A 72089-nucleotide genomic window follows, 5' to 3' on the forward strand; every position below is an offset into this window, starting at 1 on the left:
TTTGCCCAAGGCTATCATCAAGCACCTGTTGTAGCCACTCTGATTCAGGAGACAAGACCTTAAACCAATAGCGTTTCCCCAGGTCATGTGAGCTAGAAAATCTCTCTTTATGTCCTCCTTCTTTCTTCCCAGTCATATGCAACTAGTCATCCAGACCCAGTAATTCATAAACCAGTGATTCTCAAACTTAGCTACACATTCGAATTACTTGTGGAGCCTTACAAGCTGTTGATACTCTGCCCCATGACCAAAATTTCTGATGTAATTGGTTTGGGCTGTGTGTGGGGTTCCAGAGTTGTTAAAAGCTCCCTGGGTCATTCAATGGACATCCACATTTGAGGATAACTGATTAATTCTCTAAGTATGGATACCTGAGTCATCATTCTCACTTCTCCTGACTTAGCACTTGTATTAGTCCGTTTTCACTCTGCTGTAAAGAACTGCCCGAGATTGGGTAATTTATAAAGGAAAGAGGTTGAATTGACTCACAGTTCTGCACGGCTGAGGAGGCCTCAGGAAACTTACAGTCATGGGGGAAGGCAAAGGGAAAGCAGGGCACCTTCCTCACAAGGTGGCAGGAAGGAGAATCAATGCAGGAAGAACTATCAAACACTTATAAAACCATCAGATCTCATGATAACTCACTTATTATCACGAAAACAGCATGGAGAAAAATGCCCTTATAATTCAGTTACCTCCCTGGTCTCTCCCTTAACATGTGGGGATTACGGGGACTACAATTCAAGATGAGATTTGAGTCGGGACATAAAGCCTAATCATATCAACTCTGGTTTCACCATTTTCTCCCAGATGTCACAAGGCCCTAACCCAGCACCCTGTCTCCCTTTTTATCCCTTGCCATCCATCTTCCCTGATGACTCTCAGAGTGACCTCAATGAAGCACAGATCTGACCAGCCCACAACCCAGATTAAACGTGGCAATGGCTTCCTACCACCCTTAAGGCATGTTCATCTCCTTATTTTTACCTGCTAAGCTCTTTTCCTTGAGCAGATCCCATACTCTTGCTACAGCCTCTGCCTGAAAACCACTTTCTGCATTTAGCAATGGTGTAATCCATTCTGTGGGCTTATGTTTACATGCCATCTGTCTTTGAGATATTTCTTGTATAACTACATCCCTAAGGAAATCAATTGCTCCCTTCTCTGCGCTCTTAAAGCACAAAGCTGTTAAAATACTGATAACTGGCCGGGCGCGGTGGCTCAGGCCTATAATCCCAGCACTTTGGGAGGCCGAGGCGGGTAGATTACCTGAGGTCGGGAGTTTGAGACCAGCCTGACCAACATGGAGAAACCCCATCTCGACTAAAAATACAAAATTAGAGGGGTGTGGTGGCACATGCCTGTAATCCCAGCTACTTGGGAGGCTGAGGCAGGAGAATCGCTTGAACCTGGGAGGCGGAGGTTGCTGTGAGCCGAGATCGTGCCATTGCACTCCAGCCTGGGCAACAAGAGTGAAACTCTGTTTCAGAAAAAAAAATAATAATAATACAAAAATAAATAAAATACTGATAATTTTACACTAATTAGGCTGTGCTAGATTGTAAGCTCACTGAGAGCAGGCAATGTTTCATTCATTTTTCCATCTGATGGGTACAGCACACAGTATAAGGGAATTGCTTTAAGGAGCTAATAATAACAGTTATTGAATAAATAAAGAAATAAATTAATAAACAGTTGTTCTTTTCAAATGTAACTCTTTTTTATTTTTTTTTCTCTCTTTAATTCAAGTAGGATAGTTTCATCTCTAAGAGAGATTTCTAAAATGGTACCCCATGGTTGGCAACCAGAGAGTTAAAGGTCTGGCTCCTGGCATCTTATACAAATTGTTGCACGGATTTTGGGTTAGCCTTTTGACACAACAGTTTTCTAATCTGTAAAATGGACACAGTGATTTTATGAACTTATTTCACAGAGTCATTAAGAGAGTTTAATGAGATAATAGCTGTAAGACACTTAGCATAGTATCTGGCACACAGTAAGTACTCAAAAATTATTTTTATTTTCTTCTCCACAAAGTCTTCCTTGCTTATGAAAAGCCTCAGTGATGTCTCTCTTTTTCTTTCTTGTTTGGATTTATTTACTTAATAAATATTAATTGAAGTTCCCATACATGACATATGCTTCTCTAAAGTGCTGTGAGATATATGTCTCACAATTATTCACTGTCAATTAATATTTATTTTTTATGTATTATTAGATTAGTTACATATATATATCAGTGGAGAGGACCAGTATTGCCCTTAGAAGCTTACTTTCTAGTGTGGGAAATGAGATAAAATACACAAAACAAATAAGATATATAGAATACATGATGGAGGTATTTCTATGGAGAAAAATAGAACAAGAGAGAGAAACAAAATAAATGTTGGGATAGGATTTTAATTTTAAGAAAAGTGGTCAAGTATGTCTTTGCTGAGAAAGTCTCATTGGAGTGAAGACCTGAAGGAGATGTAAAAATCAGCTGTGTAGGTTTCTGGGGGACAGAATTTCAGATAGAGGGGACTGCAGGCAGGCTAGTGTGGCCAGAGCAGAGTGGCTGGGATGGGGGTGGGGCATAAGTGATGAGTTCAGGGAGGGAACAGGGAGTATGGTCCTTTCAGTTGTTTTAAGGTCTTTGGATTTTACTCTGAATAAAACGAGAGACCTTTGGAGAGCTGTGAGTTCAGGAACAAGAAGTCTAACAGGTTTATTAGGATCACACTGGTGACTGAGTTAAGACCAGGCTGTATGGGGCAAATACAAAGGAAGAGCCTCCAAGAAGTAATCTGGATAAGAGAAGACTGAGAGTTGCAGCAGGCTGGTCACAGGGCAGATGGTGAGAAATTGCTGCATCCAGGATGTATTTTGGGGGTAACACAAACCAGTATGCCATCAGATTGGGTGTGAGGTGTAACCAAAAGAGGCTTTTTGTTCTGAGCAACAGGAAAGATGAAGTTGCCATGAACTGAGACTGGGGAGTCTATCAGAGGAGTAGGTTTGGTGGGGAAAAATGGGAATTTAATTTTGAAACTGATAAGTTTGAGACACCCAAGGAGAGAGAGCAAGTATGCTGTTGTATATATCAAGCTGAAGTTTAGAGAAGTGGTACAGAATAGAGGACATTAGAGCTATTGGTATGCAGGTGGGATTTGAGGCATGAGACAGAAGGAGGTCACCAAGAAAGTGAATGTATATAAAACAAACAATGTGTCCAAGGGCTGAGTTCTGAGATACTTCAATAGCAGAAGATGATGTTGACAAGCAGAAGCCAGCTAAAGAGACTGAGAAAGTGCTGGCAGTGAAGCACCAGGAAAACCAAGAGATCATGTAAGATGTCTCAGATGCCAAGTGAAGAAAGAGTTTCAAGGACAAGGAGGCAGTCAACTGTATTATATGTTGCTAATCAGTGAACCAAGATGAGAATTAATGTTTGACTTTTGTGTATAGCAATGTGGGTGTCAATCATTATTATAATAATTAGGTTTATATATAATAACCTTGATAACAACAATTTTGGTGGAGAGGTGGAGGTGAAAGTGTGATTTAAGAGTGATGAAGAGAAAAAGAGCAGAAAGCTTATTCATGAGCTGTGGGTTTTATACAAGTTACAGAACTTCAAATCCTCCCTACCTCTGTTCCTCCCTCCCTCCTTTCCTCCCTCCTTCCATTTCTCCCTCCCCTACTCCTTTCCCTTCCCTTCCCTTCCCTTCCCTTCCCTTCCCTTCCCTTCCCTTCCCTTCCCTTCCCTTCCCTTCCCTCCCCTCCCCTCCCCTCCTCTCCCCTCCACTCCTCTCCCCTTCCCTTCCCTTCCCTCCCCTTCCTTCTTTCCTCCTTTCCCCAATCTGTAAAGCGGGATGATAATATCTTTTTTATGTATGTAAATCATGACAATATATGATATGTCATCAATAAAAGACAGCCTCTTCCTGCTCTTTTAGGATCCTATGTCTTGTGTTCTCAGTGGCTGTGATAGGATTTGCACAAGTAGGTGTCGATTAAATATCCATGGATGGAGACAAATTAGGTCCTTAATTCTGCTTCTGACCCAGGTGCCTGGTTATTTGTTTGGTGCAAACAGCATACAGTTCCTGTTAAAGGTGATAGCTGAATGTTGGAGGCCACTACCAGCTTTTCAGGAAAGAAGCCTTTTGGCTCAGAATTTCATGGAGCTTCTGACTGTAAATAAAAATTGCATTGACTTCTGCTTGGAAGTGGGGATGGGAGGTCTGAGAGTAAGTGCACTCTGTCCAGGGTAGCCTCCTGCGGAAATGATTTCCAGAGCAGAGTGCCAAAGTGCTTTCGTAAATGACTCTGGCTCACCCCTTTCTCTATCTTCTGCCCTGTGTATACAACATTTATAAAAATAAACATTTGCTGGAGGCATTTGGGAGGAAGCCAAGGTGAAGCACCCAGCAAAAGAAACAGATACACCAGAGAACTCAGAACTCCCAAGAAGAATATAAGCTTTCAGAGGAGGAAACAGAGGGACTAGCGGATGTTTGGGAGGATGGTGATAGGAGAGGAATGTATGTTTTAGAGTTTCCATTCTGTCCACTCTTGGCTTCTCCTTTCATTTGCCATATTGTTATGAGTGAATGAGAGTGAATGAACTTCTCCACTGGACTGCATGATCCTTGAGGGAAGGGACTCTCAAATGAGTACTCATTTTTGGATTTGGGTTATTTATCCAAATATGATACATTTATCAAGTACCTACTTCATGCCAGGAACTCTGCTCCCTACAACCACATTCATCATGCATTAGATGCTCCATAGTTAAGTGAGCATTCCTTCACCCTTAAAAGTTAGTACTGCATTTGCTCCACTGGGCCCAGTGAACATGTCATCTCCTCATAAAAGCCAGATCTAAACTCCCACCCTAGGCAGAATAAGGCTTTTCCTCCTGTAAACTTCATGGCTTTTCAGATTTCCCACTGAAAGCTCTGTAATAGAAGCTCACTGAGTGTGAGGCTTGGCTTTGCATACCTGTACACCCCACTGCCTAGAACAGTGCCTGGCAAATAGCAGTTGCTATGGTCTGAATGTTTGTGCACCCCTCCCTCACACTGCAAAATTCGTATGTTGGAACCTAGTACCCAACATGATATAATAACATTAAGAGGGGAGGCCTTTTGGGAAGTTATTAAGTCCTTAGGGCTCTGCCCTCATGAATGGGATTAGGGCCCTTATAAAAAAGGTTGAAGAAAGGTGTCTTGCCCCTTCCACCATGTGAGGATCAGAAAGTGCCATCTGAGGAACAGGCCCTCACCAGACACTGAATCTGTTAGTGCCTTGACCTTGAACTTCCCAGCCTCCAGAAATACAAGCAACAAAATCTGTTGATTATTAATTATCCAGTTTAAGCTATTAATATTTTGTCATAGCAGCCTGAAAAGATGAAGTCTGCAGGTACTCCATTAATATGAACAAATTATTAGTACCCAATTCCTCATTATTTTAAAGTCAAATATTTTGAGTCTGTCTCTATTACTAGGCTGTGAACACTTTGACGGGAAAGGCAGTGCTATTTTCTTCTTAATTTTTTCATTTCACGGCATAGAGAAGTGACTTAGTAAATGGTAATGGGATAAATGTATAACCAAACCTTCACTATTTTTTATGAGTTTCTTTTAAATTATTCTTTGCTTTATAAAATCTAACATGTAATTTTGTTACACAAAATGTGTATTACAAAAGAGATACAGTCAAAGGCTCTTGCCGAGATAAGGGTACTACAGGGAGTGGTGGAAGGATGTGGTATGTATGGTATGACCCAGACGGATGCCACTAACAAGAACGTCAGAGGACGGGCCATGAAAGCTAAAGAATGAATTTCAATACATTGCGTAGTCAAGCGATAAGTAGTCCTGAATTTGGCAAGGGGTGAAGAAAGAGGTGTTTATTCAGACAAAGAAAACAGCATTTATTATAGCATATAAGCGATAAAGTGAAAGAAAAATAATAGAAGTTCAGGAAAATGATAGGAGTTCAAAATATCCAAAAGGTAGATTGCAGGTGGGCCAGTGCATCCAGTGGAGAGAAGGCACAGAAGTGAGGAAGTCAGGGACCATGTCAAACAAAGCCCTGTTATTCATGAGCAGGTTGGCCTTTGCCCGCTTTCTTTTCTCAATGCTGAGTCACCTATTTTCTGCCCCAATCTTCATAAACACACACAGGCATTAGTTAGATAGGTAATCTACCAGAAAGACAAATGAGCTAATATCAAGAGAAACTAAGTCAGTTGAAAATATCTGGAAATATCCGGTTCGTAGAACTGAACCTAAATTCAAAATCTCTACACATTTTTTTTTTAAAGACATAATTTTACTCTTGTTGCCTAGGCTGGGGTGCAATAGCATGATCTCGGCTCACTGGAACCTCCGTCTCCCGGGTTCAAGTGATTCTCCTGCCTCAGCCTCCCAAGTAGCGGGGAATACAGGTGCTCGCCACCAGGCCAGGCTAACTTTTTGTGTTTAGTAGAGACGGGGTTTCACCACTGTGGTCAGGCTGGTCTTGAATTCCTGACCTCAAGTGATCCACCCACCTCAGCCTCCCAAAGTGCTGGGACTACAGACATGAGCCACCGTGACTGGCCAGTCTCCACACTCTTAAATCCAAAAAGCAGCAGTAGGAATGGAAACTAGATAACATATTTTATGCCAATTCTAATTAACTGGTAGTGGATGTCTGTGGTATGTTTTCAGTTTGTGATCCAACTGTGCTCTATAGAAATGAGATCTCAGATTGATTCACCCTGATGCCTCAGGAGGGCGAGGGGGAAGAGCAGGCAGCCCCACCTGTCATGCATCCCGCATGCCCTGCAATCGCATTGTGCAATTCTCAGTTACACCACGCAGATCTCTATTTCTCAGTGAATTCTTTCTAAATGATTGTGATTCTTCATTTATCCCCTTTCTTTGTTGGAATACTTCTTCACTATGACGCATACCAGAGATTTTCCTAGAAATCCAGAAAACTGCTAGTGCGGGCCAGTCAGGCTAGTGATTACGAAATTCTCCAAATTCAAAAATGGTTCATTTGAATCAGCCAAACCAAAGAAAACTCTTACCACCAATTCCCGCCCACAGATTTTTTAAGCTAAAGTGAATTAGGGTTATCCAATTACACATATATTAACAGTGATTACTACCTTAAGATGACTGCATTTCATTGCCATAGGCAGCATTTGAATTATCCAAGACTTAGATATTGAAAAATGTATGCAAGCTAAGGTGTCAACCCTCCCATACTACGATATTGGTGATATTGGTACTTTTCTGTAGGTACTTACCACGTATTTTCCTGCCATGATGATAGCACATTTCACTTAGCAGCTATTTTGTAAATATTTATTGAATGCATAAAGAAATGAATTAATTGATGCAACAAATAGGTAAATGAGTGAAGGCAGAAATTAATTACACTTATCTAGCGCTAATGGAACTTTTTGAGGAGGAGAACCATGTATTTTCACCTTTGTGTTGCCTTGGAGGCTAGCATGTTACCTAATATGTAATTTTTAAAATTAAACATACATAGATTTATTGGAATATTATCACTCCTAGTAGATTATATGTCTTTATGTACTTTGGACTATAGTCCACGGATATGGACTACATTCCATGTGCTCTTTAAAATTCTTCACAGATTCTAGCACAGTATCTGGTGTTTAGTATGGTTAGACCTAGCAATGTATGTTTTATGTCATCTTTGGGATTTGAATTTCTCCACAAGTGGTTCATGAATCACTTGTGTCACAATATTAATATTAGAACCCTGCAGAAATCATTATTAGTTCTGATTCCAAGACAAAGCATGAGAATTTTTAACAAGCTTGTTGGGTGGTTCTGGTGAACAAAAGTTAGAGTATCATTTTCTAAACTAAGAGCTACTTGAGGATAGAACTAGGTTTATGCACCTTTGACTTTCTTGTACTACAGCATAATTCCCAGCTCACAGTTGATCTTATTTATTGAATGTAGGAGCTTTCAGAGTAAGTTACCTGCTGGCTGTGATGACTGCTAATGTGGTTTAGATCTGTGTCCACCTCCCTTCCTGCCCCCTACCAAGTCTCCTGTTGAATTGTAATCCCCAGTGTTGGAGGTGGGACCTGATGGGAGGTGATTGGATCTTGGGAGTAGATTTCTTATGAATGGGTTAGCACCACTCCCTTGGTGCTGTTCTCATGGTAATGAGTGAGTTCTCGTGAGTTCTGGTCGTTTAAAAGTGTGCATCTCTCCCTTCACTTTCATGCTCCTGCTTCTGCCATGTAAGATGCCTGCTCCCTCTTTGCCTGCTGCCATGATTGGAAGCTTCCTGAGGCCTCCCCTAAAGCAGAAGCTGCTAAGCTTCCTGTGCAGTCTGCAGAATCTTGAGCCAATTGAACCTCTTTGCTTTATAAATTACTCAGTCTCAGGTATTTCTTTATCACAATGTGAGAATGGACAAATACAACTGTCAAATTGGTGATGTACTACCAAGGTAGTCAAATTAACAGGTGATCTCAAAAGGGTGAAATTGTGTATCATATTTGTTTTTGCCGAAGTGCTTCTGGAAGTTAGGAGAGAGTGCCTCAAATTTTGTGAAACTAGGAGTTCCCAACAGTGCACATGGTCTGGGACCTTATCTAAGGAATATGCTCCTAGTATTGTTGAGTTCACTAATCTCTGAACACAACAATACCACCTAATATATTGACATTGATCAGACTCCCTGTAAACAGACTCCAAGGCTGAGATTTGTGTGTTAGAAGTTCATCAAGGGGTGCTTTTGGGAGATACACCTTTGGGAGTGTGAAGGCACTAGGGCTGGGCAAAGGGAGGAGTTGGGTCCCATGAAGTCACAACAGAGGCTTCCATGAGTCCCACCAGAAGTGCTGGAGCTGGGATGGCCTTCAGAGTTGTTCCACATGAGGCAAGAGGGCCATGTTTTTGTACCCCACATTGAAGAATACTGGATATGGGCTGGCCCTGGGAAGGGGTGTGACCTAGGGTGAGGAGGCTCCCTGCAGTAGAGGGCAGTTGGTAGCTGGAGAGCTGAGAGTGAACAGCAATCCCAACATCTGGGAAAAGGAGTCCCTTTTCCCAGGTATCTGCATGGAGGTATCTGCATGGCACATCACTGCATCCAACATGTAAATTGTCTACAATAACCATTTCTGAAGAATTTACAGTTTGAAGATAGTACACTATGTTGCAGTAAATCATAGGATTTGGAGTCAGGAATAATGAATCTAAATCATACCGCTTCTTTTTATTAGCTGTGTAACCTCCATAAGTCACTTAAGTTTTCAGAATCTCAGGCTTTTATTTGTAATAGTGGTGTTTGCCAATGCCTGGCTCCTGGAAGATGATACATACAAGCACCTCTGCCTCCTCACCCTTTCCCCTTAAAGGTTATTTAGCATTGACTTAACATTCATTCATCTGTCAGACATGCCTTTTTTGATTTGACTAATTATGTATTTGTAAAACTAAAATGACTTGGACATAGGTACAGTTGTATCCCTTGAGCATGTTTACTAAATTGGTATCTTTTGAAAAAAAAACTTTATTTTATTTTATTTTATTTTATTTTGAGACAGGGTCTCACTCTGTAGTCCAGGCTGAAGTGCAGTGGCATGATCTTGTCTCACTGTAACCTCCGCCTTCCGGGTTCAAGTAATTCTCCTGTCTCAGCCACCAGAATAGCTGGAATTACAGGCATGTGCCACCAGGCCTGGCTAATTTTTTGTATTTTTCTGTAGAGATAGAGTTTTGCTATGTTGGCAGGCTGGTCTTGAACTCCTGATCTCCAAGTAATAGGCCCACCTCAGCCTCCCAAATTGCTAGGATTACAGACATGAACCATCACACCCAGCAGAAAGAAATAACTTTAAAAGGAAGTATATGGATAGGCTTTACATCATAATGTGATAAAAAAGTAATTAAAGGAAACAATATGAAAAATATTAACCACTTATTTAAAAAATATCTGAGTGCCTATATCCTACGCTAGCCCTATTCTGTGTGCTTGGGATTTATCAGTGAACAAAGTAGATGGAAATCCTCTCTTTTTCAGAGCATACCTTCTAAAAGGAAACTAAAAACAAATTTAAATAAATACACAAGTTTGTTAGAAAGTAGTAAGTATGGGGAAACAAGGATTTAGGGAGGATGCAAGTTGCAGTTTGAAATAGGGTCATCAGAGTGAGCCTCACTGAAAAAAATGGGATTTGAACAAGCATTGTAGGTGTTATGGGAGTCAGCTTTGAAGAAGAGTATTCTGAGTAGAGATCACAGCTGGTGCAAGGATCCTGAGGCAGGAGGATGCCTGTCATATTGGAGGAATAGCAGGGAGTCAGACCTTGAGATAAGTAGAGAAAGTAATCAAAGTGTGGTGCTTTGACTATCCTAACCTCTTCACCAACACATAATTCAGGGCCTACCCTCCCAAAGCCATTCCTAAGACCTTCCCCAAGCCCCTGCTCTGCTGGAGTAGCCCACACTATGTTAACGTTCATTCCTCTTCTCTTTCTAACTCCACACATGGAGCAGGAAACTACAAACACCATGGAGTATTATTATTCCAGTTTTCCTCTTTTTCTATAGAAACCACAATAGTGCATTCAGTCTGGAAAACATCACCAGGATAGAATAAAAAACATACACACAAAAAAAATCTAAGTTACATAGAAGCCTAGAACTGACATCCCCAAATTCTAAGTTTCAAACACAAGCCTGGAATTGACACCCCAAATGAGCTTCCACAAGATAGCTCAAGGCCAGTCCTCATCTTCCTTCAGTATGTCCATGATAGCCACTAAGAGAAACTGATCTTGTATGTTTCCACAGCTTGAATGTTTCATCCTGGAGTGGAATTTATAAAATGGAAAGGAAAAAAATGATTTGTGGTATAAGTAACAATGCTGCCTCTCAGACATATTCCTCCCCTGTGATCTGGATTCCATTTGGATTGAACATTTTCATAGATGTACACACACAGGGTGGTTCCCATTGCTTAAATTCATACTCATAACTCAGCCTTAATATCACAAAAGGATCTAGTGATGGATCTCACAATCTTGTAGAGAAAACTGTGCAAGATTTTAATTGAAGTCCTTGACCTCCAAATCTTCTGTGATTTCATTCCTGAGTATTTGTGAAGAAGGAAAATTCTGGATCCTTTTCCCCATGTTCAGGAGAAGCTACCTAATTTCAGCTCTTGAAAGCCAGAAAACCTGCATATTTGCTGGTCATGATTTGGTGCATTTAATAGTGTGTAGTTCCTTCTGAAAGACCTAAATCTTGTTATAATATTTCTGATGAATTATCCAAAACACATTTTTGCTCTCTCTGATTTTTCCCCAGTGTCTCTAAAAACCATTTTGACAAAGCTACCAAATAACTGAACTTTTTGTCAAGATGCTTAAAATTCATCAAACTCTTTTTTATCTGTAAGAAAGAATCCTGTAACTGGAACAGAATGACAAAGATTTGACACCTGGCACTTCCATGTATTAACTTTGTGATCTGAAGCCAAACACTTAAGCATTCTGCACTACAGTGTCCAAGTCTGACTAAGCTACTTCACAAGAAACTATGCAACTGTACTGTGGAATAAGCTTTGCCGGATAACTATAAAGTGATATTCAAGTGAAAGAGGCATTAAGGTCGGCTGCTGGTGGTCATGAAGGTCTCCTTGTCCCTGATGTAAAATTCTATGACATACAGAGCAATTGCTTAAATTTTTCTAATCCTTTAAAAAAGCAAAGGCACTCGCATGTGCATTTTCTTATTCTACTCATATTATGTCTGTTTCCTTTGGGAGTTAACCCCTCTGATTCCCAAATCTATATCTTACAGCTCTTGAAGTATCATCCTGTTTCTCACTAGGAGAATCAGTTTATGTCAATAATTAAGAACTTAGACTCCGGGGCCAGAAAGACTGCAAATTCTTTCACTCACTAGCTGCTGTGGGTAAATTTATTCACTTCTCTAAGGCCAAGTTTTACAAAGTAAAAATAATAATGGTATTTACTTTATAGGATGTTGATTGTATTTAATGAAATAATGCATATAATTATTTTAGCATAGTGCCTGCTACATAGAAGTGCTTAAAATTGATTATTGTTGTTGTTGTTGCTGTTGTTATCAATATTATTATTTAACCATAAATATTACATAACTCTATTTTTTAAGTTAGGCATTGAAATTTTGTCTGCCAAGAGAAATGACTCTGAGTCATTAAGGTTAAAATATTTACCATGAATATAATGTTGTTAATATATTTTTCTCATAGATCATCATTTCTTTAAAAAAGAAAGCCATTCTGAGGCATTATTCTGATCTCTGTGTTAAAAGGGGTTTGGGGTGGAGGATGGTAGGGAACTGAACCATCAGGCTTAACTGAGAATCCATTGTAATTAAGGTGCTGGGCTAAGAATAGAATTGAGATATTTGGACTCTAATCAATATGTACTTAAAAGAGAGAGGCCTTTCAAGTGGAAGAGAAAAGGGTATTTGACCAGCAATTCTTCTGCTACCATGTACACTGCTCCCTCCAACTTCTCTACCAAAATACACATGTAGAAACTTCGATGTCCAGGTTGCTTTTACTAGCTATTCCCAGTTTGTCCAGCTCTCATTACAACCTGATGCCTTCTTCCCTGAGAGATTTAAAAAAAAAGCTTGAAGTTTATGCAAGTACTTTGTTGCAATACAGATCCTGATGAAATTTATGATCTTGCAGACTTCTGTTTGAATCTTAGCTCTGACATTTACATTAGCTGTGTGACCTTGAGAAGATTCTGAGCATCTCTTGACATATTTTCCTCCAATCCCATGTGATGATTAAATGAGATAATTGAATCTATCATTTCTTGAGTGCCTATCATTCTTCTTGTCCTAGGCAAGGTGAGAGGTACCAAAAAATATTTACTTGGAGTCCAACTTTAGGAGAGATGTGATATGTATATAAATCACACTGTACTATAATGCACATAAGGATGACTTAGTAAGTGATAATTGTTTTATTATTGTTGTTATTATTAGCAGTAATAGTATGATCATGATTATATGCTATTGAAGAGCAATGGGCAAGAGAAGACAGATAGGTTTTCTAGGCAATGGGAGCAACCAGAGCAACTGTGTTTGGGCTGGAACCCAAGATGTAATTGGGACACTAAATGCATATGTAAAGCTGGCAACAGTTAATAATTGGAAAACTCAGAAAGTAAACGTTGAGTCTTAACCCTACCGCCACTCCCCAATACACACAGGTAAGTGCAAAACCAAAAGTAGAAGGTGAAGATTTTGATTCACCTCAAAGCAGCGCATTTTCCTGCATCCTTATAGCTAGGACTATACCTTAATCTTTTCTCCTGAGCAAAGGGATTATGGGAGAGAAGTTCAAACTTCAAGCCTTTCTGAGGTGAGAGGGTTTAAAGAGAGCATCTCTGATTGCCCCTTGGAAGTTTTCACAGATTTCTTTTTCTCTAGATGTGGCAGCTGATGGGGTATAGGATACAGCCTTGCTGTCCAATACGAAACAAAGGAGTACAGTGAACTAGGATGCCAGAATATCAAAATGGAGATTGGCGTGTTTGCTCAGTTCCTTCTTTGTTTTATATTTGGAGAAACTGAAGCTCAAGGAGGGGAAAACTTGGATAAAATCATGTAGCCAGAAGGTAGTAAAAACTACAGCCAACAGGAACCCAGGATGTGTGGCTCAAGATTGAACGCTGTTTTTTTGCCATATAGCACAGCTGTTTGCCTCCATGGAGCATATTACAAAAGAGTGTAACTGAAAAATACCTTAGATACCCGAGGCCTCTCATTTTAGAGATGGGAATACTGAGGCCTGCAGAGAAAAATGGACTTGTCTAAGGTAATAGTGAATAAATTGCTGCATTTCAATTAGAATTTAAATCTCTGTACTCGAACAATATACTTTCTAGTGCCCACTCTCACACTGTTGCAAAAAGCTCATGGGCTGGAGAATTTTGGAAGCAGTCTCCACTCCTTGAGGTTTTCTGCCTATAGACCAGGAGTTAGCCTTTGAAAGCCTTAAGCTTGTGGTTGGCCATGCTCCAGGCTGGCTGTATGCACATCCCAAGTGGCAATTCCCATGAAATATCTCACAAAAACATGGTGGAAAGGAATGAGATCTTTTATTAAATCTGTTTTAGGCTTGTTGCCTGCTGGACTATCTTGGCCAGTTCAACTTCTTCCTCAATTTCTTGGCACTTAAACATAAAGTACAGGTGCTGAGCTTGGGAGTCCAGAGGACTCTAGAATGCTGACCTCAGTGTGAATGATCCTGCGGGCGCTCTTTGTACGTAGAGCACCTATTGACTGAGTGTTGCTGGCCAGAGCTACCTACAGAGATAAGCCGTTCAGCTCCTTGGCCAGGTACTAGTGAAAGAACCACAACAAACAAGGGCATCTGGAAACATGTAATCAGAATTGGCACACTTGTGGGAGAAATGCAGTGCAGTATATTAAATTATTTCTGCAACCACAGCTCTGTATCTAAAAGGGAAAAAAAATCAAACATAATGTTTCATATTTCAATTTTAAAAGAGGGAGGCTTGGTTTTTAACGTCAAACACAGAGTTGAGGGCAAGGCACACAGTTGGATTTGTAATTTATTTACATGTGCTTATTTATTTATTTATGGCTAACCAAGTTCCACAAAGAATTTGAAGCAAAGGATTTGTATTTTTTTTTCCTTTCCAAGTTTGTTTGGGCCAATAGTTGTCATTGAGTGGCTTATCATTGCACTAGAAATTTGGGGGACAGATAAAAGAAGATGCCTCATTCTTGGCCTCAAGGTCTCATTCACAGGAAACAAAGATAGAATTATGATGATGATGATGATGATGTACGCAATGTTATGTTTTATAAAAGTATTATCACATGTGGTAATCTAATGATCTTCTTAGGTGATACTGCAAGCAAATATAATTTCCTCTAGCTTACACAAAGTACTAAATTGACATGATGTAAAGAAAGGAAGAATGGTCTACTCAGATTCACTTGACTGATAGGTGGTAGAATCAAACCTGGATTCCCAGAATTTTTAAATTCAAAATAAAATCCTTGATTGACCAGTTCAGGCACTGAGACAGAAAAGAGGAAGAAAGGCTGAAATTGTTTCGAAAGGCTTTATGAAAGAGATGATATACGACTAAGCAAGAAAGACAAATAAGAGTTTGTTTTGGTGGAACTGAGAAAGAAAACAGCAATGCAACGAATGACTTCTCCCTTCACAGAGGAAACTGACCAAGTTTAAGCACATTCCATATCTACTTGGTGTTAAGTGCTTCCTGAAGCTCATCCACTTGCCTTGTTTGCTAGCCAGAATAGCACCACAGGTGGTTCAAACTATCCTGATGGTTACAAAGCCCAGCTTTCACCTTTTCCTGGGTGAGGGACTAGTTTTGGTAATGGCCTCCATCAGGCCCACTGCAGTTAGAGCCCCGGAAGCTCCAGCCTTGATGGGATCCATGGAGCCTCTGGCCGCATACACAGGCTGGGTGATAAAACCCTTTTCACATTCACCTGGATGATACTTGGTAGAGTCAAACCAGGAATCTACCCACCAGGAAGACTTTTGTCAATGGAAAACAGGAACAGAGAAGGACATTGATAGATACATTTCTTTTTCCATTTTTCCATCCTACCTTTGTCAGGCTGTTTTGAGATGCAGCAGCCTTAAAGGACCAAGCAACCAACTATGTTTTCTTGAGAAGCTATAGTCGCCTTATAATGGCTTTCCCTTAAAATATTATGTTCGCTTATTTCTAGAACATCAAACTCTCCTTGTTTTTCTTGTTCTTTCTGCTCACACCTTAGTCTCCTTTGGAATTCTTAATATTGAAATGCCCAGGTCTTCGTCTTTGGACACTTTCTTATCTAGGGTTAATATTTTTGGGTGAAAAAGCATTCTTATTTCAGATAAATATAAAACATTTTATTTTTTAGCCCAGACCTGTTTCTTGGACTTTCAGATTTGTTTATTAAATGAACTGCCTGATCAGTATTTCTTTGTGTACGTCTAATCAGCATCCCAAACTTAACATGACTAGAACCCAACCTTTTATCTTCCACACATACAGCAAATAAACAAACTTGCTCTCTAGTAGTTTTCCCTACCTCATGAAGTGCCTGTTCTAACCTGCAGTTGCTAGAGTAACCTTTGACCTCTTTTGTTCAACATCCCCCATCATCTCGAATCCATTAATGAATACAGAATTCATCCACTTATCCCCCTTCCACAGCAAGATGCCATTGTATTTTGCTAGATTAGTGCAGGAGCCTCCTAACTAATAATGTCTTTGCTGCTATCCCATTCCCCTAGTTTCAAGGCAGAAAACTAAGCAGCTTTTTTAGAACATAAATCAGATAACAGCTCTCCTTAGCTTAAAACTCTCTTAAATTTTGCAGCTTGCTCAGACTGGAAGCCTGTCCTTAAAATGGCCTACAAATGCCTCTCCAATCTGCCTCCCCATGATGTCAACAACCTTTTCTTTTCTGTCTCCACACCAACTATCTTAGACTCTTTGTCCCTCTTCCAACATGCTACGCTTGCTCTTTCCTTGGGCCTCTGCACTCACTATTCCTCTGACTAGAGGTAAGGTACCATAAATATGTGCCTGGGTCACTTCGTCACCTCTTCAGGTCATTGCTCCAAAGATATCTTCTCAAGAAAGCCCTTTCTGACCACCTTATATAATATTCCCACTGAAGCCTTGTCTCATTTTCCTGCTTTATTATTATTTATTTATATTGATACATATTTGATGTACATATTTTGGGAGTACATGTAATAATTTCATACCTTCATACAATCCTAATCAGGGTAATTAGGATATCCAACATCTTAAATATTTAGCTTTTCATTATGCTAGAAACATTCAACTTATTCTCTTCTAGCAATTTTGAAATGTGCAATCAAATTAATGTTAACTATCATCATCTTATTTAATTTTTTTGCATACAATTTCTCCCATTAAACATGTGACTCATTTCACTTATTTATTTGATGTATTGTCTATACCTATCCTCTTATTATAAGCACTATGAGTCTCAGGCCCTCCTCCAGCCTCCTATCCTCAGCCCCTGAGAGTGTCTGGCACATGGAAGATGCCCAATAGATATTTGTTGAATGAGTGAGCACTCTGTCTCTTTACCCTGAGTACTCCGTGATTGTTTTTCCTTTGGGATCAGTGTTTCCAATTGCTGAGGTGATGAGAAGGGTGTGGTAAAATGCCTTTATGGTCATCGCTTGCTACTCAGAGCCTCAACGGAAGCTGCATCCCCCACCACACGTGCAGGAAAACACAGCACATCCTCTACAGCATATCTGTGAATCTGGCCCTTAACAAAGAGCAAGAGCATTAACATGAACATAGTCCAGACTTACAAAAGGCTGTCTCTGACCTATCAGTCCCTTCCCTCAAGGAGCTTGTAGGCTCATAGGGCAGGTAAGGCCTTCCCAAGCAGCTGGTATAGTGTGCTGATGGCAATGAGTTAGAGAGTGACATTTGCACATGCAAAAGAGAAGGGACAGTATTGGAAAAAGGCTTTAAGTTTTCATTTGAACCAAATGGTATTTCAATGAGCAAAAATAAAATGAAAAGGGGACATTAAAAAAAAAGATATTTACTAGGGGACCACGGGACTTGAGAGAAATGGATTCTGGAAACTGCGGCTGAGCATCTGAGTTCATTCAGGTTCTGAAGGGCAGCATTATGAGTGGACCCCCAAGATCAATAAAAGCCTCACAGAGTCAGTCATTTGGTGACAGTTTGTGAGAATATAACAATGACAACTCTTAAGAAAATAAAAATGCATATGTCAAAATGTGTATTTGAGGGAAGTAAAACGTTCTATTTGGCTTCTGTACCAGGGCTGGTTAGTGAAGAATGAATAAAGCAAGTCTTATTATTATTATTATTATTATTATTATTATTATTGCAATGGTAATTCATGTGGTTGCTTGTGTGGAGCAAGGAAATTCTTGTGTAAATGGCCTTTAATAGAAGTTGATGAACATCTGGACTCTTGTGTGTCAGGTTAGCTTGCAGAGAATTTTACTTTTTAATTTACTGGCTTTTGCGCTCATCCTTTCACTTTTTAAAAATTGGGAAAGTAAATGCACTTTTAACAGGACAAGCAATTTACATTATAAAATATATTTTGTGGTTCTGTTAGTGAACTGAAGCTCTAGCACAGGCAGCTTATATGCCAATTCATCAAAATATATCTGCCCTCAAATAACAGACAAAAGGATCTAGGACTAGAAGATAATAATTTTGAACCCCTGCCTTGCTAATTGTTAGCTGTATGAACTTAGTTAGACACTCCTTCAAACCTTGATTTCTCTCTCAGTGAAATAGAGAAAATACTAAGGCTATTTCTAGGAAGATCCAATGAGATAAGATCTAATAATATGAAGTGCTTTGCAAATTATAAATCTGAGTTTGTCTAGAAAATTTGTGTTCCTATTGCAGTTATTGCTTATATATCAGTTCTTCTGTCCCTTCTTCAGTGTCCTCATTAAGAGATGCTGACAAAAATCAGTTGCATTTATATATACTATTAAACTATTTTTTAAAAAATTAAGAAAATATTCTCATTTACCAATAACATCAGAAATAAAATAAAATACTTAAGAAAAATTTTAACCAAGGAAATGAAAGACCTGTTCAGTGAAAACTGTAAGATATTGATTAAAGAAGTTGAAAAAGATACAACTAAATGGAAAGATGTTTTATGTGCATGGACTGGAATAAGTAATATTGTTAAAATATCCATACTACCCAAAGCAAGCTACAGATTCAATGCAATCCATATCAAAATTTCAATGGTATTTTTTCATGAAAATAGATAAAACAGTCCTAAACTTTACCTGAAACCACTAAAGACCCTGAATAGCCCAAACAATCTTGAGCAAGAACAAAGCCGGAGGAATCATATGTCGTGATTTCAAACTATATTACAAACCTATAGTAATTTCAAAAATATGGCATTGGCATTAAAACAATAGACATATGAACCAATGGTACAGAATACAGGACCCAGAAACAAACCCATGCCTATAAGGTCATATCTTTGACAAAAACTCCAAGAATACACAGTGATGAAAGTCTTTAAATAAATAGTGTTGGGAAACTGGATATCCACAAGTAAAAGAATAGAGCTGAACTCTTATATCACAGGCAAAACTTAGCTAGAAATGAATTAAAGAATGTAAGACCCGAAATTGTAAAATGTGTACCCAAAGACATAAGGGAAAAGCTCTTTGATGTAGGGAAAAATCTCTTTGGTCTTGCCAATGATTTTTAAAAATATGACACAAAAATCACAGACACCAAAAACAAACAAATGGGACTATATTAAACTAAAATGTTTCTGCACAGCAAAGAAAACAATCAACAAAATGAAAAGACAACCCTCAGAATGGGAGAAAGTATTTGCAAACTATACATTTGATAAGGAATTAATATCAAAAATGTATTAAAAATTCATACAACTTAGCAAAACTCTAAGAAAACAAAACAAAATAACAACATACAAGCCTAAAAATAGGCAAAAGATTTGCATAGATATTTCTCACAAACAGACATATGAGTGACCAACGGGTATGTTAAAAAGTGCCCAACAGCACTAATCATCAGGGAACTGCAAATAAAAATCACATTGGGATATTACCTCATGTCTGTTAGGATGGCTATTATCGAAAAGACAAGAGATAGCAAGTGTTGGTGGGGCTATGGAGAAAAGGGAACCCTTACACTATTAGTAAGAGTGTAATTGGCATGGCCATTAAGGTGAACAGTTTGGAGGTTCCTCAAAAAATGAATAGTAGAACCACTAAAAAATGCTCCATAAATCCCACTATGGCTATTAATTCCATTGCAAGGGAAATGCAATTAAGATGCCAAAGAAGTATCTGCACACCCACATTAATTGCAGTAATATTCACAATAGCCAAGATATGGAAACACCCAAAGTGTCTGTCAATGGATCAATAGATAAAAGAAGTGTGGCATATATACACAATGAAGTATATTCGGCCAGAAAAAAGAAGGAAACCCTGCCTTGTGACAACAGGGATGAACGTGAAAAATATTAAGCTAAGTGAAATAAACCAGATATGGAAGGACAAATTCTGCATGGTCTCACTTACATGTGGAATGTAAAAATGTCAGAGTCACAGAAGCAGAGAGTAGAAAGGTGATTGCCAGAGAGTAGGAGGTGGGAGAAATAGGGAGATGTTCAAAATGTACACACTTTCAGCTATAAGATGAATAACTTCTGGGGATCTCAAACATAGCATAATAATGTTGGTGACTGTAGTTAACAAGGCTGTATTGTATACTTGAAATGTGCTAAGGCAGTAGATCTTATGTGTCCTCACCACATGCACACATGAAAGAAGGTGACAGATGTATAAATTAGCTTGATGTTGATAATCATTTCACAATGTACACATTTATCAAATTATCACATTGTGCACCTTAAATATATACTGAGCAATATTTATTGATTGTACTTCAACAAAAAATAAAACAAAATTATATTAAAAAAAACAGACAAAAAACAAAGATATGCTGAATTTAATTAATCTCTGGCTTTATTTCTCCTACTTCTCTTCCCAAAGGCTCAGTGCTAGCGGATTCACAAGCAACCTGTACTCCTCAAAGAAATACAATGATAAGATGAAGGCGATCTCTCGAACTAGCGACTGGGGCTCTTTCTTCAGTGAAAAAAAGTGGGTGTATGCAGACTCCTGAATCTAGATTGCAGGGATGTGACCTATGTAATGAACTTGCTGCTTATGGCTCATCATCTTCTTCAATGACGCGAAAAATAGTAACAACTAATACGTCTCGGGCAAAATAAATACTTTAATGGACTTGTTACAGGTAAGTCTTTTAAAAATCTTTTATTATGAAGTGTTTCATGGTATCCATAATATATAAAGAACTTTAAAATCAATAAAAATGTAAATTTCAATAAGCCAAGATTATATATAGCCAATTGACAGAATAGAAAACATAATGGCTTACAATGGCCTAAAAATATAAAAATATGTTTTACCTCACCAATAATAAGAGAAAAGTAAAAATGAACAATCCAAAACAGAAACAAACATAACAGTGACAGACCACTTTACATCTAACAGCTTGACAAAAATTAAAAATCTAATGTATTCTATTGATAATTCAATAAATTCTAATTGTCTTTAGTCCTGTGTATTTTAGTCACTTTAGTGAACTTCCATGGGTTTTTGTGTGTGTGTCGAAAGAGGTGAAGGAACATTATAATTTTATTTATATAAAGTATTCCATTTACTTATGAAGTCTTCTGCATTGCTTTGTAAATTTTTCACTCAACCACCAGTTTAATGCACAGTTAAATAAAAAAACTTTGCTGTTTCAGTCAATCTTTGTTTACCAAAGATTCCCTCTTTTTCCATCTTGGCTCTGAGGTGTGCTTATTCCATGTAACAGGAAAAAAAAAAAAAGAACTAAATATTTCCTTAATAAACATTGATTTGTTCACATCATTTTAACCATCCAGGATTTAATCCACTTCGAAGGGCTTTTTTCTGTACGAAATGGGACATTTGGGCTCAGCGACCTTTTAGCTTCTTTCCGACTTTGAGATCATATAACTACCTAGATTCCAAATGCATGTTTAGTATTTTAAACATAGTATTCAAAGAAAAGTCAAAGGATTGGTGGAGACGATTGTCAGGGTGGGCTGGGGGTATGTAGGATGCAGTGAGGGGTGGAGTTGAGGAGGTCAAGTGGTACCAAGTGTGGCTTGGAATTCTGCAAGCAGCCGTGGGTCACAGATGAATCTTATAAAGGGCTTAAAGAGTAGTATGTGCACGAAGTTACAGTCACACAGCATTCACTCTGGTAGGGTTGATGACATCTCAGTCCCTACATCAGGTCCGCAGCCTCTGGAGGTGGGCCCTTGTAACCACCCTCAGATTCATGTGTAGGGTGTTTTCCACAGTTCCCTGGGAATCTTCCCCGACAGGGCTCTACCATCCTGTCCCAAGCGGAAACCTTCCCTCCAAGTTCTCTCTCCCTGATGTTAGAATGGGTACCACCTGCAAGCCATACCATGGGACTATTGCCTCCTGCTTAGAAGAGGCTTCTGAGAAACATATTTGCCTTCCTGCACATGTGGGGGATTATGTCAGGGCCTTGGGAGGAAAGATCAAGCTCTTTGAAAATGAGATTATATTTGCGGTTGTTTATCTGGCTTCCCAGAGAGTGAAAAGAGATGGGATGGGTACTGAGGAGAGGAAAGATTTGCTCAGAGCCAAGAACCCTGGCCTGAGAGTCAGAAGGATTATTTAATCTTAATGAAAAAATGGGTTTAACAAAAGTGGCCAATTAATAAAGAGGACTTTTTAATGGAAATATTTATTGAGCTTTTACTACATGCCAGGAAGGTTCTAGGCTCTGAAAATACATCAATGAAACGAGATAAGACAGGTTGCCTATTCTTACAAGTTTAGAATCTAGTGGGAAGTAGGTAATGTGAGATAATTATCATATTAAAATTAAGATAATTCTGTTAAAAAATTCTATTATGTATTAAGATAATTATATTAAAATTAATTCTATTAAAATTACGATAATTTACTTAAACAGCTCATCACTATTTCTGGTACATTGTAAAAGCTCAATACAAGGTAGTTATTTTTAAATGCTCAGTGGTAGGTAAATCTATGAAGGTAGAACACTGTGGGTCTTGCAGTATCCTTATCATCATCAGCACTCAATAACCATTATGTTTATTGAATGACTGAATAAATGGCTCTGCCAATTGACTAGATGTGAGTTGGAGAAACTCACTTTCTCTCTCTAGGATGCAGATTTCTCTTAAGTACAATAGAGGAAGGAGAACACTGCTGATCTATGGCTCTTAATAGCAATCCCAATTCACAACGACCCCATCCTCAGTCCAGATAATCCATCCCGGGTCTCTCAGTCTCACTTAAAGGGCCTTTCAGGGAAAACCTCCACTTATCATTTCACAGTAGTCTTCAACAAGACCTCTAAGCTTAAGATGAACTAATCTAATCACCATCCTCTAAATTCTCCATGTGTTTCTTGCCCCTAGGCCTCTGCTCACAGTACTTCCTCTGAGAGCCTTCTGTTCTTTTCTCCATCCAGTTGACTTTTTCTTGTTATTGACATTCATCATCAACTGTCTTCTCAAGAGAATCTCCCTTGCCATCTCTTCATCTCACCTTGCACATTTAGGCTCCCGTCTGCTATGCTGGCAAAGCTCCCAGGGCTTAACCTTAACTTGGCATGGGTACATTTAATTGTGATTATCTGTTTTAGTGTTTTTTTGTTTGTTTGTTTGTTTTTTGAGATCAGAGACAGTTTTATTTTTTCTTTGTATCCTGAAAGACTCACAGTGCCTTTCACGTAATAGATGCTCCATGATCTTTTTTTAAGACAGGGTCTCTCTCTGTCACCCAGGCTGGAGTTCAGTTACATGAACACAGCTCACAGGGTCTGGGCAAGTTACCCAACCTCATTTGAAATTCTGGGCTCAAGCAATCCTTCTCCCTTGGCTTCCCAAAATGCTTGAATTACAGGTGTGAACCACTGCACCCAACCGATAAATGTTTCTTGAATCGAACTGAGATTTTGTCCTCCATATGCCGCTGGGACAAAAATTGCCAGTCATCATTTTATAATGAGTTCATATTAATGTTGACAACAATTTGTTTTTTTGTTTTTTTTGTTTTTGTTTTTGTTTTTGTTTTTTTACATTGCCCAGCTGAAGAAACAAATAGAAAAAATTTCAAAGTCTGGATGTCAAAAATAATATATAATTCCATGTTAAGCTGAAATAAGATTATAGAAAAGTATCAATGCATTAAAGTAGAAAGTCAATTATACTGATATAAGTGGGTCTTAAACTTAGTTCTGCCACTTAAATTATCTCCCTTCAATCTCTTGGGGGCAATGAAATTAGTAGTAGAAAGAGTACTTGTTTTGGCATGAGACAAATCTGGATTCAGTTGAGATATATATATATCTTTTTCTAACTCTTTTTCTTCACTGACCTGTGAAATGTAGTATATTCTTGAAGTGCAATTCTTTCATTTGTATCATGGTCTAATTAGATATAATACATAGGGTATTCTTAATATTTTGTAAAATGATTTAAGTAAAGAATTTAACATAGAATCTACCCTATGTGAAATACACAATGTACACTGGTTTTTCCATTTATAAAATTAGGATCTTGGGGACAGAATGCATCAGAGGATGTAGCCATGTCTATGAAAATGGTATGCCTAGTTACTGGCCATGGTTGATATTCAATATATGTCTGTTAAAATAATCAAAATGGTGACATCATAATAACTCTTTTGTTGATAACCAGCACTACTTCCTGAAATGTATTTGAGTCAGTTAGAAGCTAGTTTTCTGATGAAGAAGAAAGTAATAAAAACAAGTAAGAAGACATAAAGATAAGATGAAGAAAAGGGAGGAGGGGCAGGAAAAGGAGGAGAAGGATGAGGGAGATGAAGAGAAGGAAGAAGAACAAGGTGAAAAAAGAGGAGGAGGAGGACAGGAAGGAGGGGAAAGAGAAGATGAATTAAATTTTTACAGAAAGATGAGAAAATTGAAATCTTTATAAAGGAGCATAAAATGTGATATGTGTATTATTAAGAAAAAAGAAATACCATCAGTTTGAAATAATTTTTAGAGTTTTCAGCCCAGAACAGTCCTGGTGGACTTTGTCTCTACCAAAGGATACCGTAAGAGGTATTGGGATGAAGCTGCTTTCATCCTTATTTTACAAAGGTCTGCCAACATCTCTTAGGACCAAGTGCTCTATACTTGCGAATTTCTTGGAATTCCAGGATAGCTACGGCCTATGTTTTAGTGACCCAAGGCAGCAAAATTGCAAGGGTCTAAACTGGATTTCTTGATTTAGCATCAAAAGTCTGATCTTTTAAATAGCTTGTGGAAGTTAAAAATGGCCAAGCCTTGACATCAGGGAATTACCCTTTTAAAAAATCATTATTTCTTTAGAAAGCACCACATGTCTGGATTTTTCCATCTCATTATTGGCATGACCATTTTTGCAGGCTTAGTAATGATACTCTTTTTAAACGTTAGTCATAGTAATGAGACCCTTTTAGGAGAGAACTAAAGGCTCCATATTTAGTCTTTCAACTAATGAGCTTGGGTAAAATGTTGAATTTGATATGTGCTATAGAAACAGTTAAAAATGTAGCAAAAACTAGCTTTGAGAGGCAGTCAAGCGTGCCTGTGTATTGGTCTTATAATCAGGAGGTATGCATAAGTTAGGACTTTGCCTTTTCTTGACTATTTGGTTTAATAATTTCATCAGACTTTTTCTTTGCTTGATATCTTTTTAATTTACTTTACATTTTTATATGTTATGACATTAAAAAGGAAAATATCAAAATGAAATATAGATGCCTTTAGGCACTTTTTCTTTTCTTTTTTCCTTGTCTCTGATTATAAGAAAGGAGCTTCGGTGTGGTAATATACAAAATAAATAAAGTTCTAAAAACAGCATAAAACATCTATATCCCACCAACTGGAAATGTGTGTGAGTGTGCGTGTGTACACTCACACACACTCACACACACACACACAAATATGATCTATATGTCTCTAGTTTTCAGTCTGAACTTTTTATTTTTCATCTTTATATACTACTTGCATAATTTTATATTCAACTGTTTTGTTGTTTGTGTTGTTTTTGTTTTTGTTTTCAACCTTAGATGAAGCATATAATTGAGTCACTCTTACTCTATTTCATGGTAATTATCTTGATTCTTTCAAGGCCTCATACTTGTTTTATTTTACTTTGCATTTTATCTTCTATTCATTTTCTCTCCCTCCTCTTTTCCCCTTTGTTCCTCAAAACATCCAGACTAGCATATTGATGTTTCTTAGATATACAGTCAAGCTTAACACATATTTTGTTATTTTATGTAAATATACATTTTTAATTTTCACAAATAAAATTATACATTTGTTACTTATCCTATTTCTTAATTTATTCAATAAATACTGTGTTTTTAACATTTAACCTTATTCCTCTAAATGCATCTAGTTTTTGTCTTCTGTCTCTAATTCTGCTTTGTATTGATCACCCTCTTCTTTATAATTTACCCAACTTTTGGTAATAGACATTTAGATTGATCTACTTCCTTATTACCATACATATCTTATGAATAAATTTGTCATGCACATCCCTCGATAGACTTGTGCATGGCTTTCTCTGGAGTAGATACCCAAGAGTAGGATTCCTACATCCCTGGCCACATACACATGCAATTTCACTTAGTACTACCAAGATTTGCCCTCGAAATTGGCCACACCAGTTCAGGCTCCCACCTGTAGGGCAGGGAGTGGGTTCCCATTTCACTCCTGTACTAGTCCGTTTTCATACCGCTATAAAGAACTGTGAGACTGGGTAATTTATAAAGGAAAGAGGTTTAATTGACTCACAGTTTCAGCATGGCTGGGGAGGTCTCAGGAAACTTAAAATCGTGGTGGAAAGCGAAGGGGAAGCAAGGCACCTTCCTCATAGGTGGCAGGAAAGAGCTGTGGAGGGAAGTGGAAAGAGCTCCTTATAAAACCATTAGATCTCATGAAGAACTCACTATCATGAGAATGGCATGAAGGAAACTGCCCCTACTTTCAATTACCTTCAATTTGTCTCTCCCTTGACCTATGGGTATTATAGGGATTACAATTCAAGATGAGATATGGGTCAGGACACAAAGCCTAACCATATCAACTCCCTCACCCCATACACAATAAGGCACAATTGTAAATATCAGCTAAATATAAAGCAGTGTATGTTATCTCTGCCTGCAGTATTCTTCCCCCAGACATTCACATGGGTCACTCCCTCTCCTTCAAGTCTTTATTCAAATGTCAATTTATAAATGAAGACTTCACTGAAGCTCTTTAAAAAATTGAAACCCCAAACTTTTTATTCTTTTTGAAATTGCAACTCCCACACTTTATATTCCCTTTCCCTTTTTTTAATTATTTAATAGAACTCTGTAATCTCTTACATGTTAATATTTGTCACTGTTTTATATGTCCTTTAAAAATGTATATTCTTTGTTGGGTACAGTGGTCTGTATGTATCTATTAGATAGTGCCTGCTAATCATATTTTTGTAATTTTTAAAAATACTTTCACTTATTTTAAAAATCTACTTGATCTGTTAGAGGAACATGTAAAAATCTCACCCTATAAGTTATTGCCACATTTATTTCTCTCTGATATTCTTATACTGTTGTTTTATTAATTCTGTGTCTATTTCCTTAGGTGCATGTATGTTTATGAATATTGTTTCTTTTTTGATCTATTGTTCCATTACCTATGTTATTTTACTATTTTTCTGACTTAAAATTATATTAATATGTTATAAAAATTGCTATCTCAGACATCTGTAGTCCATATTATCCTCATATATATGTTTCTATTTTTTTGTGTGCACCATATCCTTTGTTTTTAAATTTTTTTCTTAAAGATAACAAATTAGTGGATTTTGGCATTAAAAAGTACAGTTTAAGAATCTCTGAGTCTTGAACAGTAAATTTAAACCATGAACATTTCATGTATCATGATTATATTTTTACTTATTTCTGTAACTTTATTTTGCAGTTCTGTTTGCCATGGTTATTTCCCTTTTCATCTTCCTTCCTGCCTCCAATTAATGGAGTAAATTTTATTGTACAGTTTAGAAAAATTATATTGAATTATTTCTGATAGAGAACATTTATTAAAAATTTTATATTGTTTCGCCATTTTCTTATCAATTTTTAAGACTTTCAATGTGCATGTCTTCCATGATCAAGAACAACATTTTAGCCCATTTTCTTCTTACTTGTCCTCTTCTCCTTCATCCTCTCATAGTATCATATTGAGTTTTAATCTTAATTCCTATACATTTTTTCTCTTTTCTCACTTTTTTTTTATTTTGTGAGAGATCATTAAGACAATAACTTTTATTAAGGTAATTAATTAACTTTGTTAGCAAGATCTTCTATAATTCTCCTGAATTTAATAGTCTACTTGTAATATTTTTTTATAAAAATGTTTGCAAAAATGGTATTTTTGTATTAAAACTTTTGGGACTTTTTATGCCTAAGACTGATTATTTGGCTTTTTCATTTAGAGTTGATATACATGTACTTTTTTTTAGCACTTTGGAAATATTTCTCCACTATCCTCTTGCATCTAGTGCTTCATACACAATGTTGGTTTCTACCTGGTTTCCTCTTCCTCTATAGATCTGGTCTTTATTTCCCCTGGAATTGGATAAAATTTTCTCCTTTACTGAAGTCTTTAATTTTACTGTACAGTCTTCTTTTATTTCCTTGTTTCTTGTTTGTTTTGATTTCTTTTTCACATGATTTAGCACTCTGAGACCTTTTTATCTGTAATTTTGCTTCTGTTTTATTTTAGGACAGTCTCAATTGTTATTTCTTCAAGCATGCTTTTTATGCATCCCCCACTAACTTCTTTCCAGTATTCCTATTATATAAAAATTGGCAACTCTCTTTTACTCCTTTACATTCCTTAAGTTAAAAGAATATTAATCAATATATTTCTTTCCAATATCTTCCATGTACATTCATTAGTCTGATATTTCCACTTGATTCTTTAACTCTTCATTGAATCCATGCTTTCATTTATTCACCATAAGAACTTAATTTTAGTTTTTTATTTTGCTAACATGTTATCACCATGATTTTTTTTATATTTTGTTTTCTTGCTTTATATTTCTAACAGACTATCTTATTATTCTGAAGATGACTTTTTATGTTTACATCTATTTTCCTAAGCATATCTAAGCTTCATAAAGGCAAGGACCATATCTTATACATCAACTTTTATATCTCAGTTTTTTAAAAATATGACATTCTTAAAAACATTTGCCAAATTACTAAATGTGCTAAATTAGCGAAAGAAAAGATACATTTTATTCATTGTATATTTTTTGAAGTGTTTCAGTGAATGCTTAGCATTTTTTAAAGCACACTTATTGATTAGCAGAAAACTTTTTTTGAGGCTATTTTGCTAAAACTGTGGCTCTTCTGATATGCTAGCTTTGGACTTCCAACCATTAGAACTATAAAAGAATACATTTCTGCTGTTTTAAACTACCAAGTTTGTGTTACTTTGTTACTACAGCCACAGGACTCTAATACACGTGGTGAAAAGTTCTGGGATCCCTTTATACAATGATCTCCCTTCCACCTTTTAGAGATTTATAATATACATTAATATATTAAAAGATCTATTAAGTCAGTGAATTTATTTAGGTCAATATTTTCAAAACTTATTTGAGTCTGGGATTCATTTCTTCTCTACTCTCTTCATAACATTGATAGCCTGTGTGGCTATGATTTACAAAGTACACTTTGAAGAATATTGAATTAAATATTTCTAATCCTAAAATTAAGTCAAAAATAGTTGCAAAATCATAGCATACTTTCTTTCATTTTTTTTTTTTTTTTGAGACAGAGTCTCGCTCTGTCGCCCAGGCTCGAGTGCAGAGGCCGGATCTCAGCTCACTACAAGCTCTGCCTCCCGGGTTCACGCCATTCTCCTGCCTCAGCCTCCCGAGTAGCTGGGACTACAGGCGCCCGCCACCTTGCCAGGCTAGTTTTTGGTATTTTTTAGTAGAGATGAGGTTTCAACATGTTAGCCAGGATGGTCTCGAACTCTTGACCTTGTGATCCGCCCGTCTCGGCCTCTCAAGGTGCTGGGATTACAGGCTTGAGCCACCGCGCCCGGCCTCTTTCATTCTTAAAACAATTGACACACTGTTATTTACGCTTTAGGTAGCAATCCTGTGGAATTCATATTTTCTCTTTCTTCCTCTTTCTTTCTCTTTCTTTCTTCTTTCTTTCTTTCTTCTTATTCTTTCTCTCTTTCTTTCTCTTTTCCCTTTCCTTTCCTTTCCTTCCTTCTTTCCTTCCCTTCCTTCCCTTCCTTCTCTTTCTTTCTCTCTTTCGCTTTCCCTTCCTTTCTTTCCTTTCCTTCCCTTCCTTTCCTTCCTTTTCTTTCCTTCCTTCCTTCCCTTCCTCCCTTCCCTTTCTCCCTTCCCTTCCTTTCCCTTCTTTTCCCTCCCTCCCTCCCTCCCTCCCTTTCTCTCTCTTTCTTTCTTTCTTTCTTTCTTTCTTTCTTTCTTTCTTTCTTTCTTTCTTTCTTTCTTTCTTTCTTTCTTTCTCCTTCCTTCCTTCCTTCCTTCCTTCCTTCCTTCCTTCCTTCCTTCCTTCCTTCCTTCCTTCCTTCCTTCCTTCCTTCCTTCCTTCCTTCCTTCCTTCCTTCCTTCCTGCTTTTTTTCTTTCACGGAGTTTCACACTTGTTGCCCAGGCAGGAGTACAACTGCATGATCTCGGCTCTCTGCAACCTCTGTCTCCTGAATTCAAGAGATTCTCCTGTCTCAGCCTCCCAAGTAGGTGGAATTACAGGTGCCTGCCATTATGCCAGGCTAATTTTTGTATTTTTAGTAGAGATGGGGTTTCACCATGTTGGCCAGGCGGGTCTCAAACTCCTGACCTCAGGTGACCTCCCACCTTGGCCTCCCAAAGTGCTGGGATTATGGGCATGAGCCACCACACCCAATCCAGAATTCACACTTTCAACAGCAAAATGGACTTTGCAAGATATTATATGCAGATAGGGGCCAAAGATAGTAATAATTTGAATTTTTTGCATTAATTCCATTATTGCCATTTTATATTTCACAGGCATTAATAACATTTTGTATAACAGAAAAGCCAACATGTTTTTATGTACTACTCCAGCAAATAAATACTGTAATTTACCTAATGATATCACACTATTACTTCAATAAATGGATGACTGAAAATTATGCTCTATTTCCATATCTACAATAAATTAGGAAAGGGCAAGTATTTAAGTAAGGATAAGAAATTCCAATTTCTTATCCTATGGGACTTAGTCTACTGCACTTTGGAAAGAAGGCATATTTTAAAGATAGAAATGTAAAGGATGAAATGCAGCAAAGTACTGTCAAAGTCTCTCTTTTATTAATTTATTTAACATTTTTTACAAATATTTGTTGAGGTGCTCTTCTATATACAAAACATCGTGATGGGTGCTCTTTTCCCAAATAATAGTAGAAATTAATTTAAGGAGACATTGTCTAGTTAAAACTAAACATTGATGCTTGAGAAAACTGAGGTTCAGGGATACAAAAAAAAAACGTGCCAAGTTGCACAAAGAGTTAATAGAACAACAAACTTGAACTGTAATAATATTAATTTGGATATTTTAATGACAATGCAGCTATAATCAATTTATGTAAAAAAATGAAATCAGATCTCAATGCTACCTTTGCTTTTATTTTTCCCCAACAAATGTATTGATCCTTTTATTATAGCCCAGTAAATGGTTTATTTTGGTGAACGGTCCATGTACACATGAAAATAATGTGTTTCCCGCTGTGTGGAGTCTTCCATAAATTCCAATTAAAACAAGTTCATATGAGAGTTGTTTGTTTCATCTACATTCTCACTGATTTTCTATGCATTATATTAATTATTAAAAGCAGAATGTTAAAATTTTCAACAAATATGTATATTTCTCCATTTATTTCTATTAGTTCTTCTTCATTTTGAAACTCTTATTATGTTCGTGCACATTTAGGATTATTCAGTCTTCCCAGTGAATTGACTTTACCATCTTTATTATTAAGAAATGTCTCTATTTTTCTCTGGAAATATTCATTTTTATGTTTATTTTGACTGATATTAACCCAGCACTCCTAGCATGCCAGTTTTCTTATAATCAATGACCACTTTATAAATATTTTTTATTCTTATACTTGTAGCCTGTATGTGTCTTTTAACTTAAAACACATTGCCTGTAGTAATTGGTTTACATACTTTTTACTTCTTCATATGTTATAAATCCAACCATAGATAGTTATTGCTTTTTGCACTGAACATCCCATTATATTTACAGGTATTATGGAATGAGAAAACACATATTTTAAAGTTTCATTTCTAGTGTGGTTCATTTGTATAGATTGTTTCCCACCTAGCATCTCTTTCCTTTAGCCTGAAAAAGTCCTTTAATATTTCTTATATATTATTTTAACATGTTTGCTGCTGACAAATTGTTTTAGTGTTTGACTGTCTTTTTCATTCATAAGTAATATTTTTAATTTAAAATATTTTATTGTTGGATGCTGACTTCCATGTTACTTTAGAACTTTGAAGATGTTGTTCTTTTATTTTCCGGATACTCTTGGCCTGTTTCTTTTTTTTTTTTTCCCTTGGTAAAGTTTATTTGCTTCCCCACAACGCTTTTAGGCGTTTTATTGCAGTCAAACATTATAAATGAATTTTTACAATATTATCCAAGGTGTTTCCCCAACATATACATTTCTTCTCTTTCTACTTTTTTTTATTATTTATTTATTTTTTATTATTATTATACTTTAAGTTCTAGGGTACATGTGCATAACGTGCAGGTTTGTTACATATGTATACTTGTGCCATGTTGGTGTGCTGCACCCATCAACTCGTCAGCACCCATCAACTCGTCATTTACATCAGGTATAACTCCCAATGCAATCCCTCCCCCCTCCCCCCTCCCCATGATAGGCCCCAGTGTGTGATGTTCCCCTTCCCGAGTCCAAGTGATCTCATTGTTCAGTTCCCACCTATGAGTGAGAACATGCAGTGTTTGGTTTTCTGTTCTTGTGATAGTTTGCTAAGAATGATGGTTTCCAGCTGCATCCATGTCCCTACAAAAGACACAAATTCATCCTTTTTTATGGCTGCATAGTATTCCATGGTGTATATGTGCCACATTTTCTTAATCCAGTCTGTCACTGATGGACATCTGGGTTGATTCCAAGTCTTTGCTATTGTGAATAGTGCCGCAATAAACATACGTGTGCATGTGTCTTTATAGCAGCATGATTTATAATCCTTTGGGTATATACCCATGGGATGGCTGGGTCATATGGTACATCTAGTTCTAGATCCTTGAGGAATTGCCATACTGTTTTCCATAATGGTTGAACTAGTTTACAATCCCACCAACAGTGTAAAAGTGTTCCTATTTCTCCACATTCTCTCCAGCACCTGTTGCTTCCTGACCTTTTAATGATCGCCATTCTAACTGGTGTGAGATGGTATCTCATTGTGGTTTTGATTTGCATTTCTCTGATGCTCTTGGCCTGTTTCTAATGAAAAGTTACTGATAATTGTTGTCACTATTCCTGAGGACTGCTTTTAAGATTTCCTCTTTGTCTTGAGTTTTCATCAGTGTGATCACGATGTGCCTAAATGTAGTTTTCTTTGTGTTAGTCTTTCTTAGTTTCATTGAGCTTCTTAAATACATGGTTTATTCAATTTTTATTAAACTGGGGAATTTTTAGCCAGTACTTAAAGAAATATATTCTCTTCTTGATCTCTTTCTTCCCTCTTTCTAAAACTCTAATTAAACATATATTAGACTGCTTGCTATTATCCCTCAGATCATTGAAGGTATATTCATAATTTAAAGTCATTTTAATCCCTTCTTTTTAATTAGAATGTTTATGGATATAACTTCCATGGCTATGCGTTCAAGGCTGCTTATGTTTTCTGCAGCATCTAGTCTGCTGTTAAATACATTCAGTTAATATCCTTTATTTCAGATATTGGGTTTATTAATCTATAATTTATTTTGTTTTTTAAACATAATTTTTACTTCTACATTGAGATCCCCGTTTTCTAGTTATGTTCACATTTTCCTTTAAGTTCTTGAATATATTTATAGTAACTGATTTAAAGTCCTTGTATGGTAATTCCATTAGTTGTGTTATTTGTGGGCATTTTTGTTGAGTAATCTTTCTACTGATTGTCAGTCAAACTTTTCTGCTTCTTTCCAAGTCTAGTAATCTTGATTTATGTACGTGAACATGTGGATACTTCATTACTAAGTGCCTGGATTTTGCCTTTACTTAAATAATTGATGTTTGTTTTGCCAGGCAGTTAATTTCTTCTGAGGATTTTATGTAAGTCTTTTTCTTCTTCTGGGGCTTTTTGGTAAGTTTTCTTAGGATCATGTAGATTAACCTATACTCTGTGAATTGATTAGTCTTATTTCTAAGGTGAAAGTTGTTTAGAATTTCATCTAAGATGGATAATATCTCTCCATTCTGGCTTGCTTTGTACAAACTTAAGAATCTCACAGCTCATAGATGTTTAGCTAATATATCCCTAGTAGTTGTCTTCTTACTGCTTTATTTTATTTCTTGCCTAGACTTGCAGGCTATATAGTAGGTTCAACTAAGTATTCAGTCAAATACTCAAAGGGAAATCCAAATTTCTGTATGGAGATCTCCACATTTCCATATAACTCTTTCCTCTCAAGTTCGTACCAGCAGTTTGGAAGTGTAAGTTCTATTCCTTCAGTTCCATATTGGAATACTTCCTGCCCTATGGGCCAAAATGTATTCCCTGGATGTAAGCCTGTTGATTTGAGGATTCACTAATTTGTTTCCCATTTCTTAGTGATCACTGTTATGCTTTACCTGTTGCTCAATAGCTGAAAACAGTTGTTTACTATACATGTGATGCTTCAGTTTTTTAATGGCAGGAGACCTAGTTGAGATGAGTGTCCTCAGGTTTTTTGTTTGTTTGTTTGATTTGTTTTTGTAATTAGATACTCCATCTGCTTAATGGTGTTGTCTTTGGATTAGTAGAGAACCCGGGAATGTTTCCTAAATTCATTGTCAATCATTTAGCCATTCCTCTGCAAACATATCAATGTGTCATTGTGGTCTGGCACACGTGTTTTAGATTAAAATGTGCTAGATCATAATAAGTGATTGTTACTGGTTGAATAAATAAGTTAATTATATGATCTGTGTTGCTAAACATACTCTCTATTACAACTGTATCCTCTATTATCTTTTTTTATTGAAAGTAAATTTTTTAAAAATGTACTTTAAGTTCTAGGGTACATGTGCACAACGTGCAGGTTTGTTACATATGTATACATGTGCCATGTTTGTGTATTGAACCCATTAACTCGTCATTTACATTAGGTATATCTCCTAATGCTATCCTTCCCACCCCCACCCCCACCCCCGCCCACGACAGGCCCTAGTGTGTGATATTCCCCTTCCTGTGTCCAAGTGTTCTCATTGTTCAGTTCCCACCTATGAGTGAGAAATGTGATGTTTGGTTTTTTGTCCTTGTGATAGTTTGCTGAGAATGATGGTTTCCAGCTTCATCCATGTCCCTACAAAGGACATGAACTCATCCTTTTTTATGGCTGCATAGTATTCCATGGTGTATATGTGCCACATTTTCTTAATCCAGTCTATCATTGATAGACATTTGGGTTGTTCCAAGTCTTTGCTATTGTGAATAGTGCCACAATAAACATACGTGTGCATGTGTCTTTATAGCAGCATGATTTATAATCCTTTGGGTATATACCCAGTAATGGGATGGCTGGGTCAAATGGTATTTCTAGTTCTAGATCCTTGAGGAATCACAACACTGTCTTCCACAATGGTTGAACTAGTTTACAATCCCACCAACAGTGTAAAAGTGTTCCTATTTCTCCACATTCTCTCTAGCACCTGTTGCTTCCTGACCTTTTAATGATCGCCATTCTAACTGGTGTGAGATGGTATCTCATTGTGCATGTAGATTTTTATATAGCAAAAAAAAAAAAAAAAAAAAAAAAAATCCTACACACAGTTTGACATCAGTGTGTATATTGATCTGATGGCTATGAAGATGACTAAAGATGCAGTCACTGTACTTAAGGGATTTAGATTAAAATTAAAAACGTAAGACCCAAATGTATGGAAATTTGAAGTACTAAGACATCACTTTCACTTTGAATTTGAATTTGTTAAGTCACCTAAGTACATGCCATTGTATATGGTATTATACTATTATTATTTTTAATGTGGTTGACTGATGAATTTGGAAGAAGCCAGAGATGGCTGCCAAATCTTTCTGAAGGAAGAAGCACCTTGCACTTTGTATACTAGCAAAATGTCATTAGTTATAGATTTTTGAGCTTATCGTTGTGTTTCACCTATCGCTTTCAATATTCTGTTTTCACTGACTAGAATATGACCTTCTGTAGTCCTTTTTTTTCACAAACTCCTACTCACTTTTATAAACAATGTTTCTTTTATTATCTTCTCCAAGAAAATAATTTTGATGTTATAAAAATAAATGGATTCTTCTGTGTAGAGCTGAACTTTGCACAAGGTTGAATAGAGCACTTATCAACATATATTTGAAATATTTTTGTAAATTAATATTTTTACTGAAGTATTGAGTTCAAGGATTATTTATTTTTTGCTAACACCACAACTTTTGCTAATACCTAGTGTGAGTCATGGCATGGAAAATGTAAATGAAAAAGAATAGAATAGATTGGAAATGGATAAACTAGAAGAGAATAGGATAGAATAGAACCAGGGAGTCTAGGATAGAATAGAATATAATGTAATACAATAGAATAACTTAAAACATTGGTTAGACACTCTGGAGACATTTTAACTTTTGAAAATTGCCAAAATATCAAGTATTGAAATTATAATTGCTACCTGGTCATCACTTGTGTGACTGATGCAGTAGCAATGATTCTACTCTTTGAAAGTGATTGAATGAGGCCTGTTAAAACCAACAAAAGTGCTAGTAAAGTAAAAAATAAACTTTTAAAAGCCTCCTCTAGCCTGTGCATGTCATAGCTCAGTGTGTAAAGCTCAACCCAGTATTTCCAGGTGACTAAAGGCAGGTTCATCTCTTTCAAGCACTTCCTAAAAATTTCGAGTGAGAATTTTCTTGCCATAGAATGGATCCTTAGAAACCCAGTGACAGGTCAGCATCATAGGGAAGAAGGTAGAAATTTCAGAATTACTTCAAATACCACCAAATAGTGAGATGTAACGGAGTCTGTGAGGACTCTAATATTTTAGTTTTATTGGCTGGTATATCTGTACTCCATTCATTTCCTTATTTACTTATTCATTAGTTTGCTTCTTTATTTAAAATAAATATAAACAAATATTTACTGGTTGCCTACTATTGGCCATATAAATCTCATTTCTTACCCTCTGTTTAGGCATAGGCAATAAGAATTAAGATGTAAAGAAGACACAAGAGAGCAATAATCATGGAGCTAAAAATAAGACATGGACAATGCTGAGAACAGGCTTTTTCGTAGAGTACAATAGGTGCTATGATGGATAAATGCAGAGTGTACTTTGAAATCATATAGCAGGGCCCCCTAAGTTAATATGGAGAGTTAGGGCAGACTTACCTCCTAGAGAAAGTGACATCTACATTGAGAGCTGAATGTCAAGTGGGAAATAATCAGGGGAGGAGAAATAAAAGAGAGCATAGCTTCTTAGAAAGGGTAAAAAACGAAGCACAGTGTGCCTAGAGGGTAGACTGGGGGTACATTGGTGAAGAATGAGGCCAGATTGGTGAACAGGAACAGACACAAAAAGCTTTGTAAGTTTGACTAAAGTGTTTAGAAAGTATCCTTTTTCATTTTTGTTGTAAGAAGAGTGACTATGCGTTACTGGAAGAATTGTAATTGATCTATACTCTATGCCTGTACATATATATGTAAATTATCTATTTGTATATTATATGTATTATGACGTCATAATATATGCAATATGTATATGTATACATGAAATGAATGTGAACGCATGCAGACACATTATGCCAGGTGTACCACAGTTATGGTTTGACTCTTAATTCCTATCCATGGAGCATACTCATCAGCACATCCTTGTCGATGCAAATTCTTCTGCAGTGGGTTACCTGACTCTTTCCTAAGCTCTTCAGACCACTCTACCTCTGCTTGTTGATTAAAAATATCAATCTAAGATGAAAATCTGGTCATGCTGTCTCATTTGTTTAAAACACCCCATTGCCCTTAATAAATTGCATTAAAATAAAATTTAAGCTCTTTAGAAGTGTTGACCAAGACGCTTCATAATCTGAGATTCCCAAATTTGCTGACCAATCCTCAGCCGTCATTGTTCTCCCACACAAATCCGATATTCCAAAAAAATAAATTTCCTCCAGTTGTTTGATGTGACACAAGCGTTTCTAACTTTGTATATGTTCTTCCTCAGTCTCTAAAATTCTTTTTCCTTCTTTACCTGTCTAATTTCTATTTTTCCTTGAAAACCCAGTGCAGGCATCACTTTTTCCTTCCTCCTAGGATGCTATGGGCGTTTCCCCTTCTCTGATTACCCAAACCACCAGTTGTACACACAGTCCCAGCTCCATTACTTGAAGACCATAACTTTGGTTGATACTTAACCTCCAGTATCCTATTTCCTTTTACCTCTTCAAGATAATTACACATCTACCTCTTGGGATCTCTATAAGAATAATAGATTCCACTCAATATATGTTGGCTGGTGTTATTATTTTAAATTATTGTAGTCATTGTTACATGCATCATTATTCTATTAACTGATCGGTTTTTCTCATCAGCCTGAAGGGCAGGTTCATGTGTTTGTTTTTTCTTTGGTGTCATTACTCAGGAACCAGATATGGGATAGGAGTGCAGTGAATCTCTACTGTGTAATGGAAGAAAAAAGGTCTCTATAGGAGCCAAATGTCCAGCTTCACAATTGGCCTATTGTGGGATATTAGGCAGATCATTTCCCTCCCTGGGCCTCTGTAATTTTATCTGCGACATAGAAAGAACGAATTAGAGGGTGAATAAGATGTCTTCTAATTACATAATGTTATTGAACTTATCAAACTATAGGATGAAATGCTTTGACGATTTTTATATTTTTCCTCAGAGTCCACTCTAACTCCAGGGTCTGGTGCAACCCAAGTCCAGGCTCTCAGAAGTTCACTGCCAAATCTGAAAACTGGTTTGTACTGGGTGGAATGAATATTACTTACACTGACACCTCTAATAATTTTGGTCCTGACTGCTTACCAGTGCTGCAATTGGACACTTATTGTTCCTGCTGTTTCAGCAAAGACGTGAGAGGCACATTTATGATTTAGTGTGTCAAAGTCACAGATAGAGAAGCTGTCATCTGTAATTTTCACATGTCAAGTGACTACAAGTTGAGCTGACAGAATGAATTAGGCCTTCTTTCTCTTATTTTGTGTACCATCTCCAGCAACCTGATTTTTAAAAAAGAAAAAAGGAACTTACTTGAACTAAAGTGGTTAAGACCTTGACATTTGCTCACAGAAAGAGTCGTTGAGTCGTTTCTAGTTGTTGACGGGCAAAAGATGCAGTTGTCCCTTATGGAAAATTCCAAGAACTTGTACATAATTTGAGTCATGCAAACCTGAGTTCTGCATGACTGAGCTCTGTCACTCAGTGGTTGGGAAATTTATGATCATCTCTATGCCTTGGTTTCTGCATCTGTAAAGTGGAAATGATAATGTCTACCTTGTGTGATTCCTGGAAGAATTAAATACATGATATTCAAAATCTTTTGGTCAATTGTAAATTGCCAGGAAGCATAAGTTATTGTTAACTGAGAGAATCAAACTTTGATTAACATATTTAGCATCTTTAAAAAACACATAATTCCCATTTTTACCCATGGGAGAGGATTATATTGAAAATAATGTGAATTTTGTTTAAACATTTTGTATCTTATATGGTTTGGGGTACATTTTTTGTAAAGGAATATTTTCAGTGTCCTGGACTGAAGAGAAGCAGAGGAAATTTAATTGCTTCTAATTTTGCCCCACTAGATTTTCTAAAACACAGGAAGGAGATTTGTGCTGATTAAACACACATACATACATATATGCATACACACATGCGCGCGCGCGCACACACACACACACAATTCTATTCTTCAACTTTATATAATTGTCCTTTTTCTCCCAAACACAAAGTGAAGAAATTCAAGGAAAGCTAATGCACTTTGGTTGTAAAATAGGCACATCAACCCATATGGCTGTTGTGAGGCATAACTGAACTAGAATTACGTGTCAAGGGCTTTGCAGATGGTTACACATTATACACAAAGGTGAATGTTTTGGAGGCAGCCATAAAGTGTAAAAATTTACCAAGAGCTTTGAGGTCAAAAGCCCTGAGATCAAATTCAGCCTCTGCCCCTTTGCCTGGTCTTTCCTGCATGGGATAGGGCCTATCTCTTGCAATCTGAAAGCTTCAGTCTCCTTAGATATAAATGGTGGTATTCTCACCTGCCTCACAGGGCTATGATGAGGAGGAAGTAAAATGATGGACATGACTTTGCTCTGTAACCAGTAACATGGTCTACAAATGTGTGGCCAAGATGTGGGTTCTACACTAATTACAGAGAAAGCAAAGGGGTCTCCAAAATAGCTGGGGAATTATTCCTCCCTCCACCTATGCCTTGAACAGGCAAGAACAGTGCTCAGTCAGCAAAGATGCAAAGGTTGAGGCCATGAAGCTGCATTCACACCCAGAGCCTGATGATGATCTCACAAGTGCCAAGTGCTATCAGCCAAAAAAAAAAAAGAAACACACATTTACTGCAAAGACGAGTTTCTTTGCAAAGGAAATCTAGCACTTTGGTCCATTCTGCGTTGGGTGCAAACACCATTCTCTCTCTGAGTCTCAGCTGTGTCAATATTCAAAAAAGAAAGGGATTAATGAAACAAAATGTCTACACTGAGCACTTGGCTACCCCTGACTTAAAATAAGAAAGGAGGGAAACAAAAGAAAGAATATAACCAGCCTTGCTCCCCACTGAGAATTTATTTCCCTTTAATATTCATGTGGGTAACATTCATTGGCAATAAATGTAGACATGCATTTTAATGGCATACTGTATTAGGAATAAAATAAGAACACCCAGAAACTTGACAATACAAATGAGTACTAAGAACCTTTTGTCTGCTCTCTGTGCTAATTTCTGTCCCATCCGTGGAAAACCACCTTAAAACTTTTGCCTTTTGTTTCTGTTTCTGTGTTTACCTGCCACTTGATAGCTTTGTTTTGTAGAAGAGCTCTTCAAAAACACAGGCCATGTCTTCTACATCTCCTTATTGTTTTTGCTTAGCACAGAGATGGACACAAATAAATTGCATGGGGGAATTACATGGGAATTTTGCAGTTCTGGCCACCACTGTTCAAAAAGGACATTGGACAACTGGAGCAGATGGAAAGGGGCCTAGAAACAATGTTATATGAGAAACTAGTGAAAGAACAAAAACAGCTCTAAGCTAGAATACTGGAACACTCAGAGCTGAAGTGAGGGTGGCAGGACAGCATGAGAACTGTCAGTTAAATCTCCTTGTGCCTTGGGAGACTAAATCCAGAGCTCAGTTACACGAAGGAAGGATTTTGCTAAGACTAACCAAAAGAGGACACACAAATAGCCAACAAGTACATAAAAAATGTTCAACATCACTGATCATCAGAGAAATGCAATCAAAACCACAATGAGTTATCATCTCACCCCAGTTAGAATGGCTATTATAAAAAAGACAAAATAAAATGCTAGTGTGGATGCAGAGAAAGGGGGACTCTTATACATTATGGATGGAAATGTAAATTAGTACAGCCATTATAAAAAAAACATACGGAGGTTCCTCAAAAAATTAAAAATAGAACGACTATATGACCCAGCAATCTTACTACTGGGTATTTATACAAAGTAAAGAAAACCAGTATATCGAATTGGCACCTGTACTCCCGTTTTCAGTGCAGCACCATTCACAGTAGCAAAGATACGGAAACAACCTAAGTGTATATCAACAGACGAATGAATAAAGAAAATCTGTTATATACACAGAATGAAATACGACTCAGCCATAAAAAGAATGAAATCATGTCATTTGCAGCAACATGGATGAAACTGGAGGACATTATGTTACGTGAAATAAGCCAAGCAGAGAAAGACAAATATGGCATGTTCTTACTCACATGTGGGAACCAAAGAAATTGATCTCATGGAGGTAGATAGTAGAATGATAGCTACCGGAGACTGGGAAGAGTAGAGTAAGATGAAGAAATGTTGGTCAATGGGTACAGACATACAGGTAGACAGAAGAAATACGTTCCAGGACTTGATAGCACAGTTGGGTGACTACAGTTAACAACAATATATTATATATTTCAAATAGGTAGAAAAGAAGATTTAAAATGTTCTCAGAACAAATGAATAATAAATGGTAGAGGTGATGGATATCCTAAATACTCTGCTTCAGTGATTACACATTGTGTGAATGTATCACAAGCACTCCGTAAATATGTATGATTAGTATGTATCACTTTAAAAAATACCCATACCTGTAATGATTTAATGTTATTCCCCTCCCCAACATTGGTGGTTTTACTTGCTGTGGAGATTTTTACCCGTGGGAATTTTCAAATTTGGAACCAGAAAATCTATCTACTCTTGAATATTACTCTAAGAAATTCAGTGTCCCAAGTGAGGTCACTTGGCTTATTTGAGCATTAAAATATAAAACAAAACTAAGCTTCATCTGGGCACTTGATTTTTTTTTTAACTTTTCCTACTGAGAATCATTGACTCTTCCTCTGATGGGAGAGCATTTTTCTAAAACAGCATGATGGCATTTCGTTTTCCCTGAAGTCCCAACCTCAGAGCTTCCCAAATAATAAACATTCCACATTCAGTCATTAGGGACTCCTCATTGCACAGCCAATGTTTTGCTATAAAGGAATCTGAACAGAAGCAGAAGCAGTAGGAGAGGCGATTCAATTGCTTACAAACTTCATGACAGGAGGGTATTAGATGATCTAGAAAATTAGGATATTTGGCTTTGAGAAACACAGGGAAACTGAGGTCCCAAGAAAAGTAACTTTTTTTAAGGCACCTCAGAGAGTGACAAACCTGGAATGAGAAGGAACCCTTGTGTATTAGTATTGCAGCAGAGCAACGTCAGGAAGCTCATCCAGGGGTCTGGATGCTGCAATGAACTTCAGAGACCACTTGACTTCTCCTAGAGTCAGAAACTAAGCTGGACCCTGATTTCTGTGGAGGAGCCAGAGAGTGAGAGTTAAGGTAAGGGTTAAGGCAGCCCAAACATCCCTGCTCCATCTCCATCATCTTGAAAAGTCAATGTGTGAGTTCACAGTGGACATATAACAGCAGGGCAGGGTCCTCAGTGTCCCTGTCATCCCCTGAGTACCAAAAACAGGGCCAGGTTCCTAGTAGGGGCACAACCCAGCCCCTACATTTGTTGGCTTCTTAATAACCATTTGTTAATTGAGCGAGTGAGAGATAAAGGCGAAAGTAATGTGTGCCCCCAATAACTTCTAATTTAGAGCTGAAAAATCTAAATCTATACAAGTTAGAAAACATAAACCAATACTCCAAAAAGAAAACAAACAGACAAAAAACCTCCAGGATCTTCTACGTGGCAAGCAAAATAGGCACAATCCCTGCCCTCATGGTGGATACATTTGAATTTCTTATACTAATAATCATTTAAAATACACATTGACATATTTCACACTTTGTTACATTGAGAGGCAACTTCCATTACCTGGGTACTTAATAATGGGTAATGCATTTCCCTTTCTGATTAGTACTTGGGTGATTTATGTTCTATACCACAACTCGCTTAGGCAGATTATGCCTTGATTCTGGCCTCAATATCATCATCTGTAAAATGAACAGATTGTGATAAATATCCTCTTAACTCCCAGGTGTGGAATGAATACCAGAGCCTCACCTGGGAACAGGGAAGCAAGTTTGTGGTATTTCACTTTAATCTGCAATGCCACCTTGTGGTTATCAACACGGACCGCACCAAGGACAGGGAAGAGGCTGTGCAACACAGCAACCCACATCAGAAGATGCCGGTTTATTCTTCCCTCCCCTGAGGCTGGATGCACTGAATGGGAAACAGGAGTTTCCTTTCAAGTCCACGTCCCATAACCCTTGGAAGCCTCATCCCGCATAGAATCACCAAGAGTGAACTCTAGTAACACAGTTTGGGGCTTCCTGGAGGCTTGCAAAATGTGTCCGCCCCCATCGCTCCACACTCACATGTCTCTCCTTAGGTCTGCTAGATGATGACAGATGGGACCAGGCTGGGGCAAGACACAGGAGACAGAGATGGAACGAACACAAGCCAACTTCCAGACCAAACTCCTCTTACTCAGGCCATGGGAAAAGTAAGTCATTTCCAGGGTCCAGGAGGCCTGAAGATTTTCAAGCTTCTGATTCCCTTTACTTTCTTCATATAACTACATCTTTTCTCAAGAATACATTACAAAAAGGGGTTGTCACATCTTGGAGTGGCAGTGCACCAGGTCCCTGACCTCAGGTACATACCAGTCAGTTCTAAAGCTGTGATGCCCTAGTTCCAAACACCACACTGCCAATTAGAACATACTGCAGGTGGAGCTCTCAATATGGTGAACTCAAGTGTGTTTGCACTCTGGTGGCAGAGACACTAGGCTTGCTGGGGGAGAGAGAGCCAATTTGAAATTAGCTGGTCCTTAAAAAATCAGGAACTCTAAGAATGCATTACTTTGAAATAGGAAGCAACAAGGCACAACAAAACAGCAATGACAAAGCATCGGTTCAGAAATCCTCACGCTGTACTTGGCACTGAGCTAAACATTTAACATGTGTTGTTTTATTTAATCCCTCTACAACATTATGAAGTCACTACTTTTATTATTTTAAATTTCATAGTGGAAAAAGCCAAGGCTTGCTAAGGCAAATGTAACTTGGCCCCAGTCTCCCAGCTAGGAAGTGGTGTCACTATTATTTTGAATCTCTTTCTTTCCAACTTCAGGTTTCATACTCTTCCAACACCCAGAAGAGCCATGAAGCAAGGAATTCAAAGACTTATCTTCTAGTTCTTACCCACTTGTCATGAGACATTGCATCTTTACTCCACATCTTCAGCCTCTGGTTTCCTTAGATCTAGAATGGAGATGATACAAAACCAGACTAAAGGCAAAAAGCCGGGTCACATCATACTGTGAAGTTCCTCCTAAATCTAGGACTGAAGTTTGTAATATATCAGTTGACATTGAAGTCAAAGGTTGAAAACTAGCAGCCTATAAGGGAATCCAGTTCATCAATTTGATTTGTTTACTCTGAAATTTGTTACAATTTGGAAGTTTAAAGATTTTGGGTGGACACGACTCTCCATTTGATCCTGGTTCCTATTTCTCTGTGCTATCCTATGCAGGTCAGTTGTCTGCTTGACCTCACTGGTGGATGTGTGATTACATGGCTCTTGGTTTATGTCAAATACAAGGTTTTGGTGTTGGTAATCAGAGTGCAGGCCATTATAGAGGCTAACTTCACTGCTAGCCTCCCTCTAGATTATTTTATTAAGCCATTGTTGCCCCAAACTCTGTTGTCTTCTCTGGGCAGCTTATGAGCAACTGAGACGAATGCTATACTACCACAGGAAATATTATGACCTAGATTTCAGGAGACCTGAATTCTGCTTCAAGCTGTATGGTTCTAGGCAAGCTTATGAATCTCTCTGAGCTTCAACTTTCCCACCTATGGGAGGCTTAGAGTAAACGTTGAAAACTTCCATGTCCTGGCCGGGCGCGGTGGCTCACGCCTGTAATCCCAGCACTTTGGGAGCCCAAAGTGGGCAGATCACGAGTTCAGGAGATTGAGACCATCCTGGCCAACATGGTGAAAACCTGTCTCTACTAAAAATACAAAAATTAGCTGGGTGGTGTTGTGCGTGCCTGTGGTCCCAGCTACTTGGGAGGCTGAGGCAGAATAATCGCTTGAACCCAGAAGGCAGAGCTTGCAGTGAGCCGAGATCCAGCCACTACACTCCAGCCTGGCGACAGAGCGAGACTCTGTCTAAAAAAAATAAAACAAAAACAAAAAAAAACTTCTGTGTTCCTGTAAAACTGAACCTTCCATTCTGATTGGCTAAGCAGTAGCTTTTTAATTTAGATGCATGCGAGTATTGTATATTTAAATACCTTGGTCTCACACATAGGCTTTAACTGACTTGGGCATTTATAGCTTTTAGAAGCTTCCCAGGAGATTCTAATGTGCAGCCCAAATTGAGAACCACTGTGCTAAAGTGTGAATTCTGAAACAAAGTAACTTTTTCATAAAGGACACGGAGACATTTTTAAAAATTAAAAACAGGCCGATAAAAAAAAAAAAAACTGATATAAGTGATATGTTAAAAATCCGAAGACTCTTAACTCCAAACCCAGGTTATTTTCTGTTATATTGACCATGGCATAGTATTTAAAGACCCCAATCCATCTTTTTTAGAATACTTAAAATATCTCATAAACTCAACAAATTAAACAATGCATAGCTTGTAAAAAAAAAAAAAAAAAAAAAAAAGCAATACTGTGGCTTCTCCTGAGTTCCCCAGTTCCTGACTAAGGTATACAGGATATTCTCAGGTGGCCTCATGACCTTATTTTCAGAGTGCTAAATAGTTCTCAAAGTCAAGAGAGAAGCTAGAACTAGCTAGGAAGAGTGAAGAAAAAAAACTTTCTGTATTCCAACAGTTAGCTGATTCTTATATACAAACTAAAACAATTAAGCAGCACTTTTAAGATTTTCTAATCATTTAAAAAGCCCAGATTATCACCGTCCAAGGAAAGAGAAATGACTCGGAAGTCAGTTTCTGCCGACACCTGCAGCTTTCAGCAACTCTGGTCCCTGCTTCGGGCTCCAAATCCATCTGTCAAGTCACAGCAACCCATTTGCAAATGCTGTCTGGCTTCACAAGGACTGTTTTATTCATCGCATTTATTAAGTAATAGAAAGTGAGTTATAGTCATTAGATAATATAAAAATTACTTTCATTCAGGTGTCCAAATGAGTCTCTGGCTACAATATGAAAAAAAGAGCTCTGGCTGACTTCTCTCTGTGCCCAAGAATTGTGCCAGGAAGTAGAAACTGGTCAGGCAGCCCTTTCTAGAAGATTAGCTCAGCACTTAAGTTAATTAAGCTTCGTTCCGTCAGATTGGTTTGCTGAGTGTCCAATATGTGCCTGGTCCTGTGCTAGGACAGTGTGACTTTGGACCAGGTGCTTAGTGAGTCAAGCCTCTTTTTCTTCATCTTTGTGATAGACATAATAATGTCTACATCACAATCTTGCAAATGACATAAGACATATTTAAGATCTGTCAAATGTAAAGCAACATGTTCAAAGTTTATTTTTTGTATTATTTGCCTTTTCCTTCAAATCAAATTCAAGACGGTATCATTTCTGTGCAAAGGACAGTTGGCTATCTGATGCAACTGGAAGTTCTTGACTCACTTGCCAGCTGGCTCAGATTACCCCTTCCCCTCCCGGTGCCATTTTGATTGACAATTTGTTGTATATATGGCCCTTACAGAGGCAGTTAATCCTCTGCTTTTTGACCCATAACCTCAGGATTTTGATCTTCTTTCAGTTAATCTCTTTATGTTAATGTTTTTTCTCTTTATGTTAATTCTTAATGCAACATCAGTGAAACTTACGGTTATAAATATTTTGGGAAAAGTGGTTTGCACTTCCAATGAATTACAGATCTGAGATATGGGTGAATCTTTAAAGTACTGGTTCAATATCCTACCTGATTTTCAAAGAACTTGGGGTTTTTAGCTGGAGAACAGAGCATCTGCTGTTCCAGAGAGCTTGCTGGAGCTATCTGTACATACTTCAAGTTATGACATGGAAGATAAATCAGACCTATTGTGTGAGATTAAATAATAGAAAACGTAGTTGGAAGACTTCAATAATTTGAACTATACCACATCTACATGGGCTGTCTGGAAATTCATTGAGTCCTCTGACTCTGCAAATATGCAAGTAAAAGTTGTATTAAATAATGTTGAACATGCTATATGCTGAGCTAAATTGATTCAGTTGTAACTCATAGTATTCAAAATATAGGTGTGCTGGATATCTTGGACAGGTCTCTCCAGATACACTTTCTAACCTTCTGCACCCTTCCCTGTGGCCCAGGTGTCTGATCTCCATGACCCTCCTTGCCTTCTGGCTTCCGGTTGGATTCATCCAGAAGATTAGAGGGAGGAGGGGGGAAGGAGCATGAGGTCAGGGGACTTAACCCATCAGCTCCCTGCCTCCAGGATTGCCAAGGGCTGACTGTGTTCTTTGGGTGATTCTCACAGCCCCGTCCAGGGAGCTTTTTACCTTCTGTATGTGTGTCTCTGGGGTCCCCACAGAACATCTTCCTCTCACCCTGTCAGTACAGGCACCCTGCTCATACTAGACCTAGCAGGCTGCCCTCAAACCTTGAGTTTCCCTATGCCCAGCCCTCACCATTGTCAATACTTCCTTTATTATATTCTCCTCAAATTACACATCTTTCTTTCAGATGAGACTCTGACTGATAAAAGTGGGATAAACATACAAAGTGAGAACATAAAATTTATGAAATAAAGAAGAACTCAGTATGTTTCCTTTTTCCTTTTAATAATTCTCTAAACCCCGCAGAATACAGATGAGACGTGGAAGGGTGAAGTTCCACAGGAAGTTGGTAAGGCCAAAATAAGAACTTACATGTATTGACTTCAGATCACATACCTCAAACCTCTGTCCTGTTGCTTCTCTGAATGCTAAAAAAGAGTTGGTTGAAAATTAATCCATTTCCAACCTGGCAAACACTATTGGTAGGGTCATCAAGGTTAACATCCTCAGTGATAAATCATGTTGGTAGCATGTACCCTTGATATACTATGATGAGAATGACACTTCATCTCTGAGATTTTCCCTCCATAAGCTCATAACCCATAACCCTAGTTTCACTATGAGGAAAACATCAAAGAAACCCAGACTAAGGGACGTTCTATAAAATGCCTGACTTGTATTCCTCAATACTGTCAAGAGCATAAAAATGTCTGAGAAACTGCCACAGTACAAAGTAATCTAAGGAGATTTGCCAACTAAATGTAATGTGGTATCCTGGATGAAATTCTGGAACAGGAATAAGACATTAAAGGAAACTAATGAAATCCAAATAAAATTTGGGACCACAGCTGCTGCTGACATGAACCCATTGCTGAAGCAAAGAAGTACTGGATGGAGCCTGAGGATCCTCAGCTCCCACCAGGAAGCAGAGGGGCTGAGGAGCGATGTGGGATGGTGGCGTAGGAAGCCTGAAAGAGGCTGGAGAGAAACGTGGAGGAAAGCAGATTCTCACATGAGATGGATGGGAAACAGGACTAGATGCAGCTCTGACTTGTACCGACAGAGCAGCATTGGAAGGCTCACATTGTGAACTTTAGCTCCAGATGGACTGCAAGAACAAATCAGCAATCCTGAGAGGACCCACAGACCCTATGAAGGAAGCGGATTGCACTTGCAGGACCTGGGAGACACCCCAAATACTCAGCTGCAGCAAGATCCACCCAAAGAGAGCCTGAGCTCAGACACACCTAGCCCTGCCCCTACCGGATGGGTCCTTCCCTACCCACCCTAGTAGCAGAAGACAAAGGACATATAATCTTGGGAGTTCTAGGGCCTCGCCCACCACTGGATCCTCTTCATACTACCACAGCTGATGCTCTCTGGAGAGTGCCACCTCCTGGCAGGAGGCCAACCAGCACAAAAATAGATCATTAAACCACCAAAGCTAAGAACCCTCACAGAGTCCACTGCACAACCTTCCTCCCCAACCACCTCCACCCCAATAGGTGCTGGTATCCACAGCTGAGAGACCCACAGACTGCTCACATCATAGGACTCTGTGCAGACAACTCCCATTACCAGCCCAGAGCGGGGCAGACTTGCTGGATGGCTACACCCAGAAGACAGACAGCAATCACTGTAGTTTGGCTAACAGGAAGCCACATCCATAGGAAAACGGGGAGCATACTACATCAGGGAACACCTCATGGGACAAAAGAATCTGAACAACAGTCTTCAGCCCAAGACCTTCCCTCTGACAGAGCTTACCAAAATGAGAAGGAACCAGAAAACCAACTCTGGTAATACAAAAAAAAAAAACAAGACTATTTAACACCACCCCAAAATCACACTAGTTCACCAGCAATGGATCCAAACCAAGAAGAAATCCCTGATTTACTTCAAAAAAAAAAATCAGGAGGTTAGTCATTAAATTAACCAGGGAGGTACCAGAGAAAGGCAAAGCCAAATGCAAGGAAATCCAAAACAATGATACAAGAAGTGAAGAGAGAAATATTCAAGGAAATAGATAACTCAAAGAAAAAACAATCAATCAAAAATTCAGGTAACATTGGACACACCTATAGAAATGCAAAATGTTCTGGAAAGTCTCAGCAATAGAATTGAACAAATGGAAGAAAGAAATTCAGAGCTTGAAGACAAGGTCTTTGAATTAACCCAATCCAACAGAGACAAATAAAAAAGAATTTTATAAAATGAACAAAGCCTCCAAGAAGTTGGGGATTATGTTAAATGACCAAACCTAAGAATAATCAGTGTTCCTGAGGAAGAAGAGAATTCTAAAAGCTTAGAAAACATATTTGGAGGAATAATTAAAGAAAGCTTCCCTAGCCTATGCATTCAAATACAGAAGCACAAAGAACACCTGTGAAATTCACTGGAAAAAGATCATCGCCTAGGCACATTGTCATCAGGTTATCCAAAGTTAAGACAAAGGGAAAATTCTTAAGAACTGTGAGAGACAGAAGCACCAGGTTAACTATAAACGAAAATCTATCAGATTAACAGCAGAATTCTTAGCAGAAACCCTACAAGCTAGAAGAGAGAGGAACCCTATCTTCAGCCTCCTCAAACAAAATCATTATCAGCCAAGAATTTTGTATCCAGCGAAACTAAGCATCATATATGAAGGAAAGATATAGTATATTTCAGACAAACAAATGCTGAGAGAGAATTCACCCCTACCAAGCCACCACTACAAGAACTGCTAAAAGGAGCTCTAAATCCTGAAACAAATCCTGGAAACACATCAAAATAGAACCTCTTTAAGGCATAAATCACACAGGACCTATAAAACAAAAATACAAGAAGCAAAACCAATAAAACAAAGTACACAGGCAACAAATAGCATGATGAATGCAATGGTACCTCACATCTCAACACCAACATTGAATGTAAATGGCCTAAACGCTCCACTTAAAATATACGGAACTCCAGAATGGATAAGAGCTCACCAACTAACTATCTGCTGCCTTCTGGAGACTCACCTAACACATAAGGACTCACATAAACTTAAAGTAAATGGGTGGAAAAAGGCATTTCACACAAATGGGCACCAAAAGCAAGCAGGGGTAGCTATTCTTTCATCAGACAAAACAAACTTTAAACCAACAGCAGTTAAAAGAGACAAAGAGGGACATTACGTAATGGTAAAAGGCCTTGTTCAACAGGAAAATATGACAATCCTAAACACATGTGCACCTAACACGGGAGCTCCCAAATTTATAAAACAACTACTAATAGACCTAAGAAATGAGATAGACAACAACACAATAATAGTGAGGGACTTCAATACTCTATTGACAGCACTAGACAGGTCATCAAGACAAAAAGTCAACAACAACAACAACAACAACAACAACAAGAAAACAATGAATTTAAACTATACCTTGGAAAAAATGGCCTTAACAGATATATACAGAACATTTCATCCAACAACTGCAGAATACACATTCTATTCAACAGCACATGGAACTTTCTCCAAGAGAGACCATATGATAGGCCATAAAATGAACCTCAATAATTTTAAGAAAATTAAAATTACATCAAGCATTCTTTCAGACCACAGTGGAATAAAATTGGAAATTAACTCCAAAAGGAAGCTTTAAAACCATGCAAATACATGGAAATTAAATAGCCTGCTCCTGAATGAGCACTGGGTCAAAAACACAATCAAGATGGAAATTTAAAAATTCTTCGAACTGAATGACAATAATGACACAACCTATCAAAACCTCTGGGATACAGCAAAGGTGGTGCTAAAAGGAAAGTGCATAGCCCTAAACAGCTACATCAAAAAGACTGAAAGAGCACAAACTGACATTACAATGTCACACATCAGGAAACTAGAGAAACTAGAACAAACCAAACCCAACCCCAGCAGAAGGAAGGAAATAACCAAGATCAAGGCAGAACTAAATGAAATTGAAACAAACGAATGAACAACAAAAAAATACAAAAGATAGATGCAACAACAAGCTGTTTATTTGAAAAGATAGATAATATTGATAGACCATTATCAAGATTAACCAAGAAAAGGAGAGAAAATCCAAATAGCCTCACTAAGAAATGAAACAGGAGATATTACAACTGACACCACTGAAATACAAAAGATTATTCAAGGCTACTATGAACACCTTTATGCACATAAACTAGAAAACCTAGAGGAGATGGATAAATTCCTGGAAAAATATAACCCTCCTAGCTTTTAAGCTTGGGAAGAATTAGATACCCTGAACAGACCAATAACAAGCAGTGGGATTGAAATGGTAACTAAAATATTATCAACAAAAAAAGTCCAGAACCAGACGGATTCACAGCAAAATTCCACCAAACATTCAAAGAAGAATTGGTACCAATTCTTTTGACACTATTCCACAAGATAGAGAAAGAAGGAACCCTCTCGAATTCATCCTATGAAGCCAGCATAGCCCTAATGCCAAAACCAGGAAAGGACATAACAAAAAAGAAAACTACAGACTGATATTCTTGATGAACATAGATGCTAAAATTCTTAACAAAATACTAGATAACTGAATCCAACAACATATCAAAAAGATAATCCACCATGATCAAGTGAGTTTCATACCAGGGATGCAGGAATGGTTTAACATATGCAAGTCAATAAAAGTGATACACCATATAAACAGAATTAAAAACAGAAATCACATGACCATCTCAACAGATGCAGAAAAAAATTCAACAAAATTCAGCATCCCTTTATGATTAAAACTCTCAGCAAAATCAGCATACAAAGGACATACCTCAATGGAATAAAAGCCATATACAATGAACCCACAGCTGACATAATACTGAATGGGGAAAAGTTGAAAGCATCCCCTTTGCAACTGGAACAGGACAAGGATGCCCATTCTCATCACTCCTCTTCAACATAGCACTGGAAGTCCTAGCAAGAGGATTCAGACAGGAAAGAAATAAAGGGAATCCAAATTGATAAAGAGGAACTAAAAAAGTCACTGTTAGCTGACAATATGATCGTTTACCTTGAAAATCCTAAAGACTCCTCCAGTTTTCTGATGAAAGAATTCAGTGAAGTTTCCGGATACAAGATTAATCAACACAAATCAGTAGCTCTTCTATATACCAACAGCGACCAAGCGGAGAATTAGATCAAGAACTCAAACCCTTTTACGATAGCTGCAAAAATAAAATAAAATAAAATAAAATAAAATAAAATAAAATAAAATAAAATAAAATACTTAGGAATATACCTAACCAAGGAGTTAGAAGACCTCTACAAGGTAAACTACAAAACACTGTTAAAAGAAATCACAGATGGCACAAGCAAATGGAAATACGTCCCATGTTCATGGATGGGTAGAATCAATATTGTGAAAATACCATACTGCCAAAAGCATCTACAAATTCAATGCAATCTCCATCAAAACACCACTATCATTCTTCACAGAATTAGAAAAAACAATTCTAAAATTTCTATGGAACCAAAAAAGAGCCCACATAGCCAAAGCAAGACTAAGCAAAAAGAACAAATCTGAAGACATCACACTACCTGATTTCACACTGTACTATAAGGCCATAGTCACCAAAACAGCATGATACTACTATAAAAACAGGCACATGGACCAATGGAACAGAATGGAGAACCCAGATATAAACCCAAATTCTTACAGCCAACTGATCTTCCACAAAGCAAACAACGCAAACAAAAAACATAAAGTGGGGAAAAGACACCCTTTTCAACAAATGGTGTTGGAATAATTGGCTAGCCACATATAGGAGAATGAAACTGGATCCTCATCTGTCACCTTATACAAAAAAATCAACTTAAATCTAAGACTTGAAACTACAAAAATTCTAGAAGATAACATTGGAAAAACCCTTCTAGACATTGGCTTAAGCAAGGATTTCATGATCAAGAACCCAAAAGCAAATGCAATAAAAACAAAGATAAATAGTTGGGACCTAATTAAACTAAACAATTTCGCAAGGCAAAAGGAACAGTCAGCAGAGTAAATGGACAACCCACAGAGTGGGAGAAAATCTTCACAATCTATACATCTGACAAAGGACTAATATCCAGAATCTACAATGAACTCAAACAAATCAGTGAGAATAAAAATAAACAATCCCATGAAAAAGTGGGCTAAGAACATGAATAGACAATTCTCAAAAGAAGATACACAAATGGCCAACAAACATATGGAAAAATGCTCAACATCACTAAGGATCAGAGAAGTGCAAATCAGAACCACAAGGCAGTACCACCTTACTCCTGCAAGAATGGCTGTAACAAAAAATCAAAAAACAGTAGATGTTGATGTGGATGTGGTGATCAGGGAACACTTCTACACTGCTGGTGGAAATGTGAACTAGTATAGCCACTATGGAAAACAGTGTGGAGATTCCTTAAAGAACTAAAAGTAGAACTACCATTTGATCCAGCAATCCCACTACTGGGTATCTACCCAGAGGAAAAGAAGTCGTTATACAAAAAACATACTTGCACATACACGTTTATAGCAGCACAACTCACAATTGCAAAATCATGGAACCAATCCAAATACCCATCAATCAATGAGTAGATAAAGAAACTGTGGTGTATATATATATACACACACAGTGGACACAGCCATTAGAAGGAGTGAATTAACATTTGCAGCAACCTGGATGAGACTGGAGACTATTATTCTAAGTGAAATAACTCAGAAATGAAAAACCAAACATCATATGTTCTCACTGATATGTTGGAGTTAAGCTAGGAGGATGCAAAGGCACATGAATGATACAATGGACTTCGGGGACTTAGAGGGAAGAGTGGGAGGGGGCGAGGGATAAAAGACTACAGATATGGTGCAGTGTATGCTGCTTGGGTATGGGTGCATCAAAATCTCACAAATCACCTCTAAAGAACTTACTCATGTAACCTAATACCACCTGTACTCCAATAACTCATGGAATAAAGCAACAAATAAAAATTGGCATTTAATTAATTGTAATGTATCCATGTTAGCCCATTATAATATATGTATCATAGTAATGAAAAGTGTTAATAATAGAGGAAACTGAGGAAGGAATATTTAGGAGCTGTCTGCACTATTTTAAAATTTTTTATGTAAATAGAAAACTATTCTGAAAGTAAAACTGTAAGCTACCACTTGTCCTCTAAAATAGAACCTGAATGTGTTGTACCTGAGGCTACTTCCTACCCCCACAAATAAAAGATGATCCAGGAAAAAAAAAAAAAAGCCAGTTTCAAGGTATAAATGAAATGTTTCGGACGATAGCTGCTGAAAAAAAACATTAATTTCAGAAACTTTTATAAAACACGAAAGAACATAAAAATGTTTTCTAAGGGATAGGCCTTTACAAACCACAGATAAAAAATAATATTACAAGTAATCAGTTTTCACAGTTTGATGGTGATATTGTTTTAGTTTTTAGTTCAGTTTTTTTTTTTAAACCCCGAGGTTTGAGAATTATGGGGAAAATTATAGAGAACTAGAGAAAGCGAGGAAAGGTCACTCAGATAACAGATAAAGCTATATATCAACCTACAAAGCCCAAATATATTTTTCCACATTAAGAATTCTAAGAATTTTGGATTTGTACTTTTTAAAACCAAAATGTATCAACTCTAATCTTTTGGTGTTTGAAAGGAAAGAAAAAAATTCAAAAGAAGATATCAAATATCTTATATAAAATCACATTTTGTGAATCAAATCCAGGGATTAAGCTTTCTTTAAATTGCACCTGGGAATTAAAACCTAAAGGGAGAGAGTGTTTGGCCAAATACATTTGAGTTTTTACTGAATCTTAAATGAAACAAATCCCAAATTCCTCAAGATGTAGAGACAGCTCTGAAACTAGTCTGATTTCCCTTACTGCCTGTGGGCATAAGAAGGTCTAAAGAGCCTATAGTTCACCTGCATGCCTGAGCAAGGATGGAAATTTCTCTAAATTCAAAGACACAGAGGGAAAAAAGAAGCTGTAACAGTGGAGGCATTTATTTACTCTGACACATAGTTGTCAGTTGTTTGGCTTTTTCTTTGTGGATGAGATGCAAGCTCAGCACCTCTGGTCAGCTACCTTGCTGATGTTTCTTTAGTTATTCTAATTAAAAGGGACCATAAACTACTATTTCTAAAAATGTGAAATTAAAAGTACCATTGATGGCACCATTAATGGCTAAAAGCACCATTTTCTTATATGTAGCAGAGCAATAATCTCATGGTTATCAGAAAACCCTTTTTCTATGATGAAATGCTTTAAACAGCTCATCCTTGTCCTTGGTGTAAACTTTGATGGTTTGTGCTATAGTGTATACGTCTTCATATATGGTTCAGCATCTGTCAACGATCTGGGACCGGCTACTTTGCCTCATCGAGTCTCAGTTTTCTCTTCTATAAAATGAGATATTAATCACTCTCTAAGGGGAAGCATTGCTTTTAAAGTTCTTAGCACGGTGCTTGTGGGCATGTAATAATTGTGAGCGCCGAAGGTTTTTGACAAATTGTCACCAAAATTAGTCTATCCTTTTCCCTTAATGTATTCATTCATCCATTCATTCATTTAATGAGTACCGAACACATAGGGACTGTGCTAAGTACTGGTGAGAAAATGGTAAAGGACATATACAATCTCCCTGTTGGATATCACGTTGAAGACTTTGATACAGTGAGAGTTGGTTAATCACTTCACAGGGCTATCGAGAAAAATTACTGAGAGGTATAAGACCATGTCTTAGCGGCACCTGCTTTAGGTTGTGAGATAACTCTTCTCAAAGGAAGGGAAGACTAAAATTAGGTCTGGAAGATAAGCAAGACTTATCTAGGTAAAAAGAGTTCATGGACAGAGGGATTTTCCTGTCTACAGACCCACTTAGACAAAGATATGATATCCCTCTTTCCCTCTTTCAAAAACCTGGCGTCCTCCTTCATGAATTCAAACCTTTTCCTTTCTGAACTAGCTATAGAGTTATCAGCTAATTTTACCCTAATGAAAAGAAGCTTCGGTTTATAAATTTGTAGAACTCTAGAAATTAGAAATTCAAATTTCAGAAAGGATATTATAGTAAGTAGCCTTTAATATTTCTTTCAATCTCGGTAGACTAAAATGCAATGAACAAGAAAATTGCATGATGGACATGACATTTTAGGGCTATTTGTCTAAGTAAAATCTGGGATGGAAATAAGGGAGAGACTGGAGGTGGGGGGAATGATTTGGAAGCATCTCTGATACTGAGGGCATGAAGGATCAAAAGATTCAACCAGTCTTATGATATTGAAAAGCAAGAGAAAACCACAGTTGAGAAATATCTAAAATATAGACTCAACAGGTCTATGTTATTTGTTGTTATAGAGATGAGTTCAAATCTCTGGACTTTGAATTCTAAAAGTACCATGGAAAATAGAAGATAAAAGAGTTTAAAAGAATGTATTTGGGAAGACAAAGATGAGTTTACTTAAGCCCTGCAGGCTGGCAGGAGACTCATGTGGAAATGTCCTCCATATAGGTGGGTATGTATGGACCTTTCTGAGCCTAAATGAGGATTTTTTGTTTTTTTCTTTTTGAGACAGAATTTCACTCGTGTCACCCAGGCTGGAGTGTGGTGGAGTGATCTTGGCTCACTGCAACCTATGCCTCTTGGGTTCAAACAATTCTCCTGCCTCAGCCTCCCAATTATCTGGGATAATAGGCATGCGCCATCATGCCCGGCTAATTTTGTATTTTTAGTAGAGGCTGGGTTTCACCATGTTGGCCAGGCCTGGTCTCAAACTCCTGATCTGAAGTGATCCACCTGCCTAGGTCTCCCAATGTGTTGAGATTACCAGCGTGAGCCATCATGCTCGGCCAGTAAGAATTTCTTAAGTGACCTATACATTGAAAAAAAAAAAAACAAAACTTTTTTCCTACAATTTTAATGAAATTTTCACAATAATCATACATTTTAAAAATAAGGCCCGGTGCAGTGGCTCACGCCTGTGATCCCAGCACTTTGAGAGGCTGAGGCACCAGATCACCTGAGGTCAGGACTTCGAGACCCAGCCTGGCCAATATGGTGAAACCCTGTCTTTACTAAAAATACAAAAATTAGCCAGGTGTGGTGGCGCACGCCTGTAATCCCAGCTACTTGGGAGGCTGAGGCAGAAGAATTGCTTGAACCTAGGAGTTAGAGGTTGCAGTGAGTCAAGATCACCCCACCTGCCCTCCAGCCTGGGTGACAGAGCAAGATTTCATCTTGAAAAAATAAAAAATTAATTAATTAATTAATAAAAAAATAAAATAACACTCCTGTTTCATCTGGACCAATACCTTCTTTTACCTTCTTTTTCTTTTTCCTTTCTATTTTAAGTTCCAGGGTGCATGTGCAGGATGTGCAGGTTTGTTACATAGGTAAACGTGTACCATGGTGGTTTGCTGCACCTATCAACCAATACTTTCTTGATGGGTTTCCAAATGAGAATCAGTCCTTAAGCATGGAAAATGTGCCTGATTTTCTTATTTTGGTCGTGAAGAGACAAGACAAGATAGTTTGGGGTTCTTTGTTTTTAATTTTTATTGAAACATAATAACTATGTATTTTGGGGGAACATAGTGATATTTCAATACCATGTATTGTGATCAGATCAGAGTATGCTAACAGCATACTACAGATATGCTGACAGCATACCCATCATCTCAAACATTTATCATTTCTTTGTGTTGGGAGCATTCAATATCACCTCTTCTAGCTATTTGAAAATATATATCCTACATTGCTATAAAACACTAGGATGTATCCCTCCTATCTAGCTGTAATTTTGTATCCTTTAACATATCTGTCTCTATCCCCCATTCTCCCTACACTTCCCAACCTCTAGAAACCTCAGTTCTACTATTTCTCCTATGAAATCAACATTTTTAGCTTCCACATACGAATAAGAACATGCCATTATTGCCTTTCTGCCCTTGGCTTATTTCACTTAAAATAATGGCCTCCAGTTCCATCCATGCTGCTTCAGAGGACAGGATTTCATTCTTTTTATGACTGAATAGTATTTCACTGTGTATATGTACCACATTTTCTTTATCCCTTCATCTGTTGTTGGACATGGGTTGATTTAATGTCTTGGCTATGGTGAAAAGTGCTGCAATAACCATGAGCGTACAAACATCTCTTCAATATACTGTTTTCCTTACCCTTGAATAAATATCCACTAGTGAGGTTGCTAGATCATACAACAGTTATATTTGTAGTTTTTGAGGAATTTCTATACTGTGCTTCATAGAGGCTGCACTGTTGTAGTAAGGGTTCTCACTGTAGCAAATCTAAGCCAAATCTAATCCCTGCTATCCGTTGTCTGGTAAACTTGAAGAAGTTACTTTTCAGCCTCATTGTACTAAGAGGTTGTTACTTACCTCGTAAGTTTTATTTTTATTTTTTTGTCATTTAGTGAGATAACAATGTAACATGCCAAAAAAGAATCCCTGGCACACAGAATGTATCCAAATATGGTAACAACTGCAATTTAGTATTTTGTACAGCACTCGACAGTTTTCAAAATATTTATATTATACGCTGCATCACTTACTCTTTACTGTTAGAAGGATGTTAGACCATTTTACAGGTGGGAAATATGAAACTTGGGTAACTGACAATTTATACAGCTCTTAAATGAAATTACTTAGATCTATACTTCCAAATCTGTTTCCCACTACGCAGTTCTGCTTCCCTAGATCATGGGAAAGGAAGATGAGAATCCTCAAAAATGACACCATGTTTTTATATGTGCTTCTCTGTGTGCTATATACTAGTTTTACACTTTAATGCATATCAAATTTAATGTATATCAAATAATTTACATTATTTAGAAATACTGTAAGACCAAATTTGATCATCTTTCTCATTATGATTGTCATTTTTATGACTTTAACAGCTTTATTGAAGTACATTTTACATACCATAAAATTCGCCTGTTTTTCAGGGTAAAATTCAGTAATTATTAGTAACTTTATGTAGTTGTGCAACCATTACCACGATTCAGATTTAGAACATTTCCATCACTCTAAAAAGAAGCCCTGTGTCTGTTTGCAATCAGTTTAGAGTTCCTCCTTATGCCCCAGGCCACTGCTAATCCATTTTCTGTCTGTAGAGGCTTACCTTTTCTGAAACTTTCATACAAATAGACCACATAATATGCAGTCTTTCGTGTCTGTCTTTTTCCACTTAGAATGTTTTTGAAGTTATCCACTTTGTCACTTTTATCAATGGGTTGTTCCTTTTTATTGCTGAATAATATTCAATCATATGGCTATATCACATTTTGTTTATCCATTCACCACCAGTTGATAGACATTTTCATTGTTCTCATGTCTGAACTCTTACTAATAATGTTATTATGAAAAATCATATGCAGGTCTATGTGACAAATGTTTTTATTTCTTTTGAATATATACTTAAGGGTAGAATTTCTGGGTCATATGGTAAATATATGTTTAACTTTTTAAGAAACTGTGAAATTGTTTTTGAAAGTGGCTATACTATCTTGCATTTCCAGCATTGTATGAAGATTGCCATTGTCTGTATCCTTATCAACACTCATTATTGTCTGTCTTTTTGATCATAGACATTGTAGTGGATATGTAGTATTATCTCATTGTAGTTTTGATTTGTATTTCCCTATTGACTAATGATGCTGGCTTTTTTATGAGCTATTTGGCCATTTATTTTATTTGATAAAATATATCTTCAAATATTTTGCTATTGTATTGGATTGTTTGTTTTATTATTGAATTATATGACCTCCTTATATATTGTAAATAAAAGTCCTTTACCAAATATGATTTGCAAATATTTTCTCCAAGTCTGTGACTTGCATACTCCTCTTCTTAATATTTTTTGCAGTAAAAATTATTTTAATTTTGATAAAGTCCAATTTAATATTTTTCTTGTATGGATTATGCTTTTGATGTTATATCTAAGAACACTTTGTTCAACCTAACATCATTTCCCCAAAAGTTCTCTTTTAAAAGTTTAATAGTTTTACCTCTTGCATTTAGATCTATGATTAATTAATCTATGATTAATTAATTAGGTTTATTTTTGTGAGTGGTACAGGATAAGGGTGAAAAAAATTCATTATTTCATTTCTCAGAATCGTGGTTGAAAAGATTATTCTTTCTGCAATTGAATTGCTTTGGTACCTTTGTCAAAATTCAATTAGCCATAAAAGTAAAAATTAATTTTTGTACTCAGTTTTTTCCATTGGTTATCCTCAAACAACTGTCACGCTGTATTGCGTTCTGTAAGTTATATAAGTTGAAATCAAGACGTTTAAGTCCTCTATCTTGTTTTGTTACAAATTTATTTTGGCTTTTCTTATTGCTTTGTATTTTCATATAATCTTTAGGTTCAGTTTGTCGACTATTATTTTTTCTAAAACAGTTTAAAAATCTGCTGAAATTTTGACAGAAAATGTATTGAATCCATACACCAAAACTTAAGGAGAACTGCTTTCTAAACAATATTGAGTCATCAGATCTGTGAACATAAACTATTTCTCCATTTATTTAGATCTTTGATTTAATTTCAATAATTTTTGTAGTTTTCATTGCAAAAGTTTAGCATTTCATTTGTTATATATTCCTTACCCTGACGTCACAGAAATAATTTCTTATTTGTTAAATGTTCTAAAGTTATGCTATTCACATTTAGATTGCTAATTCTTCTGGAATTAGGTAGGGAAAATTTTTATTTTGATTGTTAATTCATCTGGAATTAGGTAGGAAAATATTTTATTTTTTCCCTAAGAATAGTCAATTGACTTAGCACTGTTTACAGAAGAATGAATTCTTTTCACACTAATGTAAATACCACATTTCTCATAAAGCAATTTCTCATATATAAATGTGTCTGTTTCTGAGCTCTAAAGTTTATTCTATTGTTTGTTTGTCTACCCCTTAGTTAATTAAACATTATTTTAATTACCATAGCCTTATATAAATTATTAATATTCTGCCCAGCAATTCTGTCTCTTATATTATTATTCAAACTTTTCTTGGCTAGTCTTAGCCTTAAAATCTTTCATACAATCATTTGGAACAACTTGTCAGGTCACACACACATGCAAGCACAAGTGGCACACACACATGCCACACACACACAGACATACATGTACACATGCATGCATATACACAGACTCATACATATTGTTGAGATTGTTATTAAAATTGTACTTATTACTATAGATTAATTGGAGATTTTGTAGAATAATTTGGGAGAAATTAACGTTGCATTTTTTATGTCTATCGACATGATCTCCTGATATTCAAATGTTCTGTTACGTACTTCAACAAGTTTTATAATTTCATTCTTATTTAAAATTCATGTAAATCTCTTTCTGGACTTATTTCTTCATATTGTATAGTTGATGTTGCTACCATAAATTGCATCTTTAAGACATTCATGTTTTCTAATAAATTGCTATGATTCCTTGTCAATACTGATAATTCATGTTTTGATATTGTACCCAACAGTCTAAATTCTTAATATTTCAAATATAGACATTCTCCTAGAATTCTCATGTAGAAATTATTTTGTAGAAATACCAATCATCACTTCTCCCTTTCGAATTCTTTCCTTCCCTCCCTCCCTCCCTCCTTCCTTCCTTCCTCTGTCTCTCTGTTTCTCTCTCTCTCTCTCTCTCTCTCTCTCTCTCTCTCTCTGCCTTTCATTTTATTGTGCTAGCTTGGACATCCATGTCATATTTAAGAGAAGCAGCAATAACAGATATTGCTGCCTTGGTCCTGACCTTACAGGGAATGCTTTTAATATGTCACTATTGAATAGTTTTGCTGCTGGTTTTTTTTTTTTTTTTTTTTGCTGGATAAATTTATCTGTAAAATGCTTTTTAATTTTCTTATATTGTTGAGAGTTACTTATACCATGGATGGAGATTATTACATTAAACACCTTTTTACATTTATTGAGAAGACCATATGTTTTTACTCCTTTTGTCTTTTAATGGTAGGAGTTAAAAGTACCAGATTTTTTTAACAGTTAAAATTTCCTTTTTGAGATAACTTTTATCTGATTATTAAGTATCCAGAAAATACTGAATTAACAATTGATAATAATTCATTGGGATTTTATATAAATCTTTCTAACTGATACTGTTTTAAATTTCTTGTAGTACTCTTATCCAGTTTTGAATTTTAATCTTAGCAAAAAATGACTGGGAGCATAATGTTTTTGCTCAACATTCTCTGGAATAGTTAGTATAAGACAGGCATTGCATATGCCTTATAGTTCTGATCATTTCTGCAAATGTTTAGGTTCAGTTGGAGTGTGTGCATGTTTAGATATAGATGTATTTTTTATTTAATCTCTGTAATGATTTGAGTTTTATCGATTCCTTTTTTCTTGAGTAAGTTTGGTTCTATGTGCTGCTTTATTTTCATTTCTCTCATTTTTTTACTGATATTTTCTTCCCTCTGCTGTTTTTTTCTAATATTTAATTTAATCATTTTTTCATCTATGTTTAGCCTTCTTTTCTTTTTAAATAATTTAATCCAATTTTTTCCTTTTTAACATTTTTATAGATTCAAGGGGTACGTGTACAGGTTTGTTACAAGTATATATTGTAATGGTGAGGTATGGGCTTCTAGAATAGTATCTTCTTTCCTTAAGTAAGGCAATAAATTGGCCCTAGTAACTTCTTTAGCCGTATTACACAATATTTAACAATGCTGTTATGGTAATTCAGATTTAAATAACTTAGTTTTCCTTATTCATTCTTAATCAACAATTTAATTGACTTTTAGTCTTTCAAATGAAAGACTTTAGTTATCTTTTTGTTATTGATTTTTTTTTCCAGTGTGGTTAAATAACACAGTCTATGATATTAACTCTTTGAAATTTGCTTAGACTTCTTGTGTGGCCTAGTTGATGAAACATTTAAAAAATATATTTGAGATGTTTATTTATCTTTCAATTAGTGTGTGTCACATTTCTTTTCTTTCTTTCTTTCTTCTTTCTTTCTTTCTTTTTTTTTTTTTTTTTGATGTTTAAATGTTAGGATGCATACATGACAACAAAGTCAGTTTTGTCAGTCTCTGCAAACTTGCCAAACAATTCAAAGAGCCTAGAATACTTTATCTTGTTCACACTGCCACCCTGTCATTCATGTTATTTATTGTTTAGAATACTTTCTTTGCACATTGTTTCTAATAACCTCAATTTAGTTATTATTGGTTTTGTTTCTGTTTATTTAGGTTTACTTACATGTCTACTTATTTCTTTCCTTACCACTATAACTTGCACATCTCTAATTCCTTTTTAGTATAATTTGCTTCTTTCTGAAATACATTCTTTAGCAACACTTTTTGCAATGGTCTATAAGTCTTTAGTCTTTTCTGAATATTTGTTCACCTTAGTATCAATCTTGAACGACATTTGGTATAATAGAGGCACCAGATTAAAATTACTTTCCTTCGTATATATATTGTTTCATTCTAGCCTCTATTATTACTGATAAGAAGTCTACCAAACATCTAATATTCTTATTTTTATTTTTGCCATTGTGCATTTTCCTTTGTTTGCTTTTTACAATTCTTACTATGTCTACAGATTCACTATGTTTTGTTTGTGTGTTTAGTTTGATTTTTTTTTACTTTTCAGGACTGGTTACAACTCTTTAAACTGATACCTCATGTCTTTATTCTGTTCTGAAAAATTACCAGCTCTTTTATCTTAAATTTTCACTCCATCACCATGCATCATGTATCTTCTCTTTTTGAAACTTCGTTCATTCATTCATCTTTTCAACAAATTTTTTTTTGAGTACCTACTACTTGCTGTACATTGTTTTAGATGGTTAATAAAATATTAACAAAATAAAGTACTGAAGCTTCTAATATCCTACTTCATGATTCTTAATCTATTTTTAAATGTGTTTACATTTATTTATATCTCTGTACTTCAATCTAGGTAATTTATCTTCTTAATCTTCTTGTTCTTTGCTTCTCTCTTCAAGTATGAGTAATCTACTGTTTAGTCCGGTCAGTAATGTTTTAAAAAATTAAGACCATATATTTTTGTCTTTATAGTATATATTTTTTAAATTATATTTTTATAATTTCTTATTTCACTTTAATTTGTTTCTGTCTATGTTCTCTTTAATCATTTAAAATGTATTTATTTGATAGCTTCATTCTTCTGTTCTCTGATTTCAACTTCTTGGGGTATTAATTTTCTGCTTTGTTGTTTCTGTTGATCTCCCACATGGTGGATTATTTCCTCAAGTAATTTGTAATTTTGGACTATGTGTTTACTTTCAGTGGTGGTCCTTCCGCCACACTCCATCCCCTGCTGTCAATGGGAGGCACGTATCCTCTGGATTTTGGAAGTGTCTCCACAGTGTGGTTTCTTTCATTAGTGTATTCTGAAACCATGGGGCTTACAATAGTCTTAGAGAAAATTTCACATTATTTTTTTCACTTGTGATCCCAACTGCATATGAATATCAAATTCTGACCCAATATGCATGTATGGTTCATGTTAATTTCTTCAATTTCGAACTGTAGATACATCTTTTCCTTCCATTAGTCATAGGCAGAAGACAAACTTTCTTGCTACTTTTCTGTACCTGTAGGAGAAAAGATTTCCCCTTATAACACAGATTCTACAATCTTTCATGGCCCTGGAGTTATGTAGAACATCTATATACAGCTTTCAGTTCCCTACAATCCTAAATCCACACTTTTTGTTCCTACAGGAGCATTCAATTCCCATGTTGTCTGCTATGTCTTTAACCACTATCTCATTAACTTGAATGCGTATGCATTTGGCTTAGATCTCTCTCTTAACTCTTACCCTTCAGGATTTGTGCTTCTTTCTTTCAGTCTTAGCTATGTATTGCTATACCACTGTTGCAATATCATTACTATATTATTGTTGTTATAACACATTTCCATGTGTTCAGAATAACAGTGGGTCTCTGGATGCTCCATCCATGATATTGCTAGAAGTGTGAAGAAGTCAGGTCAAGAAAGGAGAAGGACTAACTCATGGTCTTTAGCATGCCTACCATTGAGCCAGATCTCCTGGCTCTCAGCTTAGCTTTCATATTTCCACAATAGGGTGGATGAATAGCCATGTGCTTTATTTATTTTACATGTACTTTGCTCACAGTTTTCTTTCACTCCCGCTTTCCAACTATTCTGCCCTTGTCACTCCATTCCTTCCAAATATGTTTCAAATAAATATTTCTTAAGTCTTAATAAAGTTGCAGTGTATAATATTACACCTTTAAGGCAGTGGTCACATCTCCCCAGGGTGTTGTAATTATAGGATAATATAATACTCAGTAATGTATACAATATGACAATACATTCCTCAGCTCAGTTATGGGATGAAACTTGAATTATATGGGAGAATGACCCTCCAGAAAGCATAGACTATTTGGTATGTAATTTTATCACAAGAGAACATCATTGCCCAATAGAGTAACCTCTAGATATATGTAAGTTTTGAACATTTGAAATGTATCCAATAGGACTGAGGAACTATATTTTAAAGTGTTAATTAATTTAAAGTTAAAGATGGATGCTCTATTCAGTTATTAACAATCTTTTAAGTACTTTTGAAGGATTTCTATATGTGAATGTTTTTCTCTGTAAATTTGATGGAATCAAAAGGTAGATTAGGTATTTCTGATGACAATTTAGTGCTCAAATTGAGATGTGCTATAAAGATACAGTAACTATGATTTTTGCAGATTGATTTTGTATCCTGAGACTTTGCTGAAGTTGCTTATCAGCTTAAGGAGTTTTGGGGCTCAGACGGTAAGGTTTTCTAAATATACAATCATGTCATCTGCAAAGAGAGATAATTTGACTTCCTCTCTTCTTATTTGAATACTGTTGTTTCTTTCTCTTGCTGATTGCCCTGGCCAGAACTTCCAATACTCTGTTGAATAGGAGTGGTGAGAGAGGGCATCCTTGTCTTGTGCTAGTTTTCAAAGGGAATGTTTCCAGCTTTTGCCCATTCAGTATGATATTGGCTGTGGGTTTGTCATAAACAGCTCTTATTATTTTGAGGTACGTTCCTAGTTCATTGAACGTTTTTACCATGAAGGGGTGTTGAATTTTATTGAAGGCCTTTTCTGTATCTATTGAGATAATCATACAGTTTTTGTCATTGGTTGTGTTTATGCAATGGATTACGTTTATTGATTTGCATATGTTGAACCAGCCTTGCATCCCAGGGATGAAGCTGACTTGATCATGGTGGATAAACTTTTTAATGTGCTGCTGGATTTGGTTTGCCAGTATTTTATTGAGGATTTTTGCACTGATGTTCATCAGGGATATTGGCCTGGAATTTTTTTTTGTTGTTGTGTCTCTGCCAGGTTTTGATATCAGGGTGATGCTGGCCTCATAGAATGAGTTAGGGAGGAGTCCCTTCCTCTTTTACTATCGATTGGAATAGTTTCAGAAGGAATGCTACCAACTTCTATTTGTACCTCTGGTAGAATTCAGCTGTGAATCCATCTGGTCCTGGGCTTCTTTTTGGTTGGTAGGCTATTAATTACTGCCTCAATTTCAGAACCTATTATTGGTCTATTCAGGGATTTGACTTCTTCCTGGATTAGTCTTGGGAGGGTGTATGTGTCCAGGAATTTATCCATTTTTTCTAGATCTTCTAGTTTATTTGCGTAGCAGTGCTTATAGTATTCTCTGATGGTAGTTTGTATTTCTGAGGAATCAGTGGTGATCTCCCCTTTATCATATTTTATTGTGCCTATTTGATTCTTCTCTCTTTTCTTCTTTATTATTCTGGCTAGCAGTCTTTCTATTTTGTTAATCTTTTCAGAAAACCAGCTCCTGGATTCACTGATTTTTTGAAGGGTTCTTCTTGTCTCTATTCCTTTAGTTCAGCTCTGTGAGCAAACTCCCATTCACTATTCCTACAAAAAGAGTAAAATATCTAGGAACACAACTTACAAGGGATGTGAAAGACCTCTTCAAGGAGAACTGCAAACCAATACACAAGGAAATAAGAGAAGATACAAACAAATGGAAAAACATTTCATGCTCATGAATAGCAAGAATCAATATTGTGAAAATGGCCATAGTGCCAAAAGTAATTTACAGATTCAATGCTGTTCCCATCAAGCTACCATTAACTTTCTTCACAGAATTAGAAAAAACTACTTTAAATTTCATTTGGAACCAAAAATGACCCTATATGGCCAAGAGCATCCTAAGCAAAAAGAACAAAGTTGCAGGCATTATGCTACCTGACTTCAAACCATACTATAAGGCTATGGTAACCAAAACAGCATGGTAATGGTACCAAAACAGATATATAGACCAATAGAACAGATCAGAGGCCTCAGAAATAACACCACACATCTACAACCATCTGATCTTTGACAAACCTGACAAAAACAAGCAATGGAGAAACAATTCCCTATTTAATAAGTGGTGCTGGGAAAACTGGCAAGCCATATGCAGAAAACTGAAACTGGACCCCTTCCTTATACCTTATAGAAAAATCAACTCAAGATGGATTAAAGATTTAAAGGTTTAAGACCTAAAACCATAAAAACCCTGGAAGAAAACCTAGGGAATACCATTCAGGACACAGGCATGGGCAGATACTTCATGACACCAAAACCAATGGCAACAAAAGCCAAAGTTGACAAATGGAATCTAATTAAACTAAGAACTTCTACACAGCAAAAGAAACTACCATCAGAGTGAACAGGCAACCTACAGAATGGGAGAAAATTTTTGCAATGTATCTGACAAAAGGCTAATATCCAAAATCTACAAGAAACTTAAACAATTTTACAAGAAAAAAACAAACAACCCCATCAAAAAGTGGGTGAAGGATATGAACAGACACTTTTCAAAAGAAGACACTTATGTGGCCAATAAACACATGAAAACAACCTCATCATCACTGATCATTAGAGAAATGCAGATCAAAACCACAATGAGAGACCATCTCATGCCAGTTAGAATGGTGATTATTAAAAAGTAAGCAAACAACAGATGCTGAAGGGGATGTGGAGAAATAGGAATGCTTTTACACTTTTGGTGGGAGTGTAAATTAGTTCAACCATTGTGGAAGACAAAGTGGCGAGTCCTCAAGGATCTAGAACTAGAAATACCATTTGACCCAGCAATCCCGTTACTGGGTATATACCCAAAGGATTATAAGTCATCCTACCATAAAGACACATGCACACATATGTTTATTGCAGCACTATTCACAATAGCAAAGGCTTGGAACTAACCCAAATGCCCATCGATGTTATATTGGATAAAGAAAATATGGCACATATATGGAATATTATGCAGTCATAAAAAAAGAATAAGTTCATGTCCTTTGCAGGGACATGGATGAAGCTGGAAACCATCATTCTCAGCAAACTAACACAGGAACAGAAAATCAAACACCACATGTTCTCACTCATAAGTTGGAGTTGAACAATGAGAACATATGGGTACAGAGAGGGGCGGGATAGCATGAGGAGAAATACCTAATGCAGATGACGCATTGATGGGTGCAGCAAACCACCATGGGACGTATATACCTATGTAACAACCTGCACGTTCTGCACATGTATCCCAGAACTTAAAGTATAGTTAAAAAAAAAAAAATGCAGCAACTAACTGGCCTAGTTTGTCTGAAACTGAGGGTTTTCCTGCATGAGAGACTTCCAGGGCTAAAACCTAGACAGACCCAGGGAAACTTGACAGATTTGTTTAAGCATAAAAACACACTGGATTTTAAAGACAAAATATTAAAAAAAGATATTACATTCATATTTTTATGTTAATGACACTGAAATAATATTTTAGACATATAGAGCAAATAAAACATATCCTTAAAACTATTTCATCGGTTTCTTTTTACTTCATTTTAATGCAGCTACTAAAAATATTGAAACATTACATGTGGCTCACATTATATTTCCACAGAGGTAGTCTAGAATTTAGGCCACTTTGAGTGATTTTATCTATCTATCAATCAACTATCTATCTATCCATTTACTGTGAGCACTCAAAGTTTAATGCCTGGACTTACAAAATCTTTGAGGAGATTTCACAAATCTTAATGCATTTTATATCCCCAGAGCTATTATTTGGATGTTTCTCACCCAAAACGTGGGCTGGAAACTTAATCCTCAATGCAACAGTGTTGGAAGGTGGAGCCTAATGCAAGATGCGAATGGATTAGTGCTGATTATAATAGGATTGGAGTCTGCAAATTCAATCACTTAGTTTCAATCTCCCATTCTTTGTCCTCCAACCATGAGATGACATAGCAAGAAGCCCTCTGTCAAATATCAGCTCCTTAAATCTTGGATATTCAAGACTTTGGAATATGAGACACTAAATTTTTATTCACTATAAATTGTTTGATCTCAGTATTTTGTTATAGTAGCACAAAATGGACTGACACCCAGTGTCTAACAATTAGTACTGTTCATAACTGTCATCTTTTGAGGACTTGCTATATTCTAGGTACAATAGTTTCCTAAATTCCTAAATTCTATGTACCCAAATAGATCTCAATCTCTAAAATAGCCCACTGACATAGGTAACTACATAATATCTCCTAAATTTCTTACAATACATGTAAGAAAACTGAGGTACATAATGGAAAAATAACTCACCAATGTCCTTCTTCCTAGTCAGTGATAGAGCCCAGGTCCCCAACTCTGAAAGATAATTCTTACCAAGATGACTTCAACATGGGTGTGGTCACCTGGGATCTGCATTGACAACTATGGGACTGGAGTTTATATTAACACACAGGAGTAAGAACAAAGAGTGTTGGATCACCTGGACAGGTTTTTTCAACAAATATATAACAATAATCAAGGTAATTGGCATATTTTTCTTTTTACTGTGAGTTTACACTTAGTGTTTGCCACAACTTCGCTTTTATCTTGGGCAGATGTTGATCTTTCTAATACATTGCTGCCTCCTGGCTCAAGGTTTGCTGCCATCAAGAGTAACGACAGTTAATATGTTCCTGAAACATAATAGATGCCAAAACTCTGCTATGTGCTAAACCTGTATTATTTCATCATAACTTAACCTAAGCCTTGTGAGTAAAGATATTATTATAAGCTCCCTTTAATAGATGAGAACATTGAGGCAAAAACTTAAGCAATTTACCAAAAATGATATCTTTCTGGGTAGATCCGGAATGTCAATCTGGTTTCATCTGCTTCCAGAAAAGAAACTTTCTGTCCTTTGAGATACTGAAGATATAACAAATGATCTCAAGATTCTGGCCCCAGTGAATCTGAATCTTGTTTAACACAGAATAGCACAATGTTAGCTTTATAAAATTGTATCTTTTGGGGGGATGTCACCAATAATTTGAGGTTCACACTCTACTAATTTCCTATCACTGCTAAAAAAAATGATCAAAAAAAACAATGATCACAAACTTGGTGGCTCCAAATAACACACATTTATTCTGTATAGTTATGAATGTCAGAAACCCAAATTCAGTTTCACTGAGCCCAAACATAGGTGTCAGCATGGTCCTTCTCCCTGGGGAAGCTCTGGGGGAAACATCCTTTTCCTTAGTCTTTTCAGCTTGTAGAACTCCATTCTTTACATTCCTTGGCCTTTTGCCCCTTTCTCTAGCGCAAGCAGCTTAGCATCCTCAAATTGCTCTACTTTGTCATCACATCACCTTCTCTCCTGTGTTCGTAGTCAAATTTCCCTGTACTTCCCTATTATAAGGACAGTTGTGATTACATTTAGATCACACTCAGATAATGCAGGATAAGATAATCTACTCATTTCAAGACTCTTAACTGGTTAACTCTTGACACGATTTGTACCATCCCTGTAACTATATAAGGTTACATTCACAGGTTTTAGGGATTAGGCCAAAGACA

The 72089-nt window shown here is 36.8% G+C and overlaps 1 long non-coding RNA gene across 1 annotated transcript; it reads left to right on the forward strand.

Annotated features, from left to right (window-relative positions):
• Positions 1–3158: 3158 nt before the first annotated feature.
• On the forward strand, positions 3159–39535 carry LOC114672630 (uncharacterized). Its single transcript, XR_003723028.2, has 3 exons — positions 3159–3327; positions 20650–20914; positions 39216–39535. It is a non-coding gene; the product is annotated as an uncharacterized LOC114672630 (long non-coding RNA).
• The last annotated feature ends 32554 nt before the right edge of the window (positions 39536–72089 follow it).

Source organism: Macaca mulatta, chromosome 15 (genome assembly GCF_049350105.2).
Source record: "Macaca mulatta isolate MMU2019108-1 chromosome 15, T2T-MMU8v2.0, whole genome shotgun sequence".
NCBI classification, from domain to species: Eukaryota; Metazoa; Chordata; class Mammalia; order Primates; family Cercopithecidae; genus Macaca; species Macaca mulatta.